The sequence below is a fragment of the Monodelphis domestica genome, chromosome 3 (assembly GCF_027887165.1).
Source record: "Monodelphis domestica isolate mMonDom1 chromosome 3, mMonDom1.pri, whole genome shotgun sequence".
Lineage (NCBI taxonomy): Eukaryota > Metazoa > Chordata > Mammalia > Didelphimorphia > Didelphidae > Monodelphis > Monodelphis domestica.
Window position 1 is genome coordinate 80,748,779 of NC_077229.1, and position 64,633 is coordinate 80,813,411.

At 48.7% G+C, this 64,633-nt stretch overlaps 3 protein-coding genes across 4 annotated transcripts; 1 reads left to right on the forward strand and 2 right to left on the reverse strand.

Annotated features, from left to right (window-relative positions):
• Window positions 1-5,634: 5,634 nt before the first annotated feature.
• On the forward strand, window positions 5,635-20,707 carry NR2F6 (nuclear receptor subfamily 2 group F member 6). The gene is made up of 4 exons (XM_007489768.3): window positions 5,635-6,124; window positions 14,951-15,045; window positions 18,829-19,365; window positions 19,691-20,707. The coding sequence occupies exons 1-4, from the start codon at window positions 5,850-5,852 to the stop codon at window positions 19,963-19,965; spliced, it is 1,182 nt and encodes a 393-aa protein (XP_007489830.1). The 5' UTR covers window positions 5,635-5,849; the 3' UTR covers window positions 19,966-20,707.
• A 1,722-nt stretch (window positions 20,708-22,429) lies between these two features.
• Window positions 22,430-38,334, reverse strand: LOC100014041 (occludin). The gene is made up of 8 exons (XM_056822279.1): window positions 38,084-38,334; window positions 35,036-35,730; window positions 30,211-30,369; window positions 25,977-26,119; window positions 25,682-25,867; window positions 25,161-25,332; window positions 23,060-23,101; window positions 22,430-22,849 (listed from the first exon to the last, which is right to left on the reverse strand). Exons 2-8 carry the CDS (start codon window positions 35,714-35,716, stop codon window positions 22,748-22,750), a joined length of 1,485 nt encoding a protein of 494 aa, XP_056678257.1. The 5' UTR covers window positions 35,717-35,730; window positions 38,084-38,334; the 3' UTR covers window positions 22,430-22,747.
• Window positions 38,335-46,548: 8,214 nt separating this feature from the next.
• OCEL1 (occludin/ELL domain containing 1) lies at window positions 46,549-58,106 on the reverse strand. Of its 2 annotated transcripts, XM_001369856.4 has the most exons (5): window positions 56,878-58,101; window positions 51,545-51,708; window positions 50,518-50,683; window positions 48,936-48,986; window positions 46,549-48,066 (listed from the first exon to the last, which is right to left on the reverse strand). In XM_001369856.4, the coding sequence occupies exons 1-5, from the start codon at window positions 57,370-57,372 to the stop codon at window positions 47,944-47,946; spliced, it is 999 nt and encodes a 332-aa protein (XP_001369893.2). In that variant the 5' UTR covers window positions 57,373-58,101; the 3' UTR covers window positions 46,549-47,943. The 2 variants fall into 2 exon arrangements, with proteins under 2 accessions (XP_001369893.2, XP_007489829.1); XM_007489767.2 differs by lacking the exon at window positions 48,936-48,986 and having other exon boundaries at window positions 56,878-58,106.
• Window positions 58,107-64,633: the final 6,527 nt, after the last annotated feature.

The window sequence follows — 64,633 nt, forward strand, 5'->3', positions numbered from 1 at the left end:
GCCCCTCCCCCACTCTCCCCCAGGTACCCACGGAGCCGGGGCTGACTGGGCACACACACAGATCAGAGACATTCCCCATTCTTCAGCTCTGCTCAAGCTGAAACTTAATCCTCCCATCCCTGGGCAGCCTTTGGGAGGAAAAGAGGGAGGGGATGTGTTGAATGGGTGTTTGTAAGTGTTGGGGGTGGGTATTGAGGGAGCATAAGAGAGCCACTGACCTTAGGTGCCTTGGGCTACGTGGGTGGGGCACCTTTAATAAGGCGGGCATCCTACTGGAACTGCCAGGACCACCTAATGATGTGCAGGCTGTCCCTTGGGGGGGGCCACATACTTTTCTTTAGGTCCTCTTCTTGGGGGCCACTTGGCTCTGGTACTGACTATTGCATTTCAATAATCACCCCTACGAGCCCAGTTTAAGAAGTGGCACAGGGCCAGGCCCTGGAACTACAAAGGCAAAACAACATCAATAACAAGAAGAAACATTCCTTGCCCTCAGGGGGCTTATCTTCCCCAGGAAAGCTATTTCTGTGCCATCATCCCACCTAGGAGCCCAGTGCCCTCCCCTCCCTGCTGGCATTCCTCTCAGCACTGCCATCTGTACATAGGAGCCCTTTCTTTCCTTTTTTTTTTAATTTTCTTTTTTAAAAAATTTCCCATGGTTACATGACTCTTGTTGTCTCCCTCTCCCCTCCCTGAGTTGACAAGTAATTTCACTGGTAATAAATTTATTTTCACTCAAACATAGGAGCCTTTTCTGAATGATAACTTGTTCTTATAGGCTTCTTCCAGGTCAACAGAAGCCTTTCCTCATCACAATCATGAGAGTTCAAGTTTTGCCATTCCCATTTTTCAGATGGGGAAACTGAGGCTCAAGAGAGGTGACTTACCCAAGAACCCAGGGCTAGCAAATTGCAGCACCCAAGTCTCCAAGTTCCAAGACAACCACTGTGTCTTGCCCCCTTTTCCCTCTAGAGAAGTGATCATTTTCTTTCAGTGCCTCAAATGCAGAAGACATATTATAAATGCTTATTGGACTGGTGGATTCTGTCTTCTCTTGACCATCTTCCTGCCCTCCAGCTTGGCCAAGCAGGGGTCTGGGTCCTTTCCTGAAAGCCCAAGCCACACGTCTGCCATCTGACTTCACAGATCTCTCTTAGCCCCTTCCTGCCTCTCCCCCAGGCTGGTGGGGAGCCATAGTTAAGTCAATGGAAAGAAGGGCCATGCCATGTTTTTGCCTTCCCCTTCACTTGGCAGACTGGTAATTTCTCTTCTGTAATTCTGGGAATACTCCCCTCACCCTCAGCTGGGTCCTTAGCTTAGGAGTCTTGGTCAAGGAGTCCTTTCCTTCATCCTCTTCCCTCTCCCCTGTTTTCAGTTCCCCACCATCACCACACAGGTCAAACCAATTGGGGAAAGATTCTTCAAATCCCTTTTCCTTGTTTACAGCTCTCCTAAATCTTTCCTACTGAGGCTCAGTGAGTAGTGGGCAGCTCAAAACCGCCCCCTAGCCAAGCCAAAGAGATTGTGTCAGGAGGCTGACTGGCCTTCTGGGAGCTTTGTGGCTCCTCATTTGCCCCGGCAGGATGGATGGTGGGATCGATTAGCTAGATGACCCTGGATAAGTCACCTTACTTTTGTAAACCCATTTCTTCCTAGGGGTAATGAAATTCACATTCACTCCCCACCTCCTTCTAGGGTTCCATTCAAGAAAATACTCTGCAAACCTTATAGGACTAGCTATAGATATGAGCTGCTACCATCACTATTATAAACTAGACCCAGTGGGAAGGAGTTTCTCAGGTCCTTCCCTGACATGGATTTGGAAAAGAGTGATTTCCCAATGGGATTTGAAAGGGCTGAAGTATGAATAGCCCATGAAAGGTTTAGGGCATGGGGGTGGAAAGGCAGGTCTACCAAGTTAACCATTTTGCTAAGAACCTCTTCCTGTTCAGTGATCAATCAATAAGAGGCATCCTGAGAGGGGAAAGGGCACAAGGATCTGGAGGACTAAAGTTGGGAGTCCCACCTGCTGCCTGTGTGACTGTGGGCAAGAGATAACTTCTTTGGGGCTCAGTTTCTCCCTTTACAAACTGGGTGGGGGAGTATTGGATTAGGTGGCCTCTAAAGTTCCTTCCTGTTCTAAACCTATGATCCTCTTTCCTCTCTCCATGATAAAGGGAAAGGTGTTTCCAGGCAGACTGGCAGTAAATGTGTGTGTGTGGGAAATATGAAAAATCAATTTATTAACATTGAAGAAGCCCTCCTTCCTTTCCTTCACCATCTTCAGCTCTGGTCCATTTGAAGTTTGGTTTTCTAGTTAATCTTTAATGTCAGCAATCTAGCCTAGGCCAGCAGGGCAGGCCTGCCAGACAGCCAGAGCTCAGGAAGCTGGCAGGCCTAATGGCCAAGGCTCACCCATTTGAATCCCAAAAGGAGCTTCAGCACTTATTAACCCAAGGAAATCTTTCATTCAGGCCTTCCTCTGCCTGGGGCAGCCCTTCCTCCACCTTCTCTTTACTCTCTGGCCCCTGCTTTGGGTCTCTATTTCTATGGACCCATTTCAGCTCCTATTTAATGATGATCTTGTAGGATCTTCCCTGGGAGATACCATGGCTTGGGGTTTCAGGGCCCTAAAACAGACCGGAAATATGCTCTAGACCGTAGAATTCTGGGGCTGGGAGGGATACAGAATGTCAGACCTGAGAAAGAGACTGGAATATAGACTATATGAGAGCTGGGTTTAGGGAGATACTGAAATACAGAATGTCAGTGCTGGGCAGGTAGGTCATTAGAGGGGAGAATGTGGAATGGAGGAGAGCTCTTAGATCTGACAATATGAGTGCTGGAAGGGGCCTTAAGAAGGGAGAACTAGAACGGACCCAAGAGATCATCAAATTCAGTAATTCAGAACTTTTTTTGTGTCGTGGATCCTTTTTGGCAGTCTGATGAAACCTTTGGACCCCTTTCTGAAAACGATGTTTTAAAATGCGTAAAATACTGAAATACAATCTCAAAAATATTTTGAAATTCACAAACCTCAGGTTAAAATCCTTGATCTGACCCCCTCATTTTACTGATGATAAAACTTGAGACCCAGGGATAGGAAATGAGTTGCCCAACTACATAAAGGCAGTTACTGGTAGAAGCGCTGAGTAGAATTCAGGTCTCTAGATAATGACTTCAAGCAAGTCAAACTCTTCAGTTCCCTTTGGGTAGATCCTCATAAGGATAGTAATAGAGACCGAGGGGGTGGTGTATTACCTGATAAGGGGAAGGTGAAGGAAGACAGGATAAACCTGATGTGGACCTTCCCATTGACCTTAGGGAAGGGTGATAGGTGATGCCCATTGGAACTCCCAGTCCCTTTCCCTTACTATACCTCTCCCCTTCTTTCCTCCCCTCCCACTCCAATTTAGGGCGTGAATTTCGATCCTGGAAGAATTAAGGACGATTCTCAAATAATTTAGAGAAATGGGAAATTTCTCAGGATCAGAATTCCGAGGTGGACCCAGAGTATCTGTAATTCTCCTTTCCCACTGACCTAGGCCAGCCTGCCCTCCTTGCTTTTGCAAAGAAAATAAGGAGGTAGGGAGAAGTGGGGTAAAGACAGAACTCAACTTTGGCCCCTTTCCTTGTCCAGGCAGGCACCGAGGAGGCCAGAGCAGGGCGGAGAGGAAGGGAACCGGTTTGCTCTTTGGTCTGGCCTCTTGCCCTGAAGAACCCAGGACTCTGCGGGGCCGGGGGGAAGGGGCCACTCGGGTCACTGCACATGGTGTGGAGGCGGGGGTGGGGTGGGGGGCGTGCTTGGCAGGCTGTCGGTAGGGCTGAGTCCCCTGGCTGTGCTGGGGCCCTGGAGGGGGGAGCGGGCGTTTTGCAGCTCTGTGTAGCGCCTGCGTGCTCCGGCCAGGTCCTCTCCCCCTCTCCACTCCCCCGGGCGAGGAAGGGGGTGGTGGTGGTTTCTATGGAAGGTGGGGGAGAAATGCCGGGGCTGTGGGCGCAGCCTGGAGACATGTGTTTCCCCCGGACGCCTCGGAGCTTGCAGAAGCTAGGGGGTGGTCGATGCCCGGGGCCCTCATTTGTGCCACGTCGCTTCCAATAAATGCGGCAGCATCCCTCCTCCCCCATTCCTGGGGTTAAGACAAGGGCCAGGTGGCGGCTACAGCACTGGGCAGTGCAGAGAAGGGAGGACGCGAAGATCTAGAGACCGAGGGCGGAGGTGGGGGGCCAAGAGCAGGGGCTACGGTGCAGTGGCGAAGGGGTTAAGGCTTTGCAGCCGCTCGCGCCCTGGGGGGAGGGTCAGGCCTGAGCAGGCACATTCCTCCTCCCTCCCTCCACCTCCTCCTCCTCCTCTCTTCTTCCTCCTTCTCTTCCCTCCCTCCACTCGTGCCCGGGCCGGGCGCGCGCTCTCTGACACCCATGTCCTTATAAGGGCGGCCGTCGCCCGGGCAACCGTCCTTCTCTCTCTCTCTCTCTCTCTCTCTCTCTCTCTCTCTCTCTCTCTGCCCCCCCCTCCGCCCCCCTCCTCCTCTTCCGAATGGAACGTTGTGTGTCAAACCGGCCGCAGCGCGAGAGCTCCGAGGAGCAGCAGCAGCGGCAGCGGCAGCACTAGCAGCCCGGGAGGCGGCGGCGGCGGCGGCTGCTGCGGCTGCAGGGGCAGAGCCGCGGCGGCTGCAGCCTGGGGGCAGCCCTTCGGGTCTCGGCAGCGACCGCTGTTGGGGTAACGCTAGCTGCCGCAGAGTGGGCCGGCCCTGCCGAGAGCCGGGGCCGAGGCCGGACCCAGGCCGCCAAGCGCCACTCTCGGCTGCCCCTCCCTTAGCGGAGGAGTCGGAGGCCGGCGGAGGCGGAGGCAGAGGCAGAAGGAGGCGGAGGAGGAGGAGGAGGAGGGAGGGGCGCCCGCCCGCTCGCTCGCCTGCCGGGGCTCGGGAACTTGCCGCGCCTCAAGTTGCAGCCAAACTTTCCTTGTCGCCGAGCTCGGGCAGCCGGAGGAGGCGGAGGCAGCGCGGAGGCCCAGCCCCGCTAAGTTTGCCCTCGGCGCCGAGAGCAGCGGAGAGGAGAGTGCCCAGGGCCGAGGCTCCCCGAGAGCAGCAGCGGCTGGAGGAGGAGGGGGAGGAGGAGGAAGGAGAGAGGAGGAGGGAGGAGACGGACGACCCGCCCGGAGGCCAGGCCCCGAAGTTTCCCCGGCGCGAGGAGGAGGAGGAGCTGGGAGGAAGGCAGAGAGGCCTGCGTGGGCCAAAGGGGAGCTGCCCGAGCCTCCGGAGCAGCCCGAGTTGGGGCTGAGCCCCGAAGTTTCCCGGCGCTGAAAGGAAGAGGAGGAGGAGCTGGGAGGACGGTGCGGGCCGCGGCTCGGCCCTCGGGACCGCCCGCCCGCCAGGGAGGTGCCCCTGCAGCTGCTCCTGCTGCTTCTGCTGCTATTGCGATGGCCCGGGGCTGGCCTGCCCTGGCCTCCGTTGCGAGGCCGCTGGGCCGGGGGACGGGCGACACGTACTGCTAGCCCCGGCTCCGGCCCCGCCGCTTGGGAACGTGGTACCGCCGCCGCTGCTAGTTCCTCTCCTCGGGAGCCCTTGCCGGCTCGGAAACCTGCCCGACCAGTTCTGTCTTCGGCCCGGACCCGCGGAAAGTTGTTGCCAAACTTTGCTCATCTCCGGGCCAGCCGCGGGGCCCTCAGCGCCCCGGTCGGCCCCGCCCCGCTCTGCTCCGCTCCCGGGGGGCGGCGGCTGTTTTGGGGGCGCAGCCTGATGCTCTTCGGGGGCGCCCCCCAGCGCCGGGCCTTCGCCTCCTGCTAGCTCTCCCCCTGCCCCTTCCCGCACCCCCGAGCCCGGGACCCCCCTCTCCCCTCCCCGGAGGGGAGAATGGCTATGGTGACCGGCGGCTGGGGCGGCCCCAACGGGGACACGAACGGAGTGGAGAAGGGCGGCTATCCCCGCACATCGGAAGAGGACTCGGCCTCGCCCCAGGGCGGCGGCAGCGACCCGGAGCCCGGCGACGAAGACAAGCCCGGGCTCCAGGTGGACTGCGTGGTCTGCGGGGACAAGTCCAGCGGCAAGCATTACGGTGTCTTCACCTGCGAGGGCTGTAAGAGTTTCTTCAAGCGGAGCATTCGCCGGAACCTCAGCTACACCTGCAGGTACGGGAGGGTGGGGAGAGGAGAGGAGCGAGTTAAAGCCTGAGGCGCATCCGCAGCCCGGGGCCGAAGCAGCAAGCGGTTTGTGTAGAAAGCCCAGAGCCCCGAGTTCAAATTCCATCTCCAGCACCCCATGCTATATCCCTGGGTGATCTTGGCCAAGGCTCTTGCTTCCCTTCTCGGGGCCTGTCGTTTTCCCATCTGTAAAATGAAGGACTTAGGCTCTAGTTTTTTGTCATATGAACCCCAGGAAGCTCTGGCTTTCTTTGGGCTTGGCCAGGCCTTGGCTTGCTGAACCCATCAATCACCTTGGGAGGAACACAGACCAGGGAGTTGGGGGGGGGGGCTGGGTTAGGCCTCAGTAGCTGAATGTCCTTGGGCAAGTCGCCGAAGTTATTTCCTCCTCACTGAAACGGAGATGATCATTCCTTACCTGCCTCATAAACTTGACTTGCTGGGATGATCAGAGAGGACCCATGGACGGGACCACATTTTTGTAAACCATAAAATACTATCGAAATGCAGGCCATTACCACCAGCTCTCCTTAGTCTTTCCCTGTAACCTCCTCCTTCTCCCTGACCTTTCATCTTTGACCCTCCCTCCTTCCGAAGCTTGTCTCCTCTGCCCTCATTTCACCTCCTCCTTCTGCCCTCCAGGGCCTCTGAAACCTGGCATGGGGGTGGGGTGGGGGGAGAAGGGAGGAGGAATGGTGTATGGGAGGCAGTGACCTCTGTGGCCTGGTCTGGCCTGGGGAAGCAGGCCTTCCTTCCCAGGGAGAGTGATCTGGGAGAGCCATCTGGGGGAGGCGCTGGCTGCAAGGCAGTGATTGAAGACTGCCTGGGCAGGGAGGCCCCCAGCCCTCTTGTCTCCCCCTCCAGGCACAGAGTTAGGGACCTGGGTCTCCTGCTTCTGGCTCTTCCCTTCCTCCCCCACCCTTTTTCTTTTTTGAAAAGCAGAGTACTTAGAGTGACTCCACGTGGCATTTAGAACTTAGAATTCCTTGGGGGGGGGTTAGAACTTAGAACCTTCTGCCCATTGTCTTCCCTCCTAGAGGTCTCCAGGGCAGGCCCTCTGGGGCAAACCTATTTTTTCAAAGCCTGCAGCCTCTGGTCTGGGGGGCCTGAAAGTGGGAGAGCTAGGCCAGCTAGGGAGTGGAGTTTGGGTTCTGCCCCTCCCCCCTAACCCTCGAACCAAACTGGGGTTTAATTCAGCCCCCCCAATCTAGAATGACCGCAAGCCTTTAGTCAAAGGTATTCCTACTTCCAGGAAATAGCTCCAGAAGTGTTGGGAAACTCCCAGTGAAGAAACCCTTCTCTGCCAATGCAGAGTTGCAAGCAGCTGCTCTCTGGCTTTGGGGGGCTTGGAGAGGCTTGAGCACTTACTGCCTAGGTGGGTCCTGTAGCCAGGCCTTCTCGAATTCTAGGCCAGCTCTCCCCAGCCCCTGCCGGGGAGGTGGAATAAGACATGGGCTCTGCCCTTAAGGGATCGAGGCTCCACAGGGGCACCCTGAGGTGTCTGAGCAGGGCTGGGGGGTGCAGATTCCTGCTCTCCACAGGGCTCCTCTGCTGATCCTGCCAGGCTCCAGGACCTGCCCATGCCCACAGCTGATGGCTTGGCCTAGGGGCAGGAAATCACAGGAAACCCCTCTCTTTTGTGGGCTCCAGGGCCCGTGCTCCACACTTGGCCAGCCGCCTAGTAACAAGTCTTGAGGTGTTTGGTTGTTGTTGTTGTTGTTTGAGAGGAGTGGTTGGTTTTGTGTGTGTGGTTTCCATTTTGGCAAGTTCTCCTCCCCCACCGGAGAGGTGCTTTTCCTTGTTTTCTGGCTAAGGGTCAGGGAGGCTGGGGGGAGGGAGGGGGGGAGACGTGAGGTTGGAGCTAAGCAGACCCATCCTGTGGGTGCCCCGGAGCCCCCTGAGAAGGAAGGGGAGTGAGCAGATGAGTGGCTGGGCTCTCTGCCCTCCCAGCCTGGCATCCCCACCCCCCTTCCACCTCCTCTTTCTTCCCAGGGCCAGAGGGACTGTCTGCTCCCTCCTCCCCAGGCATTGGAGGGAGGATGCTAGGCATAGGGATGCTCCCACCCAGGTGCTGAGGCCCAGGGAGCTGACCCAGGCCTCCTCTGCCCCTCCAGGGGCACATTGTTGGGGGCAGGGAGAGGTCTGCTGTGCTGGGAGCTGGCAGATCTCCACCAGTGTCTGCCCTCCCCTCCCCAAAAGGGGAAACAAACCATTTCTAGCTGCACTTAATTGTCCTTACCACCTGTTTTCTGGCAGCCGCCTCCAACCAACCCACATTTGTTGGCAAGGAGGGGTAGGCAGGCTCAGCTTGATCATAGGCCTGCTAATTAGGAGGTGAGTTGGGCTCCCTGAACACCATTCTCGCTCTTTCCTAGGCCCCCGCTGCTGCCCTGGACAGCCTAGGCTTGGTGCAGGGACATAGATTTGTTTTTTGTTTTTCTAAAGTCCTTACCTTCTGTCATAGTATTGACTCCAAGGCAGAAGATCCCTAAGGACTGGGCAGTGGGGGTTAAGTGACTGGCCCAGGGCCACACAGCTAGGAAGTATCTGAGGACAGATTTGAACCCAGGACTTCCCATCTCCAACTCTGGTTCTCAATCCACTGAGCCACCCAGCTCCCTCCCTTCCCCCCATAGATTTGAAACATCAAGGAAATTCCCAAGGGTCCTAAGGGACATTCTGCCTGAGACTAAGGAACTAGACTAGATGGAGGGAATTTCAAGCCAGTTCACCTTTAGAAGGAGGGAGGCCAAGACTCAGTTCCTAGCAAGGTCTGGACGGTTCCTGAGGTTCTGAGGTAGAGCAGCCACACGATAATTGGACCAAGTGCAGACCTCAAAATAGTGACCTTGGCCTCATTAGCCAGGAGCACTGGCATTGGTCAGAAGCCCAGGTGTCAGAACAACATTAAGGATCCTTCTCTGCCCTACCTGGGGGCTGAGGGATGCCTAATCAGGGCCCTTGGCCCATTCTTCCTATGGACAAAAGGGCTGGGACTCTCCCTGCCCAGTGTTTGGGCCACGGAGTGGACCGAGCCAGCCTGTACAGCTGGAGCCTTTCCATGCTGCTGACCTCGTCCTTGGAGAGCACGGCTGCTGGGTGGCCTTGGGCAAGTCACCCCACACCCCTAGAGCCCCCGTGGGCATTGGGCAGGATCATCTCTGCTCCTCTGAAAGTGACTGAGGGGAGAAATGGACTATCAGAGCCAAAGCCCCACAGGGTGAACAAGATGGAGCAGTGGGCCATCCTAGTCTCCCCCGTCCCCATCCTGATTTATCAAGTAGACCTGGGTTTGGTTCCCGACTTTGTCATAGTATCACCTGGAGACGATCTTGATCTCAATTTCTCTAGCTCTAAAATGAGGCATTCAAATAGATGATTAAAAATAGCAACAAAACCCTGACCTTCCATCTCAGAATCAAGGGGTAGGCATTGGGGGTTATGTGACTTGCCCAGGGTCACAAAGCTAGGACGTGTCAGAGGCCAGACTTGAACCCAGGATTGTCCAGCTCTCAATCCACGGAGCCACCTCACTTCTCCCTAAATAGATGATTTCTAAGGAGCCCTGCCAGCCCTGGCATACCTTGCTCTGAGGGTCTTCTCTGCTCCGACATTCCATGTTCTAGGTCCTCCCAGTTTCTGACATTCAGTATTCTGATTTTCTTAACAAGAAAATCTTTTTCATTGTAACAAAATTATTCCTAGGATTGACATCAACAGTTGAATTATTGTTACTGTTATTTATTTGTATAGAACTTGTGTGTTAGTAGAGTTAGTATTTATCTCTTACACTTTTCATTTTTCTGACCCTCCCCCCTGGGACTCTAGGCAAGGGATCACCAAGTCAGTGAAGGATCTGACCAAGATTAATATTTCTCTCCTATCCATAACCCCCTGGGAGAGGGAGGAACGATCCTGAGGAAGGGGATAAAAATTGAATGACTGGACTAGGGTCTCACAGCCTTCTAGAACCCTTCCAGGCCTTCCTGTACTTGGTGGAGAGTCTCACTCCTTTTCATACCATTGGGACATGCGCATGGTGATGAATATGGGGTCTGCCTGCTTCAGAATTTTCCTGGGGGAGCTCTGGCTTCCTCCTCTTCTTTGGGATTGGGGGGACCTGGTTTGCCTCCTTTGCCAAGCCTCCTGCCTTCATCCCTGTTCCTTTGTCTTGGCCCACTTTCTTTCTGACTTTCCAACTTTGAGGACCAGCGGCGCCTGGCTTTGCTCACAAGCCTCTTCCACGCTTGTGGATATGCGTTCATCCCTGTTCTTTTTTTCTTGTAGGGCCCTTCGTATTCTCTAAGGCTCGTTCCCATTTCTGTTAACTGTAAAGGTTTATGAGTTCTCTCTTCACAATAATTCTGTGAGATACATGGCTCTGAAAATTGTCCCTATTTTACAGACGAGGCAACTGAGGCTTAGAGAAGCTAGGTCTGGCACCTTGCTCTGCCATGCTTGTCGCTGAGGCTTTTCTCTTTCACAAGGGGCTCTTTGATTCCATCCCCCCCAACTGGCATTGGCTGTAGGCCACTCCAAATAAGCCCGTTAGTGACAGATCCCTTGACTCCAGAGCTTAGGGAGTAGGCGAGTTCCTGGGACTAAGAGTAAACCTCCTCAAATCCTGCCTAAACCAGATTGGGGTGGCCCTCGACTTTGGTATGTCTGTCTGAGGAGTGTTGCTCAGCCTTTCCCAGGCGCCAGGAATTTTTATTTTATTTTTATTTTGGGGGGTTGGGGAGAGGGAGTACGGAGAGCATAGATGACCCATACAGTCAGAAGAGGACCCATTAGGGACCACATCCATAGCAGCTTAGCCTCCTTCTCTTTATCTTTTATGCTTTCCACTTTTTTTGCCCCTAGCTTGTTAGAGCCCAGGATCACCATAAAGCCAGGAAGGGGGGTGTACTTTGGGGAGGTCCTCACACCCTAGTCTTTGTGCCCCTTTACTCACAACTTGCCTTCATGTCTTAGTATTTTGGGATCTCGAAGGGGGCTGTTGGATTAGAACTGAGAGGCATAGGGGGCAGCTGGGTGGCTCAGTGGATTGAGAGTCAGACCTAGAGACGGGAGGTCCTAGGTTCAAATCTGGCCTCAGACACTTCCCAGCTGTGTGCCCCTGGGCAAGTCATTTAACCCCTATTGCCTACCCTTACAACTCTTCTGCTTTGGAGCCAATACACAGTATTGACTCCAAGATGAAAGGTAAGGGTTTAAAAAAAAAAGAACTGAGAGGCATTTTGGAAAGAAGCAAGTCCAACAGTTCTTACCTTTGGGTCCAAAAACTTTTTTTTAAAAAACTTGATAACGATTTCAATGTAATTGGTTTCCTTGGTAATATTTTCATTTGTTTCTTTAAACACATTATTCTGAGGAGTCCCATCAGTTTCACTAGAATGACTGCCACGGGGGATCCAGGGCACAAAATGTCCAGTCCTTGATCTAATCCAACCCTATCCTCCATTTTACAGGTGAAGAAACAGAGGCCTAGAGAAGTGAATTGACTTAGAATTGTGTGACTTGTAAGGGATCCTCAGAGTTAGTATGAGGCTAAAGTAGGATTTGAACCTAGCTCCTCTTGATTATTAAATCTAGAGCACTTCCCATTGTGCCCCAGTGCCAGTCAGACCCAAGAGGAAGGAGGGGCATTGGCCAGGGGACCCAGCAGTGGCCCAAGTCCCTTAAGGTTCTGTAGGAGCTGGCAATATTTTGTATTAGAACCTAGAATATCAGACCTAGAAAGATCTTAGAAACTGGGCCAATCTTCTCATTTTACAGAGAAGGAAAGTGGCTCATTGAGAAGCGGGCCAGGAGTTGTAGTAATACAAGTAGAACATGGCATCACCAAGCTTTAGGTTCCGCTTTCCTGGTGCCAGGCCCACTGTGCTTTCTCCTACTGGGTGAGATAAGTACCTGGGTTTGAGGTTGCTAGTGGGTCATGCAGGTGAAGATTGCTTATAGACGATTAGAAATTTTATTCTGGAGCTTAGAAAAACAGTAACTGGCATTTATATGACACGAGAAGGTTTGCAAAGCAGTTTACAAATATCATCTCATTTGATCCTCACCACCATCCTGAGAGGAAGGTGCTGTTATTACCCATTTTACAGATGAGGAAACTGAGACCCACTGAGGTGAAGTAATTTGCCCAGGGTCACAGATCTAATAAGTGTCTGAGGCCAGATTTGAACTTGGGTCTTCTGGAATCCAGGTCCAATATGATATCAGTTGTCACCTAGGCAGGAGAGAGGGGGTAGATATTGGAGTGTCATCTGCTTCGAGTGGGGAGCTGAAATCATGGGGAAGGAAGAGCCCCAAGGGATGGAGGGTAAAAAAGAGGAGCAATGAGGGCCCTGGACAGAACCTTTGAGACATTGCTGGATCTAGGGAGCAAGACGATGGGAATCAGGAGGGAAAGGGTGCACCGTGGGTTCATCAGATATGAGAAAAGGAGAAGAGGCTCTCTCTGAAGTTGAAGGAAAGACTTTCCAGTAGGGAGGGGGTTATAGGAAGCTACAAGGAATGTAGGGTGGTTGAGGAACCTGAGGCCTGAGAAGAGTCCAGTAGGTCTGGGGACCAGGTCTTTTGTGACTGGGGACAGAGCAAGAAGGCAAAGGCCATGTTTAAGAGGACTGGATAAAGAAGGAGGGGGTGATATAGATGGGCTTTAAGCTAGGGGTGTCCTCTAGTGCCCCTCCACTTTCCTCAGTGCCCTGTTGGGGATCTGTCAGCCCCAGAATTCTCCTTCCACCCTATTTATATCTCTATCCTGGGTCACTGCTCAGGGGAATGAGCTCCATTTCTTTTTTCCCTCTGTGGGAAGTAGGACAAGCTTTGGTTTGTCCTAAAACTCCCTCTTTTAGCCTTTAGAGTGGGACCCAGCCATAGTCTGCCTGACTCAAATCCTCTTTCATCCTTTGCCTTTTCAACTCTGGGCAAAGTAGAAAGAGGGGAAGACAAGAGGATCTGAGACCCTAATTCTTTCCCTCTTTTGCCAGAGGATTCCCTAGATTTCTACCTTCTGAGGTCAGTTTATCGCTCCATCCATGCTCTTCTTATTTTCGAGGTTCAGAGGTCAGTCAACCAACCAACACCCAGACTGTGCCACGTGGGTACCAAAGGAAGACAAAGTAATTTCTCCTAGACTGTAAGCTCTTTGAATGGTGGGCAGCTGGGGAGGGTTCACCTTCCTCCCTGTACCTAGTATGATTTACTCTATAGAGTGTGGGGCTGCTTCCAGAATGTCAGAACTGAGAGACACCTTAGAATGAGACCTTTCAGGATTTCAGAATGTTCCTTGGACTCAACTGAATGTTCTTTATTCTAAGTTCCATCTTACAACCCACATGTCAAGTTAGACCCATCCCTGTTTCACAGATGAGGGGACTGGGCACAGAGGTTAAGTGGTTGAGCTCATATTACTATTAAGTGTTAGATCAAGGACTTGAACTTGAGACTTTTTGAGTTCAAAGACCGGTGTTCTTCTCTCCACCCCCTTACCATGTTTCAATGAATGTTCTCTATTGACTGATCAAAGGAGGCCCAGATGGCTCACAGAGTCCTGGAGGTCAAGTCCTTAAAGGGCTTTGGAGTCCCTGGACCAGTTTAGAGAGGCTGCTTGAGACAGACTCCTGGGGAAGTTTTCACCCCCCAGTAATGACCCTGGTTTTCCTAACATGGTTCCTTGGGCACCAGTAGAGCCAGAGTACAGGGCACAGAGGATGGCAAGCTGCTCTAGGCAAAAGGGAGGGCTGGAAAACTATTTATCCAAACTGAGGCATTTAGGGCAGAGGTTCTTGTCACGTAAGACCCAGGACCTTTGAGCCAGTTTGGAAGGCTCTTAGCCTACCTTATCCTGAAAGCACTAGCTTTGTGTCCTTACTGGTCTCCCTGGTCTGTATTAATGTGGGAAGGCCACAGCTGAGGGATTCCAAAACCATGGATGATTTTTAAAAACTCGTCTATAAAGTGAAATGCCTCTGTGCCTTTCACCATAGAGACTGCTCTGGCACCAAATGCTATGGACTGGTTGAGAGCCTTCTGGGCCTTTCTTGACCTCTCGAGCCAGGCTGGCTTTTGGCTCCCAGGAGGCAGCACAGAACCTCGACCTCCCTGTTCAAGACCAGCCACAGGGGACAACAAACAGGGTTGGACTCTGAGCTCCTGGAAGGGGGGGTTTTGAAGGTCACAGAGTCCAGCTGTCTCCGACTCGCCTCCACCATACACATACTTACACACTTTGACAAATAAGGACATGGGGGTCCCAAAGGGGCAGATACTCTTGATTTTGAGTTGTGAGAGATGCCAACACTTACCTGGTTCATTCTCCTCATTTTGTAGATGAGGGAGGAGAGAGACTCAGCTTGCTTAAGATCATAGGAAGTGACAGAGCTGGGATTTGAACCAAGGTCTTTGGCCCCTAGTCTCACCTGCTCTTGCCCTAGGGAGGGTCCTGGCCACACTCCACAGTGAGTTAGTTGCAGAGTTCACCTGAGATTCCGGGGCTCTTAGGTAGTAAAAGGACTCCCCCTTTTCCCTTAGCAATTGGCAGTTAAAAAGAATTCATTGACAAGTCTTTGAAGGTTCACAGAGTGCTTTTGCTCAGAACAACTTGGGGAGGGAAGTGGTGCAAGTGTTTATTATCCCCATTTTAAAGGTGGAAAGAGAAGTAACTGAGGCTTTTAGAAGGGTTAAGGGGCTGGCCAGAGGTCCTGGAGCCAGTAAGTATCCAAGCTGGCTAGTCTCTAGGATCCTCATCTCACATTTCTGATCTTTGATTTGGTCACTGACCTTGGCACCTACTTCACCTTCCAGGTCCAACCGAGACTGCCAGATTGACCAACACCATCGGAACCAGTGTCAGTACTGTCGTTTAAAAAAGTGCTTCCGGGTTGGCATGAGAAAGGAAGGTAAGGCAGTGGGTGAACTCCCCCCACTCCCCTGGGGAACAGTTCACAGACCCCACCAACAAAGGGAGACAGCCTCAACTACCATCTGGGAAGCCTGGGGTCCATGGGAGGTTGGAGGGGCTTGATTTTGTGGATATGTCAAAGCCCCCAAATTTCCAGCAACCTGTCTGAAGTCATCCTGTGAGCCAATAGAGGGAGCTAGGACTTGGGATCCAGGCTCTGGCCCATTCTGAAGCTCTGAGGCCAAGTGAGAAAGCAGGGAAGGATGTAGTTTGGGAAAGGCGGGTTGAGAGCAAGTGCCAGTCTTTGAGGATTTAGTCTGGGGCTCTCCTGGGTGGAGGAAGGGGCTGAGGAATCTAATCCCTAGCCAGATCAGTTCTGTTCTCTGGCTCTCCTGGCCATTCCCCTGGGCCCTTAGGCTGGGGCTGCCAACCTCATTAGTAGATTTCTCTGGCCCTCTAGGCCAAGCGGCTGGCTGCCTGGGTGATGGGCGGGCCCTCCCTTGCAGGAGTTCTGCCCTTTCCTGAGCCATGGTCTCCCCTAGTCCTGGAGGAGAAAGGAAGAGACTTTCAGATTCCCCCCCTTTATCTTCCCATAAGGGCACTAGGGCAGGAAGATGGCCCAGAGACTGCCCAAGCCTTTGGGTACCCTCTCTATCTCCCTCCCCCCACCCCCGGTCACCCTGCCCAGGTCACTCTGACCTTCCCACCTCCAGTTTGGAAAGGGTGGTGGTGGTTGTTTTTTTTTTTTAACAAGAGCCCTTTATTTTACTCTCCCTCCCCCACCCCAGTGTTTGCCCAGGGCAGGAAGCATGCCCTGCAAAGCCAGAGAGCAAGGTGCCCTGCTAGCTACCTAGCTCCACTGCATTTGGGCTGCTGCCTCTGCCTCCCCCTCACCCTCCCCGCTCCCAGACTGGAGGAGTGCTGGGCTTCTAGTCATGACATCCTGACTCAGGCTGGGGAGAGAAGGCGAGAATAGCAGCTTGGAATTTCAGAGCCAGGAGATTCTTAGAATTCTAGAATAGAACCTTGGCACCGGAGGGCTTCAGAAATGCGCCATTCCTCTAGCTCTGGGCTTTGGGACCCAAATAACATGCTCCACTGGGAGCCAAGAAGGCCTGGCTTTAAAGTACTGCCTCAGACCCTGCCCTGGCGGGAGTTCCTGACCCATCTCTTGCCTTTTCATGGCTCAGTTTTCTCATTTGCAAAGTGAGGTGGCCCCTGGCCCCTTCTAGGTCTGAAGATGTCTAACTACTGCAGGTCTCTTCTTTGCTCCTGGCCCTGTAAGTGTTGTGAGGCCCAAATGCTCTCCGTCCTAGTTCTCCCAGGTCTGGGAAGTCTGGAGCAGCCCAGCCTTCCTTTGGGCAGGGGTACCTGTGACCTCCAGGGAGGAGGCCTCTGAGAGGGGCAGTTAGTGTTCTAAGGTCACCCATTTCCCTGCTTGCTTCTGGCCACCGCTCACCCAGAATACCCCATAAAAGTCCTGAATTTTTAATCCCACCCTCTGGAGACCTTGGAAGAATCCCCTTCTCTTTGAGCGAGCCCTGAGATTGGACTTGTCCTTTCCCGGAGTCTGAGTCCAGGCCAGCTGTCTCCCCAAGTCCGAGGCCCTCTGGGGGAGGGGTGGCCTTGACCCTGGGCCCTGGGGTCAAGAGAGGGTCACTGGAGGGTTCTGGTTTATCTATGGATTTTGGTTATTCAGGCCCTTCTGTTTTCCTGACCTTGGGCCAAGTCACTTCCTTCTCCGGGCTTCTGTTTTCCCATCTATAAAATGAGACCATCGCACTAATGGCTAATGCAAGCTCTCTAGATTGCTGAGGCTTCCTCGCCTCCCCATCCTTGAAATCCCTGGGAGCCTGGAGGGCTGTGACTCGACTCTCTGCCTCACCCCCCAGCGATCTGAGCCGGCTCCCTATTTTTATTTCCTGTGGGTCCCCAATTCCCCAGGTCTCCAGGGCAGGGCCAGGCGGGGTGTGTCTGCTCTGATCTCCAGGGCCTTCCTGCTGAAGCCTGGAAGCTGCTTTCCCCAGAGCTCTCTAGAAGGGGGTGGGCTGGGCTGGGCCAGAAATTATAACAGTCTTTCCTTGTCGTCCCCCCCACCTCCCAGCTGCCATTCCGGTCAGACGAGTGTGGCTGGGTGACTGCGAGGAAGGGGGAGGGGGGAGCCCGGCATGTGGACCTGACATTGATTCCAGGAGGTGGGGGGGTCTCAGGCTGGAGGGGGGTCCCCCTGGAGATCAGAGACCCCCCCCAGTTCTAGTCTCAGATCTGGATCTGCCTCTCACTCGCTGTGTGATCCTGGCCAAGTCCCTCCTTTATCCCTGGCTGGGCCACAGCTTCCTTAGCTCAGAGGACGGGGATTGGATGAGGTGATCTCTCTGATCCCTCCCAGATCCAGCCCGCTAGGATGATAAATCACCTTCAGGCCCCACAGGACCAAGGAGGGAACTGGGGACAATAGAGAACATTTCTCCCCTTGCAGCCCCCTTTCTGTCCAGTGATCCGGTCCCCAGCCTTCCCCTGGCCCTCCTTCCATCGCCCGTCTCTCCATCTAGCGCTCGGGGCTCTTTCTGGGGAGGGTTTGGGATGCTTTCTTTGCTCCTTGGGCCTCCTGCTGAGCCCTTCCCTTAGTCCCAGGCCAGGGACAGATAATTGCCCTGGTCCCCCCCCCAGGGCTCAGAGTACTGCCACTGCCCCACGGGGGAGGATCCAGGCTCCGCTCGAGCTCTGGGCTGCAGCTGTGTGGGTTGGCTTGTCCTGTTTCTTTTGTTAGTGCCATACTTGTGGGCCTGTTTATCTGGTTGGCTAGGGAAGGTGTGGGGGGCAGGTTCCCCCTCCCTAGGGTTATGTATGTAGCCGGGAGGGTTGGGGTGCTTGTGCCAATGTGCAGTTTGTGTGTGTGTGTGTGTGTGCGCGCGCGCGCGCACGAGAAGAAAAGGATAGTGGGCCAGGGAGGGGCCTCCTTGGTTTCTGACCCATTCCCTAGACCCTTGCTCAAAATGAAGATGCTCGAGGCAGGCTCCTTCCTTCTTCCCATGTCCCCTCTGGCAGGGCAAGAGGGGCTTCTACGAGACTTGGAATTTTCCTCTCCCCAATATTGATGCAATCCCAGGGGGCTTCCTAGAGGAGACAGACTTTACTGTTAAACCTAGATATAGGGGAGGAAGGGTCACTTAATGGAAATTTACATCTTATTCTAATGAAGTGGTTTTTCCTTCTTCCCAACTTGACCCTACCTGGCTTCTCTCTCTCTCCTGCTCCCTCCAACCCCATCTTCCCAATTTTTTTCCATTTCATCTTTTCCACTTTCTATCCTCTTCTTTTTGTCTCCTCTCTCACCTTCTGTCCTCTGTCTTGATGTTTTCTCTCCTGTTTTTTCTGTCTCCTTTTCTGAACCGCCTTCCTCTCTCCTTCCCACTTTTTCTTTTTCCTTTTCTCCCTTCCTCACCCCTCTTCCCTTTCTTTTTTCACCTTTCTCCCTCTTTCCTTTATTCCTTCCACTTTTTCTTTTTCCTTTTCTCCCTTCCTCACCCCTCTTCCCTTTCTTTTTTCATCTCTTTCTCCCTCTTTCCTCTCTCCCTCCCACTTTTTTCCTTTTCTCCTTTCCTCACCCCTCTTCCCTTTCTTTTTTTCATCTCTTTCTCCCTCTTTCTCTCTCCTCTCCTGCCTTCTGTCCTATCTCTTCTCTGCTCCACCATGCCCTGCCATTCTCATCATTTCCTACTCTTGTCCCCCCCCCCCATGTCACCTCCCATTCTGTCTCTGTCTCTCTGTCTCCCCATAGCGGTACAGCGAGGCCGGATCCCGCACCCACACTCGGGGGGCAGCCCCACTGCCCTGGCCGGAGGTGGGGGCGGGGAGTACTTTAATGGGCAGCCGGTGTCCGAGCTGATCTCGCAGCTCCTCCGGGCGGAGCCGTACCCAGCAGCCCGCTATGGCTCCCAGTATGCCCAGCAGCAGGGCAGCGTCATGGGCATTGACAACATCTGCGAGCTGGCCGCCCGCCTCCTCTTCAGCACTGTGGAGTGGGCCCGGAACATCCCCTTCTTCCCGGAGCTTCCCGTGGCCGACCAGGTGGCCCTGCTCAGGCTCAGCTGGAGCGAGCTCTTTGTCCTCAACGCCGCCCAGTCTGCCCTGCCCCTCCACATGGCCCCCCTGTTGGCCGCGGCCGGCTTCCACGCGGCGCCCATGGCCGCCGACCGCGTGGTCTCCTTCATGGACCAGATCCGGGTCTTTCAGGAGCAGGTGGACAAGCTCAACCGGCTTCAAGTAGACTCTGCGGAGTACAGTTGTCTCAAGGCCATCGCCCTCTTCACGCCAGGTGGGTTGGCTTTGGGCTCCTGGACGGCGCCTGCCCTGGTCCTCTTCCCCGCTGGCATCTGCCACGCTCTAGCTCCTGGGGACTCCCAGGCCCCCCATACCCCGCCCTGGGTCCATCAGATTCCCCTGGCCCTCCTGATCCCAAGCGCTCCCCTTTTCTCTACCTCCTGCCTTTTCCTGGGAGGGGGGAGTCAGCCCCTCTGTTCCTCCTGCTGTTTCTGGGGGCCAGAGTCCACCCTGGGGTGGAGGGATGGCGGCAGGGTTTGGGGAGCCCCAGGCCTGACCGCTGACAGGCCGGGGCCTGGGCCCCCCCTCGTCCCCCACAGATGCCTGCGGCCTCTCGGACCCGGCTCACGTGGAAAGTCTGCAGGAGAAGGCACAAGTGGCCCTGACGGAGTACGTGCGTGCCCAGTACCCCTCGCAGCCTCAGCGCTTTGGCCGCCTGCTCCTGCGGCTGCCTGCCCTGAGGGCTGTGCCGGCCGCCCTCATCTCGCAGCTCTTCTTCATGCGCCTCGTGGGCAAAACACCTATCGAGACCCTCATCCGGGACATGCTGCTCTCTGGCAGCACCTTCAACTGGCCGTATGCCGCCGGGCAGTAGGGGCCTGAGCCCGTCCCTCTGCTGCCCCGCCTGACCCCGGCCCAGGCCATACCTCAGGCTCCTCGTCCACGGGATGGGGACGGTGGCCTCTGCCATTCGCATGTTGGGACCAGTGCAGAAGGCCGGGTGCCCTCTTCAACCCCGGGGACTGGATGGACACTTAAGACTGGTTATTTTTTAGAAGGCAAACGAGATCACTTTGTCTTTTTGTTTTTTTAAATGACCACATAAAACCAAAAAGACCCTCCCTCCTCCCCTTGGCCTGGGACCTGGTGCCACAGATGCCCCTCCTTCACCTTTCAGTGCCCTCCGTCCATCTGTGCCCAGGAACCAGCCAGCCTTTGAAGCCTCCTAGAGGGGAGGGAAGCCTGCAAGGTGTGGGGATGCCCCGGCCCACCTCCTAACCCTTCCTGGCCTCCCCAGATGCATGTCCTGGGCCCTATCCCAGAGCAACCCGGGGTGGAGAGAATGCAGCTGGCACAGGGAGGTCGGGTTCTCCTGGGATGCCTATGAGATGGCAGACCCTGGGGGCTGAGGCGAGGCGGGCGGCCGAGGGCAGGGGTGCCTTGCCCCCTGCTTCCTTCTGCTTGCTAGGTGGAGGCAGCGAGGAGAGAGAGGGGGGCAGGGGGGCCCCGGCCTGGGGCAGGGGTATGTATAATTTAGATTGATTCTCTAAAAATATAATCCACTCTGGACACTACAAATGAATGACCGAAAGCCAATAAAGATGTTTCTTACCACAGGGGTGACTCCTTCATGGGGGGGGGAAGGGGGTAGAGAAAAGCAAAGGATTGTGGGAGGGCCTGCTCTTCATCAAATGATGGCTTGAGCTTTGGCTTCTTGCTTTGGGACACAGTTCGAGTAATCCCACCGGACTGTGGAGAGGAGGCTCTTCTCTGGAAGGGGAGCAAAAAGGCTGGACCTTATCTGGTCACTGGCCAGTGGGTCTGCCAGGCCCTCCACAGGTACCTCCTATGACCTTGGTTAAGGCTGTGCCTGCTTTTATCTGCCAGATGCTAGTGGTTATCCCAGCCCTTTGCATCCTGAGACCTGACCACAGGCTACCCTAGATGGGGATAAAGAATGGAGGCCCAGGGACTGACTCCCAGCCAGCTAACCTTCCTACCCCCTTTCCCCACTTCTCTTTTGTACCTTCTTCACTGTCACCTCTCCATCTCCTCATCTCTCTCCTGCTATCTCCTCTACATGGAAGCAATGGCGGCGTGCTAAGATTAACCCTGTGGCTTTGGCCAAGTCGCTAACTAACCTCTGAGCCCCACGTACATCTGCAAAATGGGGAATCCCTTCTGAATCTAAATCCTGTGATGTCTCTCTCATCTTCCCTCTCTTTTTCTCTCCTATCTCTCTCATCTCTACTCTTTCTCATCTCTTTCCCTGCAACTCATTTTCTCCATCTTTCTTTTCTTCTCATCTTTACCTCTGTCTCCCTCTTCCTCTCTCCCTCTCTTCCCCCCTCTCCTTCCTTTCTCTCTCCCCCTCTCCTCTCCATCTCCCCATCTCTCCATCTCCCCTTCTCCTCTCCTCTTCTCTCCCTCTTCCTCTCTTCTCTCCCTCTCTCTCTTTCTCCCTCTCTCTCTTTCTCCCTCTCCCTCTCTCTCCCTCTCCCTCCCTCCCTCCCTCTCTCTCCCTCTCCCTCCCTCTCTCTCTCTCTCTCTCTCTCTCTCTCTCTCTCTCTCTCTCTCTCTCTCTCTCTCTCTCTCTCTCTCTCTCTCTCTCTCTCTCTCTCTCTCTCTCTCTCTCTCTCTCTCTCTCCTCCTCTCTCCTCTCTCCTCTCTCCCTTTCTCCCCCCCTACACCTTTCCTCCATTACATTATAACTGTTCCCACACCCTGATCTCCAAACTTCACCAGTGCTAACTGATGCTTTCTTATGGGGAAGGCCCCTCCTTCCCTCCAAATATCCAGATGGTCCTTGGTTGGAAAGGCCTGAGAGGGGGTGTAGCTGTTAAAAGTGCTCTTGGGGGGGTGATCCTCAGATCTGGAGGGAGTGTGGGTGAGCAGAAGCATCCTTTCTCCTTCCCTCCCAACGCTACTCCCAGCAGGAACGAGGCAGAAGTAGGAATTCCCTTGTGTGAAGCTAGAAGAAGAAGGGGATGCCTCCTTTGCCCCTTTGGGGTGAGGGTCAGGTAATAGGAGCTGAATTGTGCCAGGGCCCTACTTCCTGGTTCAGAGTAAGAGGAAGCTGCCAGTGTCTCTCTCCTCACCCAAGAAAAGACTAAAGAACGAGTCCATTTCTTTCTGCTCTCTATCTGGGGATTTCTTCCAGGTTTTGACATTCAGGTGTGCCATCTGATCTCATTTTTGGCCTAACACCTGACTTCTGTGGCAGGTTTTTTGTAGGCCTGCCTTGAGTTCTCCATAAGCAGGGCACCTAGACTTTGGAAATTGAGGCTTCTCCCCCCCCCCCATCTCCACCCCCCAGTGGGGCAGGGAAGGGCCCTTCCCAAAGAGCAGAGCAGGCTTTATTGATATATAAAGTAGCTTCAGGCTGCTGAACCTCCCCCTCCCACCCTCAGCCCACCTCAGGGCTAGGGTCACCCCTTCTGGCTGCCATTGCCTCTTTCTTGGGTACTGAGGGGGGGACCCTGGCTCTTGACCCAGCAGAAGAGTTCATAGGAAAACTTGGGGAGGCTAGCTCCCCACTACAGGATAGGGGTGGACAGGTTCCATGGCACCCAGTCTTACTCTGGGTATGTAAAGAGAGAGTTCCTAGACTAAGAGCCTGGGAACCCAGCACCCAGAGAGGCCAACCCTCTTCCCCATTAACTCCGGGCCTGGTCATAGGCCCCAACCATGCGCTTGATATGACAAAGCTTGTCTCGAAGGCTCTGGGTCTCCGATTTCTTGCTTTGGTATTCAGGACTCTGGGGGGAGAGGAGAAGAAAATAGACAAATTGGTTAACCCACCAGCTGTGGTGTCCTTCTTGTCTCCTTTGTCCAAGCCCCAGAAATCCTTCTCCCCTGGGTAAGTGAAGCTCCAAGCAGTCCAGGCACCATGCCCTGGCACTTCCAGGGAGGGGACAAGATCCACTTCCCTGGGGAACCACTGTCAGGGGTGACACTGGGCATCTTACCCTCTTCAGGTCTTTTAGCCGGTTGTACTCTTCAGCAACGCCCTAGGAAAGAAGGAACTTCAGATTCCACCAGGAACCCCCTCTTGTCCCCATGCCTACCCCTCCCGTAACAGTTACCTCCCATCACTCCCCTTTGAGGTTGGCCATTTAAGTATTAGCCCCGTTATTCATCCCCATCATCTGCTGGGCCCACTCGGTCACCTCCTAGCTGTCTCCAGCCCATGCTGCCTACAAGGCCAATGTTCTCCCTCTGGAGCTCTGACCTCTACCCCTGGGCTGCCCCATATTCTGATTGATGGACAAGCTTTCCTTTTATTTTTTTTGTCCCCTGCCCATCTCCCATCTCTGAGCTGTGCCACTGAGGGTACATGGGTACCCCCTACTTCCTCTTTCCAAATCTTGCTTTCCTTTTGGGCTGTCCAATGAAGAATAAACTCTTTGGGAGCAGGAACTACTTTGCTCATTTGTATCTGGGTCACTTAGCCAAGGACTCAGAGCATTCTTAAGCTTTTAAAATTCTTTTTTCTTAATTTGTTCTGTGAGGAAACTGAGGGACAGCAACCTGAAGGGACCATAGCACAACTGGAACCCAGGACGCAGATGCCTGGCTGTGTCTACACCCTACATTCTTGCTTCCTACCCCCATGGACATTCCTTATTAGGCCTAGATGACAGGAATCTAAGAGGTCAGGTGGGATTTGTCCTTGACCATGAAGTTCTACACAAGTATTCTGGCCTGGTCAGGGGCAGAGGGTGGGGAGAGACTGTCCTGTTTTTTGGAAGTCCTTGGACTGAGGGGCTGATAGGAGGGCCCCAGGAAGCCCTGTGGGTGGGGAGAGAGAAGGGGCTTAGGTGGGAGAACAAAAGCCTCTTGTGCAGTGAGGCTAGGCCTGGGCAAACCAGTTCTCTGGGCAGCCAGGGGAGGGGCTGAGCTGGCAGCTTCCTGCTAAGGTCCTGCCTGGCCTTGGGGGAATAAGCAGAATAAGGGCGGACTCCAATAGTGCAGGGGGCTGCTGGTGTAGGTGAAAGGACCAGTGGGGTTCCAGCCCAAGTCCTATCACTGACTCCTGTGACTTTGGACAAATCACTTCCCCTCTGGGCTTCCATTTCCCCATCAACAAAATGAGGGGTTAGATAGATGGGAAAGGATAGAAGAGCCTACTATGGTAGCCCAGTGGTAGCACCAAATTTGGGTTCAAATATGACCTCAGATACTTCTTAGCTGTGTGACCCTGGGCAAGACACTTAACTCTGATTGTCTAACCCTTGCCACTCTTCTGTCTCAGAACTGATATTAAGACAGAAGGCAAGGTTTTTTGTTTTTTAAAGAACCTCCCCTGTGCCAGGCACTGTGCTAAGTAAGTGCTTTACAAATATTGTATTTGATCCTTAGATGATGTATCAGGGCCTTTCTGGTCTTAACATTCTGTTCTATGTTTTGTGAGAGACTTAGTGGAAAGAGCCCTGGATTCTGTTAGAATGAGGAGAGACCCAGGAGGAATCCAGTCTTACTTAAGTGTAACCAAGGACAAGTTACTTCTGAGTCTTTTTCTTCAATTGCAAAATGGGGATAACATTATTATGAAGAATGAACTAGGATGATTTGTGTAAAGTACCTTGAAATCTTAAACAACTATACAAGAGCCCTAACAAGTGCCTTCCAAGAGTTCTAATGTTCTGGGTTCTAAGGGTCCTCTCAGCTCTGACATTCTCTGTTCTAAGCCCTCTCCCAGCTCTGACATTCTCTGTTCTAAGAGTCCTCCCAGCTCTGACATTCTCTGTTGTAAGAACCCTCCCAGCTCTGACATTCTCTGTTCTAAGCTCCCTCCTAGCTCTGACACCCTCTGTTCTAAGGGTCCTTCCAGCTCTTACATTCTCTGTTCTAAGGATCCTTCCAGCTCTGACATTCCCCACTTGAAACTTCCTTTAGAGGCTATTGTTCCTTGTTCTAAAGTATTAGAAGAGTCCTTGGGACAGTGACGGCCCAGCCCCTGGGTTTGGATGGGCAGGACCTCCATTCCACTGCAGAAAGAGAAGAATGATGGCTGGTGGCCTGCCCTGCGGCCTCTGTCCCATCCTGCCTTGTCTGCTCCCTGTTCACCTGGTAGCGTAAGCTGCCCTCTGGGAGGCTGTCCAACTCCTGGCTGAGCTGTGTGAGCTGAGCTCCAATGTCATCCATCTCAGAGCACAGGGCTTTGTAACGCTGAAGGTCACTGTTGAACTCTGCCTTGTAGGTCTGGCGGGTGGCATCCGAGGTGATGGGTGGGTAGAGGCTGCAGGCATGGCAGGGGGTGTGAGTACTGGCTGGTGTTGGGGGGCTGGCATTTGGAGCCTGGTTTCTACTTCCTTCCCTTCTACTCTCACTGGATAGCCAGGGATATGTATATACTAGGGGTATATATCTTATAGGTCTAAGTACCCATAAGCCAACAAGGGAGAGCGAATAGCCACCAGGCTTTGAGGGATGCCTATACAAGTTTTCTCCATCAGGGTATGGAGGTCCATACAGAGCCCAGGGGAGAGGATATCTCTCCACCCTCCATGTCCCCTTTCTCAAGTAAAGGACCTGTGGATGCTTGGGAGCCTGTGGGTAGCCACATCCAAGGAAGCACCTTGCCTCACCTGGCCCAATCATCCCGGTCCCGCTCCTCACTGGATTCTGCCGCAGTGGTATAATCCGTCTCATACTGTATTTCTTCTAGCCCTGTTGGACGTCGTCTTTGGCGCTGGCCCCGTCTGGCAGGGGGCCGACTCACAGGCTCTTTGTCTTTTTCTTCTGGAAAATTGGTCCCTTCAGGTGGTGGGGAACTGGAAGAAGGGTCAGAGGACATTAAGTTCTTGTGCCCAAGTTGTGGAGAGTGGGAAGGGATAGAAGTTGAGCCTCTAAGGTGCCTACCCCCAGAGAGCCCATGCCCACCTGGGGATGCAAGGGGTTGGGTGGCCATAGCCATTCTCCTGAGCTGGCAGGAAAGCACTGGTCAGGGGGCTGATGGGCTTCTCTGAGTATGCCAAGGTAGCGGTCTCATCCTGGGTACCAGCATCACCAGATACATTCTTCACCTAGAAATAACAAAAGCAGCCACAACTTCTATTTTGATAACTCTCCATAATTTAACATGTCCTTTCCTCACATCAGTCCTCTAGCCTTTACTCTGCCCATTTTACATGGAGGCTCAGAAGAGTTAAGCCACAGAATCTTAGAATGTCAGAATCAGAAGAGATTTTTGAACCTAGAACCAAATATATAGGACATAGGGGCTAGAAGAGACCCAAGAAAAGAGAACGTTAAAGCTGAGAAGGAACTTAGAGATTATTTCCTCTCATTTTATTGATGGGGGAAAACGGGAAAAGGAAATTATTTGCTTGAATGAAGTCACTGGACCTTGAGGCTAGAATTCGGACCTCCCGACTCCAAACCCAGGTTTCTAGGAATACCGCTATGGCAGCCAGGCGAAGAGATGGCACTTTGGGCTCAGGTTTGCAGCTTCCTCAGTACAATAGCCTCTGGCAGATGAGTCATAATTGAGCCAGGCTAAGAGCAGGCAACACTGGGTGCCTGAGGACAGAAGACTGGACTAGTTCATGTCTCAGGTCCCTTCAAGCCCTAAGCTGGTGTGAGGCTGAGAACTGTGGCCTAGAGGATGGGCTCAAACAACCCTGGTGGCTTGGACCTGGCACTATGTACTCGGGGTGGCCTTTTTGGGTGGGGAGTAAGAGGTGGGGGGGAGTGACTTCATACTCAACTGGGCCAAAGCCAGCCTGAACCACTGAATCACTCCCAGCTCCTTCAGGTCCTCCTCGTCTAGACTTTTGCCTCCTTATCCCTGACTCACCCAAAGATTTGAGCCCATTGGTCCTTCCGATAGAAGGTTTAATGGTCCCCTTCTTGGAGAGCTGGGGAAGTCAAAGATGGGGGTGGAAGAGATGGGAGTGGGTAAATTTAAGGGCCCCAGGAAGGCAGTATGGTCCAGCAGAAAGAATGATGGGTTTGAAGCCTGCCTACGTGAGTCTCAAGAAGTCACCTCCCTCCTCAGTTTCTCCACTTGTGAAATGGGGCCAAGAACAACAGAGCTTCTGCCTCTGCAGGTGGTTGTGGGTCAGGTAATTTGTGAACTGTCCTCTGTGTGTGTGTTTGTGGTGAGGGAGGCTCTGTTCAGTGATATCTCCACAAGGTCTCTCTCATTCCGACCTTTCTCTTTCTTCCTTCCTTTCTACACTGCCCCCCAGATTGGGAAGGGATCTTTTCTAGTCCAACCTGCTCCCCCTCTTTTAACAAACCTGACCTGGGTTGACTTGACTCCAGCCACGCATGGAGGACGTGGCCATCTTTGCTCCCCTTCCCACATATACTTGTAAAATTCTCCCAGGAGGAAAGCCCTCTTTTGGGCATGGGTAAATTCTGGGATTACACAAAAGCACAGAGCCTTGTAGAAAACTTAGAATGGACAGGAGTCTTTGTGCCTTTGTGATTGAGGGATCCTGACTTCTGGAGTAGCTAGGTGGTGCACTGGGCTTTCTGAATTCAAATCCAGCTTCAGGCTCTTACTAGCTGTAGGATCCTGGGCAAGTCATTGTATCCTATTTTCCTCAGTTTCCTCATCTGTAAAATGAGCCGGAGAAGGAAATGTCAAACCATTCCAGTATCTCTGCCAAGAAAATCCCAAATAGGGTCATGAAGAGTTGGACATGATTGAAACAATGGAACAGACAGCACTTCTGAAGTCTCTAGTTTCCAGCTACTTTCAGTCTTCCTCATTTAGCAGAAGAAGTAGCACCCTACCTTTGCCTGAAGAGGTTAACGACTTATCCAAAGTCACACGGTGGCAGCGAGGCAATGCAGAGTTCATATCTGAATCCAGGTTCTCTTTTCACTGAACCTCATGGTCTCCCTGCCCCCTGACCATTTTTCTAGTCCTTTAAGGTTGTCCAAGTATCCTGTGAGGCAGGTACCAGAGCTTTTATTATGCCCATTTTATTGATGAAGAAACTGAGGTTTATGGAGGCAAAGAACTTGCAGAGGGAGGGAATGTTGGAACTGGGAAGTCTTTTGACTCTGGGGACTGCTTTTTGCAGTGAGAACTCTGCAGAAGTATGTTTGAAGTGAGGGGAAAGGGGTTTGAATCCTGGTTCATGTCATTTACTATCCATGTGACTTTAGGTAATTTCCTTAACCTCTTTGGGTCTCAGTTTCCTCAACTATAAATTGAGGGAAGGTGACACAGTGGATAGATGGAATTGGGAGGACCTGGGTTCAAATTTGGCTTCAGACACTTCCTAGCTGAATGACTCTGGGCAAGTCACTTGACCCCAACTGCCTAGCTCTTGCCCTTCTGTTTTAGAGCTGTTACTGTTTTAAAAAAAGGGTTTTTAAAAAAAATGTAAATTGAGGTCAGACTAGATGACTTCTGCTGTCCTTTCCAGTTCTAAAACATGATCCTATAGTCCCTGTGTCTCCAAGTCCTTCCAAGGCCAGCCTCCTCCAGGAAGCCTCCCAGACTGCTTGACTCTACCTCTGAATTCCTATGATTCTGAATTTGAGGTTCACAACTTCATCTTCCATCACACATTGGCCTCCTATAGCATGTGTGAGTCCCTCTGCCCCAGACTGGATGAGACTTCCCTTCTCCTCCCTACCCCAGGCCACAGGGAGATGCAGGACATTGGGCTGAATTGATGACATCCCTGTCTTCATATTTTCGAAAGCCTGCCTTATGGACCAGGGATCAGACTCATTCTGGCACCACGAGCCAGGAGCAGGGGCTGCAGGGAAACATGGCCAGGCTTGATATCAGACGAAACTTCTCCACAAGTAGAGCTGTCCCAAAATGGAACGGGCCACTGTGGGAGGGAGGGAGCTCCCCCTCTCTGGAGGGTTTCAAGAGGAGGCTGGATGGCCACTTGTTAAGGGCGTTGTCCAGAGCATTCCTAGACTACACGTCTCTGGACAGTCCTGGCCTCCTTGGCTCTGAGAGGCTATTTCCCCAAAGGTGGGCACTCCCCAGGCATGTACCCACTCCCACCCTCGTGGGCCAGGCGGTACGACAGTAACACGCCCCACCTTTGCTGGGCTCTTTCTCTAGCTCTGCCCCCTGTCCAGCTGCCCAGGCTTGAGGTTAATCATTTTCCATACTGAAACTCAGTCTATCTTAAGCAAACAGTGAAGGCAGGGGAGGGACCCACGTAGACAGACCTGAGACCCTGGCACCAAGCTCTCCGCTGAGGCTAAGTGGCACTGAGGTAAACTGACTTGCCAGGGGGACGAATGCCGAAGTGCCTTTTCTTTAGGGAGGTAGCATGGTAATAATGGACAGAGACCTATCGAGAGACCTGGATTTAAATTCTGACATCTACTGACTTTGAGATCCCCGGCCAAATTATTTAACTTTTCAGTTAGGTGCCTCTGAGATTAAAATTAAGGAGCCTTGTTGCTACCAACAAGGGAGTTTCCCAACTTGGGAGTTTTCTTTATCAATGAAGTCACAGGTCCTGTCCGTATTCTGATAAAAGCTAGCATTCGTGTAGCAAAGCACATGACAAAGATTATTTCTTTGCTATCATTTTTCCTTTTCCACATGTTGTTTTTTATTTTTTTCAGTTGTATCCTGCCCTTTGTGACCCCATCTGGGGTTTTCTTGGCAAAGATAATGGAGTAGTTTGCCATTTCCTTCTTGGACTCATTTTACATATGAGGAAACTGAGGCAGGCAGAGGTTTAAGTGACTTGCCCAGGGTCACACAGTCAGGAAGTATCTGAGACTAGACTTGAACTTGGGTCTTCCTGAATCCAGTTTGAACTCTTCCCATTATATCATCTCAACTTTTCTTATTACCACCACCTGCCTTCTCTTTCTGAGATAGATAAGTACGAGTATTCTCACCCCCATTTTGTGAATGAGGAAACTGAGGCACAGAAAATAAACATAGTTTGCTCAAGATCATACAGCTAGTAAGTGGAGGGAGGTAAGAACATTGGTCTCAGGAGAAGGGGATGGGAGTTCAATTCATGGCTCTAATATTTAGGATTTGCATGACCCTGAACAAGTCATTTGACTTCTCTGATGAGACTCTCTGCCCCGCCCTCCCAGCTGCTTATCCACTCCTCCACACTGTGAGGGTCCCCCCCTCCACCCTAGGACCCCTAGAACCACTTACCCACTCCTCCACATTAGGACCCTCTGCTGTAGCCAGTGGCCTGTCCCAAAAGATGTTGGGCTTTCCATACTTCCAGATCTTGTGACGGGTCTTCTGGGCAAAATAGCAGATGACACAGAGGAGGATGACGATGAGGAAGCCACACACTATGGCCACGGCCTGAGGGAGGAGGAAGGGAGAACATGGACTCAGAATCAGGAACTCCCTCTCGACTTGGAGGTACAGGCCCTAGCTAGAGATGACAGCAGGGGCAGATACCCACTCTGAGCCCCTGAACTGGCAGGTTGCCTTCAACTCCCCCCATCTCCACCTTCTTGCCATTCATTTGGTGGCACCAAGGGAGTTCTCATCACCTCCCACCTGGCTCCTTTCCTGGACTTTATCATCTCCAGAAAGCATCATTCTACAAGATGAAATCAGCTGGGAAACTCACATCTCCTCAGATCATTTTCCACTCCAGTTGAATCACTTTATCATGCCCCACTTTGCCCCACACCCATCAGGAAACCTCTCCTCCCACTCCAGCTTTTTAAAAATCCCTTAGCTTCCATCTTAGAATCAATACTGTGCTCCAAGGCAGAAGAACAGTAAGGGTTCAGGGGGCTAAGTGACTTGCCCAGAGCCACACAGCTAGGAAGCATCTGGGGCCACATTTGAACCCAGGACCTCCTGTCTCCAGGCCTGGCTCTCGGTTCACTGAGTAACACCCCCCACTCTAGTTTTTTTGTAATCTCTCCTCCATTCAATTGTAAACTCCGTGAGGGCCAGGACTATCTTATGCCTTTCTTTGTATTCTCAGCTATTGGCACATTGCCTGCACATAGTAGGCATTTAATACTTGTTTATCAACTTTGATTATTTCTGACTTGGCTGAAAACCACCGGCTTCTCTCTCTAGTCTGAACTTCCTTTCTTACACTGTAGCTCCTAGAGAACATGCAGGATCCTCAGGGATGAGAGGGAAGGTCATGGGGACACAGAAGCAGAACAGGTGAGAAGGTCCAAGGAGATCTTAGGATTGGGAGGTACCTGAGTCTGGGAGGAAGGGTGGCCAAGAGAGGCTGCTTAGTATGGGGCTCTGGCCTTGGAGGCTAGGGAAGCAGGGAGAGACTAGCCTCAGACACTTGGGAGTGCTACTTTGGTACCCTAAAGTCAAAGTCTACCCTGATTGGTCTACCTTATCCCCAATTCCCAATGTATATCCCAATCTTAGGAAAGGCGAAAGGGAGAAGGGGTTTTTATCTTGGGTCCCAAAGCTCCAGAAGGTGAAGACTTCACTTTCAATGGAGTTATGATTGCTAAAATAAAAACAATAATCACAGCAGATACTTATACAGTGACTTGAGATTCACAAAGCATTCAGTGGGCATTAGTTCACTGGATATTCCCAATAGTCTTGCAAGGTAATTATTATATAGCTATTATTATTCCTGTTTTACAGATGAAGAAACTGAGGCTCAAAGAAGTTAAAGTGACTTGCCTCTGGTCACATAGCTAGTAGGTATCAGATGTGGGATTCAAACCCAGTTCTCTTGTGTCTTTAAGTATGGCATAGTGGATTAGAGGCTGACTTGGGGTCAGGAGAACTTGGGTTCAAATCCTGCCTCAGACACTTAATGTGTGGCCTCATTTTCCTTATCTGTAAATTTACTCAGTGACCTCCAAGCTTCCTTCTAGCCCTAAATCTATACTCCTATGAGCCAAGTATTTCTCCCTCTGCCAAATAGCTATGCCTACTGCCATCACACTTGTCATTACTATTCTTCCCATCTCTATCATTATTGTGACCATCATGGCAACTACCACCACCATCTTCCTTCTCCTCATCTCCATGCTCATCTTCCTCCTCCACCTTATCTTCCTCAACTCGTCTATCATCGTCATCCTCACAGTCACCATTATCCCAGTGCTGCCAGTTCTATCATCCTCGTGGTTACCGTCTCTACTGTAATCATCATCCCAGTGACCATCGCCACCGCCATGCTTGCTACATCACCAGCACTGTTGTCTAAAGGGCCGTCTCCAGGTCAGGGAATCAGAGGAAGCCTCTGCAATCATCTAGATGAAGCCCTTTGTTTCCCAGATGAGATGTATTCTTATTTTCTCAATCAAGAAGCGAGCTGTCATGCTGATAGACATTTCTGTACCCACAATGGAATGTATATGGATGAAAGGAACAATATTCCTCTCGTATGCTGTTACCCGATTCAGCCGGGCCCAAAGAATAAGAGAGTAATGGGGGTGATGACTGGGTGTAGATGCCTGTCCTATAATCAGGAGATTCCGATCTCATTTGGGGGTAATTAGGAGAGCTGTGGCTAATGTCTGGGTTTTAGCATGTTGAATTCAGATTGAGTGAGATAGACAATTCTCCTAAGAACTGTCATTATGATACCTGCTCTAGTAACAGAAGAATGTCACCATTATTCCTTATTAACAAAACATTCTAATATTATTAGCCATAATTACAACAACTAACATCATAATAGTGACATGATAATAACGCCCATTTTGAAGGCAATTTGAAATTAAATGACTTGCCCTGGGTCACCCAACTAACCAGGGTCAGAATGAGGATTTGAACAAAGTCGGAGCCTTTTTCAGCCTATATACCACCAGATTGTCTTACGGACAATCGTTTACATTTGAAGCAACTTTAAAAAGTGAGAAATGAGGAGTAGATAGGTAACACAGCAGATGGAGTGCCGGGCCTAAAGATGGAAGGTCCTGGATTCAAATCCTATCTCTGACACTTCCTAACTGTGTGAACTTGGACAAGTTACTTAACTCCAATTGCCTAGCCCTTCTTTGTCCTTATTTTTCAATCTTTTATTTTTAAAAATCCTTACCTTCTGTCTTAGAATTAATACTGTATATCATTCCAAGGCAGATGAGCTAGGCAATGAGAATTATGTGATGTGCTCAGTCAGATTTGATGTGCTCAGCCCTTCAGATAAGGGTGAGACCTCCCGCCCTTAGTATTGATTCTAAGACAGAAAGTAAAGGTTTAAAAAAAGTGGGAATGATGGATCTTGTGAACTTTAAATTACTCCACCCCACTTAGATCTTACTTTATGGGAAGATAAAGTTATAAACTCCTGATTGAACAATGAAGATATTTAGCTCTCACCTTATAGTGAAGCTAGAACTTTAAGCTAAGTCTATTTTTAGATCTTATACAAAAAGGTGTTAAGTAACTATAAAGGTTAAATTAATCACAAAAAGGTCAAGTACCTTAATACAAAAAGATGTTAAGTAACTAGAAAGGTTAAATTAATTATAAAAAGGTCAAGTAACTAACAAAAGATGAACTTAACAAAGAAGTGTTAAGTAACTCTAAAGATATAACCAAATCAAAGAAGATGAAAACTAAAGAATGGGCTTTTAGAGGAGTGGACACCAGGGTGAAAGGTCTATATATTGGCGCCACTTCCTCTCTCCGGTACTGTTGGGTGAAGAGTTGGCTGATAGCAGTATGCTGGGCCTTTTGGCATCTTAGTGTGGCTATAAGCTATTGTCCTGTTTGGTGGTGAGTTTCTGGCTGAGTTTTCCTCCTTTACTTTCCAACATTATCCTCTTAGAAGCCTCTAATCTTCTTCAGAGACCCAGAGGTGGGGATTTTAAAACTCCCCCTGGCACAGGCCAGGCAGGGGAAATCCTATATCCTCTTCCCTCCTTCTCCTTAAATTCCTTCCCTCTATATTAATTAAAATACCATAAATTTCCAGACTGACTTGGGTATTTTATTTGGGATTTCCCCCAGCGATCAATTAAATCTAGATTTTAAGTCGCAACCCTAAAATTATCTTTACAATATCCCCATCTATGGATAGGATGTCTGAGGTCTAGAGAGGATCCACAAATGGCTGAAAGTCACACAGTATGAGTTATATCAACTTGATGGGTTTTTTCCTTTGGCTTTCTTTGCCCCAGGTGAAAGGATGGAAGTGAAACAAAAAAGGTTTTGAGGGAAGAGGGGTGGAAATAAAATCATTGTCTTCAGATAACTGACAAGCTGGAATTATTGATAGATGGCCTTCACAACAGCAGCATAGAAAAGTTAAACAGAGGCAGCTAGGCTGCTCAGTGGATAGAGCACTGGCTGAGGTACTTTGCTCCTGTTGGCCTCAATTTCCTCTTTAAAATAGAGCTAATAGGAGTAGCTAGGTGGTTCAATGGTTAGAGAGCCAGGCCTAGAGATGGGAGGTACTAGGTTCAAATCTGGCCTCTTTCCAGCTGGGTGACCCTGGGCAAGTCACTTAACCCCATTGCCTAGCCCTTACCACTCTTCTGCCTTGGAATCAATACTGTGTATTGATTCCAAGGTGAAAGGTAAGGGTTTAAAAAAAATAGAGCTAATAGGATTAGCTAGGTGGTTCAATGGTTAGAGAGCCAGGCCTAGAGATAGGAGGTCCTGGGTTCAAATCCAACCTCAGACATTTCCTGGTTGTATGAGCCTGGGCAAATCACTTAACCCCAATTGCCGAGCCCTTGAAACTCTTCTGCCTTGGGAATGATACTTAGTAGTTTCTCTAAGATGGAAGGTGAGAGTTTGTAAAAAAGAAAAAGAAAAAGAAATGAGGATAATAATAGTACCTGTCCCTAGAGTTCTAAGGATTAAGTCAAATATTTGTAAAGCATGGAGCACAGCTCATTTGTCCTTTCCTTATGTGGTCACCTGGGCTCACCCCAGTTAATAAGTGTCTGAGGGTCTCATGTCTTCGTGCCTCCCAGTTCTGAGCTCTAGACACTCCTCCCTGCTGAGCTGCCCCCCAGAGTTCCCTTCTAGCTATGCTATGAGCCTCTGGGATCTTGCTGGCTCTTACCTCTTGGGGGTCCACCATGCAGTAGTGGTAGAGGTACTGGTTGACAATCCCCCCACCTGCTGCCACTGGCGACATCATCTGGTTGCAGAGCATCAGCATCTGGCTGTAGTAGAGACTCCCGGAGCCGGCGCCCAGAGCTGCCCGGGGGTTCACCCCCACGACATAGACAATGGAGGCGATGAACATGATGAAGGCCAGCAAGCCACTGAGTACTGTGACCAGCAGGTAGAAGCGGCGGGAGCGGGCACCTGAAGTCTTGGCCAAACCAGCTATGACCAGTCCCAGGGTCACCAGGAAGCAGAGGACGGCCATGGCGATCATGAAGCCATTGGCCGCCCGTGGGTTGGTGAGGCCACCGTAATAGCCGCCGTAGTAGCTGCCATAGTAGCCATTGTAGTAGCCACCCAGGCCACCCCCATAACCTAGGAGGCCGCTGCCGCTGCCCAAGCCATAGTAGTCCCAGGCCAAGGTGGAAGCCACACAGGCAAAGATAGCCAAACACAGAAAGACCACGACTCCCTGCAGGATTCGGGTGATGCCCGGAGGGGACCGCCACTCGTAGAAATGTTGGGGAGGCACATCTGCCAGGTAGAAGGAGCCAGGAGGGCCCAAGGGCGGTGGGTAGTCATAGTGGGAACTGGGGTAGCCATAGCCTGTGTAAGATCTTTTCTCGTACATCATGGGCAGGGGGCCACCTGGAACAGAGCATACAGACTCCATTCTCCCCTTACATTCCAGCTTCATTCCCAGCTCTGACATTCTGTTCCAAGATACTTCCACTTCTGATATTCCATGTTCTAAATTCAATTCCAGCTCTGCCTTTCTATGGTGAGGGCTCTTCCAATTCTGGCATTATATGTTCTGAAGTCTCCTCTAGGTCTGATATTCTGTTTTCTTAATTACCTCCATCTCTGATATTCCATGTTCTAAAATGTATCCCAGTTCTGATATTTCTGTTCTCAGAAACCTTTCAACTCATATTCCATCTCCCATATTCTCTTCCAGCTCTGACATTGTATGTTTTAAGTTCTAAGGTCCTTCCAGGTTCTGACATTCTATATTTTATATTTTGTCAACACTCTGTTTTATGTTCTAAGGTTTTCCCCAGTTCTGATGTTATCTATACTAAGGTTTCTCCAGTTCTGACATTCTACATTCTTTATTCTATTCCAGCTCCAACATTCTATGTTTTATGTTCTAAGGTCCCTCTCAGTTCTGACATTCTATATTCTATATTTTCTTTCAGCTCCAACAGCTCCAACAGTTTTAAGTTCTAAGGTCTCTCCAAGTTCTAACATTCCACATTCTGTTCCTGCTCCAACAGTCTATGCTTTAAGTTTTAAGGTCCCTCCCAGTTCTGACATTCTACATTCTGGTCCTGCTCCAACATTCTATGCTTTATGTTCTAAGGTCCCTCTCAGTTCTGACATTCTTTATTCCATATTTTCTTTCAGCTCTAACAGTGTGACATTCTATATTTTCTTTCAGCTCCAACAGTTTTAAATTCTGAGATCCTTCCCAGTTCTGACATTCTACATTCTGTTCCAGCTCCAACATTTCATGTTTTATGTTCTAAGGTCCCTCTCAGTTCTGACATTCTATATTCTATATTTTCTTTCAGCTCCAACAGCTCCAACAGTTTTAAGTTCTAAGGTCTCTCCAAGTTCTGACATTCCACATTCTATTCCTGCTCCAACATTCTATGTTTTATGTTTTAAGGTCCCTTCCAGTTCTGATATTCTACATTCTGGTCCTGCTCCAACATTCTATGCTTTATGTTCTAAGGTCCCTCTCAGTTCTGACATTCTTTATTCCATATTTTCTTTCAGCTCTAACAGTGTGACATTCTATATTTTCTTTCAGCTCCAACAGTTTTAAATTCTGAGATCCTTCCCAGTTCTGACATTCTACATTCTGTTCCAGCTCCAACATTTCATGTTTTATGTTCTAAGGTCCCTCTCAGTTCTGACATTCTATATTCTATATTTTCTTTCAGCTCCAACAGCTCCAACAGTTTTAAGTTCTAAGGTCTCTCCAAGTTCTGACATTCCACATTCTATTCCTGCTCCAACATTCTATGTTTTATGTTTTAAGGTCCCTTCCAGTTCTGATATTCTACATTCTGGTCCTGCTCCAACATTCTATGTTTTATGTTCTAAGGTACCCTCTCAGTTCTGACATTCTTTATTCCATATTTTCTTTCAGATCTAACAGTGTGACATTTTTCTTTCAACTCCAATAAAGTTCTAAGATCCCTCCCAGTTCTGACATTCTACATCCTGTTCCAGCTCCAACATTCCATGTTTTATGTTCTAACGTCCCTCTCAGTTCTGACATTCTATATTCCATATATTTTTTCAGCTCCAACAGTTTGTTTTTAAGTTCTAAGGTCTTTCCCAGTTCTGACATTCTTTATTCTGTTCCAGCTCCAACTTTCCATGTTTTATGTTCTAAGGTCCCTCTCAGTTCTGACAATTTCTGTACTAAGGTTCCTCCCAATTCTGACATTCTACCTTCTGTTCTAGCTCTGGCATCCTATGTTCTGTGCCCTAAAGTCCCTCCCAGTTCTGACACTCTTCGATCCCTCCCATTGTTGACACTCCATGTACGGTGATTTTATGGCCTGACACCTGTTAGGAGATCAGCTCCATCACTGTCTCCTCAACCTCCATCGCTCTAAACAAGGAGAAGGACATGGAGGGAATCTGGGCATGGTGGGCTCTCTCTAGCTATAGCTGCTTTCTGAGGGCATTGAACTCAGGTGTCCCAGGCACTGGAAGACGCTGTCTCTCATCCCCTTCTCGGATGGATGGATGCCCCTCAGAGACGCCCCCTGCCCTTTGCTTCCCTTTATCCCATAGGCCACCTCCCTTCCTCCTATGGGTGCCCCAATCACCCTCAAACCTGGGGGGTTTCATTCTGCCTCCCACAACTTCCTGCCTTGCCCCTGCTAGCAGAGACTCTTCCCCAGCTTCCACCAATTCCTTCCTAGTCCTTGCTAAGCTCTGGAGGTGGCTCTGAGGCTCCCATGGGGACAGAACCCTTTACCTGAGCTCGGTGCCTGCCTGCCCAGGCTCCACCTGGCTGCCTCCTCTCTCCAGGGATCCACTTCCAGGCTCCGGGAGCCAGCTCGGATGGCCGTCCTAAGGTGCTGCGCCCCTCTCTTCTCCGTCGCTGGCTGCCCAGGGGAACGCCAAGTGGTGGGGCTCTTGGAGTAGGGAGGGGAAGCTGAAACCCAAGGGGTGGGGTCCTCAGGCTCCCCTGGGCAGCGTTGGCCTGCCCTCCCGCTTTGTCCCTGGAAAAATGGCTGCAGGGATTAATCATTAGTAGATACACAAAGGCTAAAGGAAAGGAGAAAAACCACAAGCTTGGCCCATGCTGGACTTAACCCAACTTTAGCCAGGACTGTGCTGGGCGGGAACCCAGGCTGGTGCGCTGGCTGCCAGGGAGAGGCAGGTGCGCAGCTCTTGGTGGGGACCCACAGGTTCCTCTTTGGTTCCTGGCCAGCCTGAGCAGCTTAACCCCTTCTCTTCCGGAGGGTCTCTCATTTTGCAAGGCAGCTCCCCGACCAGAGGGTTGTCTGGGTCCCAAAAGGGTCAGTCCCCTCTACAGGCAGTTCCTTCCTCTTCTTGCCACTGCACAAAATGCAGCAGGAAGACCTGTGGTGAGAAGGCAAGCAGGACTTCCCATCTCCCAGCAGTCGCTCATCCTGGTATGGGACAAGGGTTGAGGGATGACTGGGCAAGGTAACCTCTGGAAGCCCCTTCTAGCTCCGAGGCATTCTGACTGGCATTTGATCCCAAGACTTCCTGACTCTCACCAAATAGCATTTCCTGGGCTAAAGCCTTCCTCCTACAGGAAGCCTTGATGGTTACCTCAACTCTTCATCAGTTTCCTCAAGGTTTTCAGTACATTGGCACAAAACCATTTCCTCTGGCTTGGATCTAGGGTCTTAGGGCAGGGGCTGGCTCCTCCTCAAGCCAGAGCAAGTGCAGGGTCTGTGTTTCCTTGAAAAAAGAGCAATGACTCCCATCGTACCAAGAATTCCCTCTTTTTTTATTATTATTATTATCTTATTTTTTAAGAATATTTTTATTTTCCTTTTTCTTAATCATATGTAAAAACAATGTTTAACATTTGTTTTTATAATTTTGAGTTCCAAATTCCCCTTCTCCTCGCTCCCTTCCCTGAGAAGGCAAGCACTTCAACAGAGATTATGCATGTGCAGTCACACAAAACATATTTCCCATTAACCATGCTGCAAAAAAAAAAATAAAGAGAGTAACAAAAGTATATGTTTCGATCCGCATTCAGTTCTTTCTCTGGAGATGGAGAACATTTTTCATCAAGAGTCCTTTGGAATTGTCTGAGATTGTATTGCTGATGATAGCCAAGTCATTCACAATCATCATGCAATATTGCTGTTACTAAGTACAATATCTTCTTGTTCTGCTCACTTCACTTTGCATCAGTTAATACAAGTCTCAGGTTTCTCTGAAATCCTCTTGCTCATCATTTTATATAGCACAATAATACAATCACATACTACAACTTGCTCAACCATTCCCCATGGATGGGCATCCTTTCAATTTCCACCTTTGCCATCTGAAAAAGAGCTGCTATAACCACTTTTGTACCCATAGGACCTTTCCCTTTTCCTTTGATCTTGTTGGGAAATAGATGCAGTAGTGGTATTGATGGATCAGAATATGCACAGTTTCCTAAGACTTTGGGCATAGTTCCAAATTGCTCTCCAGAATGGTTGGATCAGTTCAGAACTCTGCTGTCATTTTCCTTTTCTGACATATTAGTCAATCTGATAGATGTGAGATGGTACCTCAGAATTATTTTAATTTGCATTTCTCTAATCAATGGTGATTTAGAGCATTTTTTTTTCATATGAGTATGGATAGTTTCATTTCTTCTTCTGGAAACTGCCTATTCAAATTCTTATAAATTTAACTCAGTTCTCTTTATACTTATTTTTTTAAACTCTTTCCGTAGGACAGTCATATGGCTCAGTGGATTGAGAGCCAGGCCAGAGACCAGTGAGGTCCTGGCTTCAGGACATGAGGCTTCAGACACTTCTAAACTGTGTGACCCTGAGCAAGTCACTTCACTCCTATTGCCTAGCCCTTACCACTCTTCTGCCTTGGAACCAATAAACAGTATTGATTCCAAGACAGAAGGTAAGGGCTTAAAAAAAAAAAAGAAATGAGGACTTTTTATCAGGAAAAAAAAATCCCCATCCTTTGCTTTCTTTTTAATCTTGGCTGCATTGGTTTTGTTTGTGCAAAACCTTTTAATTTTGTATTTATGTATACTATAATTATATACATACCCATAACAGATGTGTACCCACATATGTGTGCGTGTTCACATGTAACATGTAAATGCGACTTCCTCTCAGCAAACTTAAAGCCCCTCAAGGGCATGCATGGACTGATGCGTTCGGACCTTCACCTCCCAGTTCTTAGCACAGTTAAAAATATAAATATATAATTAGTAATATATCCTGTAATGATCACTATCTCTTTTCTGATCATAAAATCTTCCCTTATTCAGATTTGATAGTTAAACTATTTCATGTACCCCTAATTTGCTTATGGTATCAACCTTTATATATTTTATATATATATTATATATATAAATCATGTGCCCCATTTTGATCTTATCATGGCATACTATATGAAGTGTTGTTCTATGCCTAATTTCTGCCAAACCGCTTTTCAGTTTTCTTAGCAGTTTTTATCAGATAGTAAGTTCTTTCCCCAAAAGTTTAGATCTTTACATTTATCAAACACTAGATCTCTATGGTCATTTGCTACTGTGTATTATGTACCTAATCTCTTCCACTGATCCACCATTCTTTTTCCTAGCCAGTAGCAGATTGTTTTGATGATTACCATTTTATAATACAGTTTGAGATCTGGTACTAGTAGGCCATCTTCCTTCGCACCCCACACCCCTATTAATTCCCCTGATATTCTTGACTTTTTGTTATTTCAGATGAATTTTGTTATTTTTTCTAGCTCTATAACAGAATTTTTTGGGAAGTTTGATTGGTATGCCTCTGAATAAGTAAATTAATATAGGTAGAATTATAATTTTTATTATATTGACTTAGCTTACCCCTGAGCAATGAATATTTTTCCAACTGTTCAAATCTAACTTTGTATGAAAAGTGTTTTGTAACCAAGTTCATATAGTTCCTGGGTTTGTCTTGGAAGATACATCTCCAATTATTTTAGTTATCTACAGTTATTTTAAATGGAATTTCTTGCTGCTGGACGTTGCTGTTAATATATGGAAATGCTGATTAGTTATGTGGGTTTATCTTATATCCTGCAACTTTGCTAACGTTGTTAATTATTTCAGCTAGTTTTAAACTGATTCTCAATTGTTCTCCAAGTATACAATCATATGTCTACAAAAAGTAATGGTTTTGTATCCTCCTTGCCTATTTTAATTCCTTAGATTTTTTTTTCTTCTCTTGTTATAGCTAGTATTTCTATTCACTGTACCACCTAGCCACCCCAATAGCTAGCATTTCTAATTCAATATTGAATAATTATGGTGATAATAAGCATCTTTGTTTTAGCCCAGATCTTAATGGGAAGGCTTCTAGTATATCCCCAATGTAGATAATGTTTGCTGAGTGTTTTATGTAAATACTACTTGCCATTTTAAGGAAAGCTCCTTTTATTCCCATGTTTTCTAGTAGGTCTCTTCTTTCTGTGGGAACTTCTTAAGGGCAGGGCGAATGTCTTTCCTTTCAGAAGTATTTGAAGCAAAAAATGTTTCACTCCCCACATCATTAAACGTTTTCTTTCTTTTTCCAGCTACTTGAATTTTATCCCTATAAAAACTGTTAAAATTTTATGTCATTGACATCATTCATTCCTTCTTTTATGATCACTTCTATCCCTTGTTTGATTTAGGACTCTCCATCTATTTATGAAAAATATTCATTATCCCCTCTTTTTTTGTGATGTGTCCTATTACTCTCAAGTCGTAAATCCATTTGGAACCCAGGTCACCCATATTGTGTAAAAGGCTGTTCTAAACCTATTTTCTGCCAAGTTGCTTTCCAGTTATTTCCAACTGTTTCAAGTTGAATAGAGAATCCTTCCTCCAGAAGTTTTTGTCCTTGAGTTTACTGAAGATCAGACAATCTCCCATTTAGGAAACCTGAAGAGATGAATTATCCAGACAATGCCCAGTCTTCCTGGTAAGACCAGCTTCCTCCCGGAGGCTGGGGATGGTGAAAGGATATTGAAAGAGTTCAGTCTGAGCTGAGGTCAGGGCTTTTCACCTACTTCCCATCTTCTTTGCTTTCACTCCAAAAGTACTTTCCTCTTTTTCTGACCTCATTCTATAGCCCTTTGTGGACATGATATTTTCTTTCCAATCCAACCTATTAGGAAGTAATAGAATTTAAACTAAAATGTGGAATCTTAAAGTCAAAGGTCAGCTCTTCTAGGAGAAATCTTTTTTTTTTTTCATCACTCCTTCAGTGGGAGGAATGATACTTGTTCATTCCCAGCACAGAGGGAGGAAATAAAGGAAGGAGCTATGTAAAGGGAAGAAATGGGAGGAAGGGCAAGATTCCAAATACCCATGGATAAGTATTGGTTACCTTCTCTGAGCTAGGAAATTTCCAAAACACTGAGCCTGCCTATAATATGGGAATATAGATTTAAAAAAAATACATTGTAGCAGGAGACATCAATTTAATGTCTTCTCTATTAAAATGAAGAATTAAATTTTAGTCCCCCTCACCCTTCCCTTTTTTCTCAATTTAATAGGGGACCAGAGAAGTCAGGCAAGTCTCCCAAGGTCACATAGCACTGATGGCATGCCCTTTCCCTCTCACCTACACCAAATCATCTCTGAACTGCTGCATCCCTCCTCAATCCTTATGACTTCCTTTCTTTGCCCTTCCCTCTTGTCCCTTTCCCAAGAATCACTTGTAATCTTACCTGCTTTAAGGAATTTTCTTTTTTCTTTTCTTTTTTAAATTATCAATCCAAGAACCTTTTCATAACTACCATGATCCGCACTGATGTCTTCACTTACCTGACATATAGTATTTATCAGCTGAACCACATAGCTAAAAACTGGGTTTCTTAGTCTTGGGAACATAGGATATAGAATGTCAGAGCTAGAAGATCCCTGAGTAGTTATTGTACGTAATTACTCAAGTAGCCCCATGATCTCATCCATCAGTTTGGGTGTGCCCTCCAATGATGCAGACCACCACTTGTCCTTATCTACTTATCTCATGGGACTCTTGTCCAAGTCTTATTGTAAGTTTGTCTCAAGTGGTCCAATCAAGTTGCCAGTTTCCTGCCTTCTATCCCTTGCCATCACTGTGTGCCCCAACTATCTTTCTTTTTCTTCTAGAGTACATTTCTTTGAATGACAATCTTTACTTTTGTTCTTCAAAGTTCTTCATTGGTTAGATAGTTCAGCCTGCTAAACTTGGTACCATGTTCCTCTCCGCAGATCTCTATGTAACCAACATCCCTTTTCAATTCTTTAGAGACCACGTTTTGCATCTCACAGCCATATAGAGCTAAGCTAGTAGAAAATTGATATAAAAAGATGGGCCTTCATTTACTGGGGAAGCTTGGGATCATTATAGAAACATCATAGTTTTCTGAATGAAATCAGGTCTATCCTCCTGTTCTTGCTTAATTCTGGACCCAGATTATTTATTTATAGAAATTCTATATGTATATATCCACATTCATATCCCATATCATACATATACATACACATATCTGCATATCTCTATATGTATATATCAATTTATTTAGATGTATGTTTCATGTGAGTATTATACATACATACCTATAAATCTAATAATGTACTAATAATATACTGATGTATGAGCTCTACAGGAGGTCCATCCATTTGTGTATCATAATCTTGGTGATAGACACTCTTCATCCACTTGGTTATTCCTGTGTGGATGGCCAAGCAAAATTTTTTCAGTGGTCATGAACCTCTTTCAGGAGGCTCTGCAATGCCTCTTAATTCTAATGCCTTCCCTCTCTTGATTATTTCCTATTTACATTGCATATAGCTCATTTGTATATAGTTGCTTGTTTGTTGTCTTCCCCATTAGACTGTGAGCTCCTTGAGGGCAGGGACTGCCCTTCACCTCTTTTTGTATCCTAAGTGCCTTGCACATCATTGTTGTTCAGTTGTTCAGTCATATCCTACTCTTTGTGGGGTTTTCTTGGTAAAAATACTGGTGTGGTTTGCCATTTCCTTGTCCAGCTTATTTACTGATGAGAAACTAAGGCAAACAGGGTTATGTGACTTGCCCAAGGTCATATAGCTAGCAAATATCTGAAGCCAGATTTGAATTCAGGAAGATGAGTCTTTCTGACTCCAGACTCACCACTCTATTCATTGTGCCAACTAGATGCCCAAGCTTAGCACAGTGCCTCACTTAATAAATATTTATAGGCTGACTTTAAACAGGAACCTCTGGAAGGCTTTCACCTTGGGAAATACTCTTAAATTGCATTTCCCATCTCAGAGACAAATACATTTCACAATCACTTCTCCCCATTTTTATGCCTTGCCCAATGTTTATGATCAGAGGCTCACTGAACAAGGTAATGCCTGTTATATTTTTCAAGGAATATTTAATTGATGGATGGAAAACAAATATTTTCCTGAAGGAGAATCTTTAAGGTGGTGTTTTATTCCACCAAATTAAATCCTACAAAAATGTCATCAACAAACATCAAGTACAATGGGCACCTTATGTTTTGTACCCTTGTGTGATGGTAAAGATATACTTCATTTGGAGGATTGGTTGCCAGAGCCCTTCTCATACTGGACGAGGATGCCTTTGATACCCATGGAGATCAATCTCACCAAATTTTTGTTTAAATGGGAAATGGATCAGTAGTTTCTGTTCTTTGTTAGCCCTTTTTTGGATTTACAAGGTTTCAAGACTTTGTCTATGCCTTCACTATCTTCTCTTCCTTTAGGGATCTTGTGAGTTGATCCCTCAAAGCACTCACAATTATGTATCCTCCAGAATGGATCTCCTCTTTCTAGACTTGGGCTAGCCCAGCTGCCTTTTCTGCCTTTGTTCTCTTTAATACCATTTCTTCCTCCTCTATGAGCACATCCAGGACCATGTTATTAAGCTCAAGTTTGATGGAGTTACTATCCTTGACAGTGAAAAGAGTTTGTTATAAAAGTCTTTGCAGATCTTTTCCATTTTCCTCCTGTTTGTTGTTGTCTATTCATTTTCTTCACTAAATGCTCTTGGAATGACTTTACTGAAATTTTTCTTTCCTCCATCTTTCTGGTTTTGTACTCTACTATTTCTTTCTGCTTTATGAGCTACTACTGCTTATAGTCTTCCATCATTGTTCTTCCAAAGATTTTATGAATGAGCTGTAAGATCTTCTGTCTTAGAATTAATACCAAGTATTGGTTTTAAGGCAGAAAAGGTAAGGACTAGCCAGTAGACCCTAAGTGACTTGCCCAGGATCACCCAGCTAGGAAGTGTCTGCAACTAAATTTGAACCTAGGACCTCCCATCTCCAGGCCTGGCTCTCTCCACTGAGTCACCAATCTGCCCCCTTGTGAGCTTATATTCTAAACACATTATGGGGTTGGCCAATATCTCTCTTTGGTTGGCAAATAAAGGTTTATTGACTAAGGCACTTTTGGGGTTCTTTTGGTCTTCTTCATATGACAATTGATTTGTATTAGTATAATTTTTGTATAAAATGTTTGAACAGTTGAGGCCAATTGAACACAGGTCCTCCTGACTCCATGCCTAGTGCCCTATCCAGTGTGCCAACTAGTTGCCCCTCTCATTTCTTATTCTTGACCTGTATTTTCCAATGTATTTCTCTCCACCCTCATCCATTCCTACCTTTGTTTTGAAGTCATTGAATAGCAAGTTATTTGTTGACTTAATTTAGACTGTCAAAATCAGTTCTTTGTAGGTTTACCTCTTAATCCTCTGCAACCAGCATTGGTACATAAGCTGCCATTATTTTTATGGTAGTCTTTTTGCACACACCTGTCATGAGCATTGCAATCTGAGATGGCCACGTGTTCCCATGAAATGGTGTCTCTTGTTGGTTTTGGATGTGTGATAAAACCAATGCTGCCACATCCCTTCCTTTGTCTCTTCAGTGAGCCATCCTTACATTTAGCTGCTTGTTTCTTAGGGTTAAGTTTCTAGCAGGGGTTCTTACCCGGGGGTCTGTGTGTGTGTGTTTTAGCACTCTGATTATTGTATTCCAATAGAGTTTATTTCCTTTCTAAGCCCACATATTTTATTTACACGTTCAAAAACATTGTTCTGAAGTTGTGGCGGATGCCTGTAGTCCTACTTCTGTGGAGGTTGAGTTTGGTGGACTGCTGGAGTTTAGGAGTTCTGAGCTGCACTGGGTCAAGGTGGTCAATTTCATACTATATTTGGAACTGATATGGATTTTGTGGCAATAATAAGAAAAAAATGATGATGATAATAACTGTAATAATAGACATTTATTTAAATAGAGCTTTAAGACTTATAAAGTACTTTATAAAGATTACCTCATTTGAGCCTCACAGTAGCCCAATGAAGTAGATAGTATGTGCATTATTATGATTCTCACCATTTTATGGATGAAGAATCTGAAGCTTATCACCTCCTCAATGTGCCCATGGTCAAAAAATGGGAAGAGTCAGAAGTGTAGTTTGGACCCCTCTTCCTGACTTCAAGTCCCCAATTCTATCCACTGTGCTTTAACACTTTCCTTGGAATTTGAAATGCAAAATGTTGGACCTGGGAGGATCCTTAGAACATGGAATATCAGAGTTAAGAGAGACCTTAAAACATATAAGGTTAGAACCAGGGGGTTAGGGAGGGGCTTGAATCATACAATGTCAGAGCTGGGAGGGAGCTTAGAACAGAGAATGTCAGAGCTGGGAGGGAGCTTAGAACAGAGAATGTCAGAGAATGTCAGAACTGGGAGAGTCCTTAGAACAGAGGATGGCAGAGCTGGGAGAGACCTTAGAACAGAGAATGTCAGAGCTGGGAGAGACCTTAGAACAGAGAATGTCAGAGCTGGGAGAGTCCTTAGAACAGAGAATCTCAGAGCTGGGAGAGTCCTTAGAACAGAGAGTGTCAGAGCTGGGAGGGAACTTAGAACAGAGAATGTCAGAACTGGGAGGGAGCTTAGAACAGAGAATGTCAGAACTGGGAGGGAGCTTAGAACAGAGGATGGCAGAGCTGGGGGAGACCTCAGAATAGAGGATGACAGAGCTGGGAGAGACCTTAGAACAGGGAATGTCAGAGCTGGGAGAGTCCTTAGAACAAAAAATATTGAAGATTATATGAAGGTCCTTAGAAGACAGACTTGTAATCTCAGAGACACATAGTCCAAACCTCCTTGCATTCCACTTTGAACAGAGGAAGAAATAAAAGAGAAAGGATTTGCCCAGAGTCACACTAAGGCAATGGCACCATGGGACCTAGAAGCCTGGGCTCCTGACTTCCAGCCCAACCTGGCCCCTTTGTAGGGAGGTTCCTCCTTGCCGCCTCTCCTCAGGAGCATTTTCTTCCCCACAGGCACTTGCTCCCCCAGCCGGTGGGTGCACCATGCATGGGCAGGCCCCTTGGTGACATTCACCCCCAAAGTTCTCTTCCCAAACACTGCTATCCTCCTGGGGGAGAAGTGGGGGCTGAGACTGTCTGGTTCTCAGGGTCAGCCACTATTCTCAGCCTTAGCTAAGGTAGCTGCCTTCCTCAGCAGCAAGAGGGGATTGGCAGGCAGTTCCTGGCATCTCAAAGCAGCATCCCGCCCCATCTGCTGGAACTGGCGGGGTCAGGAGAGGCTGCTCTGTCTCTGCTGGGGATGTGGGCAATATCTGGTTCAGAAATAAACGGAACCATCCTGAGAATCTTTTTCATCATATTTCTGGATCTGTGCTTTGAGATGCTTCAATTTTCTTTTCAAGTAGTCACAGCGGGCCTGCTTCTCCAGGAAAACTGGGTCCTGTTGGGAGAGGGGGGAGAGAAAAAAAACCCTTATGCCCAGTACTCAGCCTGGCCAGATGTTAGAGGGGAGAGTACTTCATTGGGTCCAGCCTCGATCCTTACTGGTGCAATAATAGCCCAATTTATTTCCATTTTTAAAAAAATGTGTATTTATTCCTGCTTTCTCCTTTCCTCTTCTTCCTTCTCTCAATTTACCAAACTCCTCTCTCATCTCCTAGGTTAAAGTGATTCCCTTGACCATTTTTCTTCCAGGAAGCCCACCTGGATTGACTCAAAGGAATAGGAGGAGTCTACAGTCATCCGTCTCCCAAGAATTTTTGTACTCTAGTACTTTCAAAGTTAAGACACAAAATCAAATGGATCTCATGCCCTCATTGTTCAGGGTTGGCCCCAGAATTGGAGGTGGGCTGGTTTCAGCTCTGTCTCCAACCTTCTTCTCCCCGTAGGTTGGGCCTCATCCTTCTTTATCTTAGCTTTGAGTGCCCAGAGACTTTGCAGAACTTGAGCTACTCCTAAGACCTTGTTCGTGTGTTTGTGGCACAGCAGGAGAGACAACGTAGACTCCTGCCTGAGGGAATATCACATTCTTTCTTAAGGGCCAACCCATTTTCCTTCCCCCCTCTCTCTGCTCCTGCCTTAGTTTTACCATCTGCAAAATGGGAGTACATGACTTTATTTGATTTCTCTGATCTCTCCCAGCTGTGACATTCTGTGGGCTCCATCGAGGACGTTAGGATGGTTTCTGGGCAAGGGGAGAAAGAAATGACTCTTGGCAGGGTATTTGGGAAGGGATAATTGGAGGAGGGCTAGACTCAGGGTTAGAGGGTCTTATAGAAATTACAAAGGTGCTAGGAGATCCTCACTCACCCTCTTCTTCCTCTCAAATTCCCTGCGGACCCGGGTAAGACGGGCTTCTTCCTAGTGCAAGGAGGAGAAGGGAGATGGAGAGAGCTCAGAGTCTGAGCTGAGAGGGACCAAATATTTTCTGCTGACCAGCAGCACCTCCAGGAAGCCTGCCTGGGTTGATAGGAAGACCAGAGGGGCTTCTGGGTCCCTGCTGCCTTTTTCTAGACTGCCTAGCATTTACCATTACCATGTGCCAGGCTCTGTGATAAACTCTAGGGGCACTTCCCTGCCCTCAAGGAGCTCACAGTCTAATGGGGGAGACAACATGCCCACGACAATGCCCAAACAAGATGCCTGCAGTATAAATGGGAGGCGATTTCAGAGGGAAGATACTAGCCATGGAGGGAACTGAGAAGAGCCTCCTACAGAAAGGAGTGGTTTAACCAAACCTGAAGGAGGCAGGGAAGCCAGGAACTAGAGGCGAGGAGGGAGAGCATGCCAGGCACAGGGCACAGTCAGGGCAAAGGCTCTGAGACTGGAAATAGAAAGGCATCGGAGGTAGTTTTCTCTTGATGTCTTGGGGGGGGAGGGGGCTGGGGAGCAGAGAGCAGAGGGAGCAATTGCTCTGACTGGGGAAGCACGGGTAGTTCTGGGTCACGTCTGCACCAGCTCCCTTCCCCCATCCTGGGCAGGCTGGGAGGATGGCCCCCTGCCTACCTTCCCTTTCCCGCCCTTCCTCCCTAACCACATGGAAGCCTCAGCAGCCCAGGCTACCGTCAGGGTTCCCTAGTGCCAGGGCCTCCCCCGCCACTGAGGGGCTGGCCTGAAGAGCCTCTGTGGAGCCTGGGCACCCCAAGAAATCAAGCTGAGTCCCCAGAACCCTCTCAGGCATGAGCCCCAAGTCGATAACTTCTCTAACTCTCCCTCCTCCTCTGTTCTGGGCGATGCCTCCTCTGGGAAGGAAGTAGGATTTGGGAATATTGGTTGTTTTGATCTAGACCCCCCCCCCCATCCACTCCCCTGTCCTTCGCCCTCAGTACTTTCCCCCTCCCACTACAACAGGAAGGTCCAGCCCTGTTCCCTCCCTACCAGCATCTCATGGATTCTGGGCCTGGCCAGACCCTGACTGTGACCTCTCCATGGCCACAGAGGCTACTCCTAGGAATACAAATAGACCCAATTTCCCTAGCACCATCCCCAAAGCCCTACCCTTCCTTTCTACCCATCTCTGCCCCCAAGCCCATTTCCTACAGGGAGCCCTCCATGATTAGTCCCAACTAGACCATGGCAGTGTCTTGTCTGAGTATCCCCTCTCCTTTCCTTTCTCTTCTCCCAGGCCAGGGGCTTCCCAGGGTAGGAATCATGTCTCCCTGCTCTGGATAGAGTTCTCCATGGGAAGGGTCATGTCCCTGATCTTTGTCTCCTGCCTGCAGGGTGAGGTCATGGGGACCTCATGGAGTTAATCAGAGAAGGCTCCTTGGAGGTGGCAGGTTTGGAGTCAAGAACAGTTAGAGAGAAGGGAGGATAGCCAGTCATTTGGGGTTCAGAGAGGGAGCCCTGGGTCTCTGGGAATGAAGAGGGGGCAAGAAAGGGTAACACTGACCTTGGGGTCTGGCGGAGGCAGTGTGGCCAGCAGGGTCTCCAGTTCCTGGAATTTGGCCCTGGCTGTGGCCACGTCCTGGTGGAGCTCCTGGTACTCCGCATGCTGGTCTTGGAACACAGCCTTGTAGCGGCGTCTCTCGGCCTCACTGTAGATGGCTGGGTATCTCCTGCCAGAGTGGGAACCCACCAGGGGATCAGCCTGGGGTCAAAGCAGGCTTGTGCTGAGCCCAGAACACTTAGGACTTTTGCTTAAAGAACTAGGTAGTACAGTGGATAGAGCCTAACCCTAGAATCAGGAAGACCTGGGTTCAAATCTGGCCTTGCTAGCTGTGTGACCCTGAGCAAGTCACTTAACCCCCATTGCCTAGCCCTTACCACTCTTCTGCTGTGGAGCCAATATGCAGTACTGATGCTAAGATGAGAACAGCAAGGGCTAGTGCTCTATCCACTGAACCACCTAGCTGTCCCTCCCCACCCCTAGAAAGTAAGGGTTTAAAATAAAAGAGTGACAGTGACTTGTCCAAGGTGATATAGCCAGCAGCAAAGCGAGGACTCCAGCCCAGGCCCCTGGGCTTCCTCTCCTTCCTTTATGCACAGACACTCAGAAATGCTCATGCAGAAAGACCCCCAGCCCCACAGCCTAGGAAAGATCCAAGGGAGACTGAATCAGCTGGCTTGGGGACCAGAGAGGGGTCGTCGTCCTCAGGGGAAGCCTCAGCCATCCACTGTACAAAGCTGGAAGTTGCTCCCAGCCAGAGAGGACCCCAAAAGACCTCCAGCCACCTTAGCTAACCCTCTCTGCTAAGGGACTTGCAGATCCTTCTAAGGCTCCCTCCAACAGCCCTTCTCTGGGGGCCCCCAACATCCCCTCCTCCCCTGTGCCAGAGATTCGCCCCCAAGACTTTAGATCTCTCCTGAGAGATCCTTGATGCCTCTTAGCCCTGTCTGTCCCCCCTCCGCAGGGACCCTGCCTGAAAAGCTCTCCCCAACTTCTTGCCCCCTCCCAGGGCTTCCCTCCATTCACTCACAGCACATAGTCAGGTACCAGTTGAGCCTGGGGGTGGTGCCTGGGGTGAGGCTCCAGGTCAGAGCTTGGCTGAGGCCCTGACCCAGGAGTCACCTCGGGGTTCCTGACTGGAAGTTCGTCTTCAAACACAATCTTCTTGGGCCTCTGCTGGGGCTGCCTTGGAGCCTGGGTGTTGGAGGGCAGAAGGAGAATAAGGGGGGGGGGGCGGCTCCATATCTGGGACCAGTCGTTGCTCAGCTCCGTTCCCCATGGACTTTGGGCCAGAGATGGGGTGGAGATTTTTGCACCCAGAAATAAACATTTACAAAGCACTTCATTGCATTGGGTGCTCGTCCTCTTTGTATGGCGCCTTTCCCTATTAGATTGGAAGCTCCTTGAAGGCAGAGACTGTCTTTGCTTCACACAGTAGGTGCTTAATAGACGTTTGCTAAACTGTACAGAGCTTTACAAATATCCCCATTTGATCTTCACTCAGCTTGTCCCACTCTTTGTGACCCCATTTGGGGTTTTCTTGGCAAAGCTGCTGGAGTAGTTTGCCATTTCCTTCTCCAGTGGATGAAGGGGAACAAGGGTAAGTGACTTGCCCAAGGTCACACAGATAGTGAGTATCTGAAGTTGAATTTGAACTCAAGTCTTCCTGCCTCTAGACCCAGGGCTCTTAACTACTTAGCCACCAACTGTCTCCTAGGAAGGTGTTATTGTTAGTCCAATTTTATAGATGAAGAAATGAGAATTACGAGATGAATGACTTGTCCAAGGTCACATAGCCAGTGAGTGTCTGAGGTTGAATTTGAACTCAGATCTTCTTGTCTCCAGACCCAGGGCTCTTATCCATTTAGCCACCTAGCTGTCTCCTAGGGAAATGCTATTTTATAATTAGTCCAATTTTATAGATGAGGAAATGAGAATTACAGGATAAGTACCTACTGTGAATCTTAAAAATTCTCAACTCTACCTTGGAACATTATCTTAAGGTTAAGGTTAAGGCTATTCTCATTTAAACAATGGAGGTACTTGATCAGAAATGTATTGGGAACTCTAACATTACTCCACCCATACTTAGGCATACTTTAGGGGAAGATAAAGTTGTAAACTCCTGATGGAACAATGCAAAAGTACTTAACTCATACTTATAGTGAGGCAAAAGCCCTTAAGCTAGGTCTATTTTTAGATCTAATACAAAAGTACCTATGAAGGTCAAATTAATCACTAAAAGGTCAGGCAACTTGCAAGGGACAACCTTAGTGAAGGAGATGTGGAATACTCAGAAGTTTTAGTCTACCCAGAGAAGGTGATAACAAGATGTGGATTAAGAATGGTCAGTTGGGTGGAAAACATCTACTGTGATTGGTAGATGTGAAAATTTAGGGGAGGTGACATAGGAGAAAATTCTCTTTAAAAGGAGGTCAGAGGCCTCTGGACAGAGTGCAAGCTTAGGAAGCTGAACTAGAGGGTCTTTCTGAACACTAGAGTTTTGCCTGGGACAAATCTTGTGGTGAGTGATTAAAGACTGACAGTTTTCTCTCTTAAAAGAAAGGCCTAGGCCATTGGCCTAGGTCCTAGCCTTCCTATTATTTCCTCTTACTCTGTCTCTCTCCCTTTCTTTAAATCCTTCATTTGTATTAATTAAAATCTCCATAAAACCCAGCTGACTTGGGTATTTCATATTTGGGAATTTTTCCCATGGCAACCACTTATTTTTTATTTAAATCAAGACACTAAAAATCATCTTTATGCTTTTGGCAATTCAAAGTCTTGAACCCATATTTTCACCGTCACAGTTTATAGGAACCACTCTTGTCTGTAACACTACACATCCTGTCTGTCCTGTTGGCATCCACATAGCACATCTCTCCTATATAACACATCCCCTACTGTGCTATTTCCCCATACTTAGAGGCTGTATCTTCCCACTGTCCCCTCCCCATGCTCATAGACTACATTCTCCTCTGAGGCCAAAAACCTCATTCATTCATTCATTCATTCATTCATTCATTCATTCATTCATTCATTAGTTGACCAAATGTTTCTTAAACAGCTACTATGTGTAAAGCCCTGGCTTTGTGCTGTGTGATACAGTTGGCACTTCTGTTCTACCGGGGAGATACAGTATGTACACAGCTGAATGTGCTACAGTGTACCAAGGCTGGATGCAAAGGAGAGAGGGGTGTTCTACGAAAGCCTGGGGGCAGAGAGGATGTTTTCAATGGGGAAGATCCAGGGAAGGCTGCCTGGGGAAGTTGGCCCCTGGGTCCAGGGTTGAGAGAAGAGAAGGAGGAAGGCAGGGAGGCAGAGAAGAGGAGGGAGGTTATCCCAGGCTGGTACAAGATGGCAGGGGGACCTCAGGAAATAGTCAGTGAGGTGTGTGGTCCCTCCTGTGGCTGTGACGTACAGTTTATGAAAGGGGTGATGGGAAATATGAGGTGGCACAGTGGATAGAGTACCAGACCCAGAGTCAGGGAGACATCTTCCTGAATTCAAATCTGGCTTCTAACACTTCCTAGCTGTGTGACCCTGTGCAAGTCACTTAACCCTGTGGGCCTCAGTTTCCCCGTCTACAAAATGAGCAGGAGAAGGACATGGCAAGCCAGTCCAGGGTCTTTGCCAAGAAAAGCCCAAATAGGGTCATGAAGAGTCAGTCACAACCGAAATGACTGAACAGAGTCATTGCATATGTTCTTTGGGGGCACCTGGGTGGCACAGGGGATAGAGTGCTGGGCTTGGGATCACAAAGACATCTTTCTGAGTTTAAATGGAGCTTCAGTCATTTAATAGCTCTGTGATCATGGGCAAGTCACTTAAATCTGTTGCCTTAATTTGCTCATCTGCAAAATGAGCTAGAGAAGGAAATGGCAAACTGCTCCAATGTCTTGGCCAAGAAAAGCCCAAATGGCATCAGGAAAAGTTGAACAGGACTACAGGATGACTGAACAACAATGTGAAATAATTCTGGACAGGTAGATTAGTGGCCATGTGTGAAAGGCCTTAAATATCACGATGAGTTTGTTGATATTTTTAATTCTAGTCATAACAGGGAGCCACTGAAAATTGGAGGGTGAGGGAATGAAATAGTCAGACTTGTGCTTGAAGAATATTATTTTGGCATCTTTGTGGAGGGAAGAAACGAAGCAGGGGGACCAAATGGAGAAGTGATGACCATAGTACCAGTGAGAGAGAGGTGATAAGGGATGGCGGTTGTGGGATTGTGAGTGGATTCTCAAGGCTTTGTGGAGACAGATTGGGAGGTCCTAGAAACTGATGGGGTACAGGGGACAAGAGAGGGGAAAGATGATAGAAGCACAGATTCAGAGTGGCAAGGGACCTCTAACTATCTCATTTTATAGATAAGGAAACTGAGGCCCAGGGAAGTTGTGACTTGTCCAAGGTCACATAGGTAGTAAGGATCAGAAGCAAGATTTGGGTCCAGGTCCTCTGATCATAAACCAGTGTACATATCATTTCCCTGTAGCATAATGACATGACGTTGTAAACTTGGCTATCTGGAAGTCTGGAAATGGAGTGGATTTGGGAGAAAGAATTTTTGTTGCTGAGTGTTCTTTAGTCATATCTGACTCTTCATGACCCTATTTGGGATAGTGGTTTGCCATTTCCTTCTCCAGCTCATTTTGCAGATGAGGAAACTGAGAAAAACAGGGTAAAATGACTTGCCCAGGATCCTACAGCTAGTAAGAGTCTGAGCTGGATTTGAACCCAGGAAGATGAGTCTTCCTAACTCGACTTAACTGTCCTTGATAAAAGGGAGATGGGATGGAACATAATGAACTCAGTTTTGAATACGTTGGGTTGGAGGTACTTGTGGGATATGTCATGGGCATGGTTGGATGTACTGTATAGATGGAGTAGCCATCTCAATAGAAATGATCATGGAACCCATCACAAAGGGAGACAGTATAGAGATGGGAGAGAAGAGGGTCCGGCAAAGGGAATTAAGAAGGAATGTCCCAAATGGTAGAAGGAGAACCAAGAGAGGGCAGTGTCCGGGAATCCAGAGAGGAGACAGCATCCAAGAGGGAAGGGATGGGGGCCACCATCAAATGCTATGGAGAAGATGGAGAGGATGAAGACTGAGAAAGAGCCTCTGGCTTTAGGGAGGCACAGAGAGGAGGGGATTCTTTCGAAGGGTTTGCTGGGAAAGAGAGGAGAGATAAAGTAGCATAGCTTGAGGGGGTGGTAGGGCCCCTACCTGTGAAGGGTTTTTGTGGTTTAATTTTAAATCCTTATCTTCCATTTCAGAATCAATTCTCTGAATTGGTTCTAAGGTAGAAAAGCTAAAAGAGCTAGGCAATGGGGGTTAGGTGACTTGTCCAGGGTCACACAGCTAGGAAGTCTGAGGCCTCATCTGAAGCCAGGACCTCCCATCTCCAGGCCTGGTTCTCAATCCACTGAGCCACCTAGTTGCCCCCCTATTAAGGTTTTAAAGGATGGGGAAAAACTGAGGCATTTTTGTAAGCAATAGAGGAAAAACCCATAAAGATGGAGAAATTGAAGGTGAGAGAAAAGGAACGATTGAAGAGGGGAAGCTTCCCCAAAGGAAAGAGATGGCAAGAGAGCAGACAGGCACCTACGTGTCCCATTCTCCTTTTGTCCACATACGCCATCCTCTATAGCTTCAAATAAGGCTTCCATGCCCAGAGATTCCATCCTCCCATATTCCCCAGAAGTACCTTCAGAGCCATTCCCTTGATAGAATTCCTCCCCATGCCTAAACCCTGTCCCTCTACGTGCACATCTACCATTCTTTTGCTGTCTACACACCCGCATCTTTCCCTGTGCCCACCCATCCTATCCCCGTGTGCCTAAAGGCTTTGTCCCCCTCTTGTGCCCGCACCCCATGCTTTGTGCTTGAAGACACATCCTCCATGCCCATAAACCTCGCCATTTCCTCAGTGCCCGCAGGCCCCAGCCCTTGACCAACCCCGAATCCCTCCATCCCCATAGATTTCATTTTCCCTTGAGTCTAGGAGATCCCTCCCCTCTGCTTCCACATCCCATGGCCTGTGCCCAAGAGCCACCCTGACCCCTTCCCACACTCTCACTTCCTTCCCATGTCTACAGCCCTATTTTCCCTCCTGTAGACTTGATTTCCTGTTTGTGACTGAAGAACTCGTCCTGCCCCATCACCCCATGCCCCCCATGCCCCTATAACCCACGGCTCCTTTGCCCATACGCTCCCTAATGCCCCTTATGCCCACCTCCTGCCCACAGACCCTGGCTCTTCCTCTCCCCAGAGATCCCTCTAGCCTCACTTAACTCATTCCCACTTACTGCTTTCCCTTGCCCTTGGGGCCCCATCTCTGAGGACCAGGGACTTACCCCAGGGTTCTCGGGCCTGGCCTGCAAGCAGTAGGAGATTGGTGGGCAGCTGGAGGCATTTGGGGCCCCTCTCCTGCCTTTCTGGAGAAACTCCTTCCTCGAGTGGGGGACAAAGTGGTGGCCAGGAATGGTAGTCTGAGTTGGCCTTTGGGGATTACTGGGGGCTCGGGGAGGGTAGCCAGGTCCTTGTGGTCCTTGGCATGAGTGCTGGATGCCCTGGAGGGGTCTGGCGGGTGGGGGTCCCCTCACATCCTTTGCCATGGAGCACCTGACTCTGGGGGCACCTCTCCTGGCCCCTGGGGGCTTGCCTTCATCCCTCTGAGGGGCGTGGGCACTGCAGGCTGGAGCTGCCCTCTGGGAGGCCAACAGGTGGGGGCAGGGCCGGGAGCAGGCACCACGTGGGAGGCGTCGCCCCTCCCAGCATTCCTGCGTCCTCCCCTCAGGAGGCCTGGCAGCAGCTCTGTGTATGCTTGCATACCTCCCTCTTGTTTGCATGGCCCACTGCTAGGCTCTGCGTTCAGCTGAGACAAGGCCCTGCTCACACAGAAGAGGAGCCCGCCTCTGGTGCCAGGCCCGAGCTCAGGAGCCTCTAGAGAACAGGGAGGGCTCCACGGGGAGGAAGAGCAGTCATGACCCATGCTCCCTCCCCCAGCACACTCTAGCCTCCTCCAACAGGGCCCGAGGGCCTGGACGGGAAGTCCAGCAGTCTGCCTTCTCCCGGGCTTCCTCCCTCTGGCTGCTTGGAAGTGGCCCCTTCTGAGGCTCAGGCCTGGGGGCACCCCCTGCCTCTCGGCTTCCTCCTCTTCCCCCCCCCCCCCACTGCCTAGTGCCAGGGGGAAGGAACTACCTCCAGGCTGGCTCCAGGGCAGCTGAGGGCTCTAGGGGAGTCCCTGGGTGCCCCTCCTCCTCCTCCAGCCCCCAGAATTCAAAGCAGGCTCCTGCCCTTTTGTGGGCTGATTGGGAGGGGCTCGGGCCCTTACCTCTCTGCCCTGGGGTGGAGGCCCTGAGCCTGGCTGAGCTGCACAGCCTGGGTGTCCCGACCTGCTCTGTGCTTCTCTCCTGGCCAAGAACGGGGACCCGGTTATACATTAACCAGCCTGGGCAGGTCCATTCCCCACCCCCAGCCTTTACAGCAACTGAGGACCCAGGCAGTCAGGGGAAAGGGCCGGCTGATAGGGCTGACAGGCAAGCTCTTCCCGAGTCTCAAGGGATCCCCGAGAGAGGTAGGAGTCAGGCTGGCGCCCCCGTGCTCACTCCCAGAGGGAAACCGGAAGAGAAGGACCACAGGACGGAGGCGGGCAGGAATACAGGCCCAGGGGCATGGGTGGGGCAGGCCACCCGGACCCAGGGATAGTAGATATGCCACACCGAGGCACAGGGGGGAACTGGGGCAACAGAGACAAAGGAATGTAGGGACCCAGAGATATGGGAAAAGGCTACACACACAGAGCAGCCGGAGCTGCTTTGGAAATACATGGTTTCCCATCTATCTCCTCTCTCTCTCCCTTCCCTCCTTTCTAACCATCCTTCCTTCCTTCCTTCCTTCCTTCCTTCCTTCCTTCCTTCCTTCCTTCCTTCCTTCCTTCCTTCCTTCCTTCCTTCCTTCCTTCCTTCCTTCCTTCCTTCCTTCCTTCCTTCCTTCCTTCCTTCCTCCTTTCTTTCTTTCTTTCTTTCTTTCTTTCTTTCTTTCTTTCTTTCTTTCTTTCTTTCTTTCTTTCTTTCTTTCTTTCTTTCTTTCTTTCTTTCTTTCTTTCTTTCTTTCTTTCTTTCTTTCTTTCTTTCTTTCTTTCTTTCTCTCTTTCTCTCTTTCTCTCTTTCTCCCTTTCTCTCTCTCTCTTTCTTTCTTTCTTTCCATCTCTTTCAGTCATATAGAAGACAATAATATTTGTTGATTGAGAGATAAGAGATATTCCCTTTTCCTTTCTCTCTGATGTCTTCTCAAATATGGAGGTGATGCTGGGAGCTAGAAGGCCTCCCTCCATAACAAAACAAACACTTTGGCAGGCTTTATTAACTTCCAAGGCTATGTGCCTAACATCTAACTTGCTGCAGGGTTAAGAACACAGAGTCTCATGGCCATATTGGGTTCCAAGAGAATAAATTTTCTCAGATCCAGAAAATTGGGAAACTGTCTGCTAATATTTGCAGGATTGCCCAAAGAAATCAAGTAAAGAAGAAAATATGTACATAAATATTCCTAGCAGTTCTGTTTGTGGTGGCAAAGAATTGCAAGCTAAGGGGGCACCCATCAGTTAGGAGGAAATGGATGAACAACCTATGGCATCTGAATGTAATAAAATGATTGTGCTGTGAGAAATGATGAAGAGGATGGTTTCGGAGAAACCTAGAGAGATTTGTATAAACAGATACAGAGAGAAGTGAGCAGAAACAGCAATTTATTTTTAAAATTAAATTGTATTTTTTCAATTGTCTTAATTATTCGGCATTCACGTGCAGCAGCAAGACGTCGACCTCGTTCATCTTCAAAGGTGGCGGCGGCATGGTTAATGTGGGTTCACCAGCCACATGAGGGTACATCAATAGATGATAATACACAAAAATTGTCATTCTCGGTCACTGAGACTCTGGCCTTCTGTCTTAGTATCAATTCTAAAACAAACAGGAAGGACTAGGCCCATTGTGGTGAACCTATGGCACACATGCCAGAGGAGGCATTCAGAGTCCTCTCTGTGGGCATACCCATTGTCACCCCGCACAGAATTCTTCAGAGTTCATTACTAGAAAGCCAGTGGGACATGGAGCCAGGTTGCTCCCCTCTCCCACTCCATATACTCCTGAGGACGTTTCTCACATCACCTGCCCCTCTAAAAGGTTCACCATCACTGGGCTAGGCAATCAGGGTTAAGGGACTTGCCTAGGGTCACACAGCCAGAAAATATCTGAGGTCAGATTTGAATGCAGGTCCTCCCAACCAGCCCTAGTTCTCTATCTACTATGCCACCTTGCTGTCCATTTAAATATCCTTAAGTGTTATTAGAAGAGTATTTTAAAGTTAAACAGCTTTGAAAGACTTAAGAATTCAGATCCATGAAATGACTTAACATGATTCCAAAGGACCCACAGTGAAGTGTGTGTTCTACCTCCTGTCAGAGATTATAGACACAGGGTTCAGACTGAGATACAGCTTTTTGAATTTGGGAGTCTTTTTGTTTGGCTCTGCAAATGTTGTATATAAAGGTTTTCTTTTTCTGTGAAAGAATTGTGGGAAGAGAGGGAGAAAAAAGAAATGCTCCTTAATTGGAAACCCCCCCCCAACAACCATCACCAAAGACTCCTGGTTGGGAACTTTGCTACCAATAAGGGCGCCTCTAGCCTTGAAATTAGAGACCTTTGGACACATCAAAGTCAGTTCTGCTGCCCTAAGGAGGAGGCCTTAGAATGAACCCAGCACACAGCAGAGCCTTGGGAAGCAAGGAAGGGGGATGGGATTGTCAGATGCAGATTCAATGAAATCTGCTCAGGTGAGTCTGTCCATGCCCATCTGTGCAGGAATCCTTCATATTCCAATCAGAGTATGAAAAAGGTCTTGGGGGGGAGAGGGGGAGGCCAGTGAGGTGACTCAGTGGATAGAAAGCCAGGCCTAGAGATGGGAGGTCCTGGGTTCAAATTTGACTTCAAACATTTCCTAGCTGTGGCCCTGGGCAAGTCACTTGACCCCCCATTGCCCAGCCCTTACCACTCTTCTGCCTTGGAACCAATACACAGTATTGATTCTAAGATGGAAGGTGAGGATTTTTAAAAAATGATCTTGAGACCCTTAAGTGTTTTTCTTTTTTAATTTAGTACTATAATTTATTCTAAAGAGCTCCCAGTGTAGAATGATGACAAAAGGCAGCCCATCTTTTTTTTTTTTAAGTCCTCACCTTCCATCTTGGAATCAATACTATGCTTTGGTTCCAAGGCAGAAGAGTGGTCAGGGTTAGGCAATGGGGGGTCAAGTGACTTGCCCAGGGTCACACAGCTGGGAAGTGATTGAAGTCAAATTTGAACCCAGGACTTCCCATTTCTAGGTCTGGCTCTCCATCCACTGAACTACCCAGCTGCCCCCTTTTTAACTTATACTCAGAGAGCAGACACTACAAAATTAAGGGACTTGCCCATAGTCACACAGTTAGTCATAAGCATATGATGTTTTCTTAGGGTGTGCATTGAGGAAACTATTTATCACTAAGGCAAACATTTATTAAATGATCAATCTTAAAGGATACTATTTTTATAAACAGACTAAAGATAAACAATTAAAAAATGAATGACTGAGACAACTAGGAAGTAGAGTAGACAGAGGACCAAGCCTGGTGTTGGGAGGAACTGGGTTCAAATCTGGCCTCACATTATTCCTTGTTGTGTGACCCTGGGCAAGTCACTTAACCCTAATCACCTAGGAAAAAGACAACAGGTACATTTTTCTTTAAAATGAGATAGAACATACCAATTAGGGTTTGTACCTGGTAACCTTGCCTCTGAGCCAATTCAGCTAGTACAGATCAGGAACAGAGTGAGGGTTCTGTGCCACTCCATGTGGCCACTATGTCTCAGGGACTTAAACGAAATGTTAGAAAAGTTTATCAGGCCTCATCGGAGGTAAATCATAGAAGAGAGAGTATTAGGGGAGGGCAATCCAGGCATAGAGAATGCTGTGAACAAAGGGGTTGGTTTGGGGAGCAAGGAATTTCCCACTTTGGCTGGAGTGGGAGGTGTTCAAAGAGCAAGAAGTAGGTGAAAAAGTGGAAGAGAGAATTTGGAGGGCTTGTGGAGGGTCTTGAATTCCAGCCTGAAGAATTTGGATATTATCCTTTGGCCACCGGCAGCCATGGAAGGTATTTGAGCTTTAGAGGGATGTGTCCAGGGCTGGGCTTTGGGAAGACAACTCAGACAGCATGCACAGGGCACACTGTAGGGGGAAAAAAATGAAATTCTTTGCTGGCGTGTGAGTGTCCAGGAGAATCCCTGAGTAGCTAATGACATCCTGGAAAAATACTGCTTGAGGAAGTTGGCGAACCTCTGCCCAATACAGCTGGTTTCCTAAAATCGAAGGTGGCCTCATTCTCTGTGAGGACTGCCCAAGGGCGTTAAGGATCTCCAAAGTGGGCAGAGGAAGGATGGATGGATACTGAGCTAATGAGGCTGGGACGGCCCATCAGCTCTCTCATAACAGACCAAGTCAAATCCTGGAGTTTGGGGAGAGGCAAAAACTTCTTTGCTCTTCCTCTGGTTCCAGGTCAGGGAGCAGGTGGGAACCAGAGGGGTTCCACAGGAGAGGAAGGGATGCCCCCTAGCGGGATATCTATAGAGTGACAGTAAAGTGATTAGGGGTTCGGGGTGCACTGCCCAGAAACAGCAAGGGACTCAGATTTATTCCCCATCTAGAACTGAGGCCCTTAGAACATAGAATATTAGAGCTGGAGAAGCAGGGCTTGGAACAGAGATTGTCAGAGCTGGGAGGGAGCTTAGAACAGAGAATGTCAGAGCTGGGAGAGACCTTAGAACAGAGGATGTCAGAACTGGGAGAGACCTTAGAACAGAGGATGTCAGAGGTGGGAGGGAGCTTAGAACAGAGAATGTCAGAGCTGGGAGGGAGCTTAGAACAGAGAATGTCAGAGCTGGGAGAGACCTTAGAACAGAGAATGTCAGAGCTGGGAGAGACCTTAGAACAGAGAATGTCACAGCTGGGAGAGTCCTTAGAACAGAGAATGTCAGAGGTGGGAGGGAGCTTAGAACAGAGAATGTCTGAGCTGGGAGGGAGCTTAGAACAGAGAATGTCTGAGCTGGGAGGGAGCTTAGAACAGAGAATGTCTGAGCTGGGAGAGACCTTAGAACAGAGAATGTCAGAGTTGGGAGAGTTCTTAGAACAGAGAATGTCAGAACTGGGAGGGTCCCAGAACATTAAACATAGGAAGTCAGAGTTTGACAGGCCCTAAGAACACAAAACATTATACAAATAAGGATACTGAGGCCCAGAAAAGTAAGGTGAATTGACCAAGGTCACAAAACTACGAAGCAATGAAGCTGGAACATTATAACCTGGGTTCCTCCCCGTAGGCTCCAGGATTTTCTTCCACATTGCCCATCTCCAAGATCACACTTTTAATTAGTGCAGGGCTACAAGAGGCAGAAGGTGCTCTGACCAATGCATTAAATTTTAATTTAATACAGACCAACCAGCATTTATTAAGCCCCTATGATATGATGTGGGATAGTCAGGTGGTTGCAGTGGATAGAGCAAACTGGAACCAGAAATACTCCCTGAGTTCAAGTCCAACCTCAGACATTTACTAGCTATGGGATCTTGGCCCTGGGCAAGTCAATTAACTCTGATTACCTCAATTTCCTCATCTGTCAAATGAACCAGAGAAGGAAATGGTGAATCACTCCAGTGTCTTTACCAAGAAAACCCCAAATGGGGTCACAAAGAGTCAGACATGACTGAAAAATGTCAAAACCACAGCAACACCAAATATGATATGCAAGGCCCCAGGATTCACTAAAAAGGGTTAACAATTTCTTGGACCTTATCACACACTTGAGAGATGTGACATATAATGGGATAAGTCTAGGCAAGGTAATTTGAGGAAGAAGTTATCAGTACTCATAACTAAGAGTCAGGAAAGATCTTTTGTATGAAGAGTCTTGAAGGAAACAAGGGATTCTAAGAAGCTCTTCTCCACTCTGGTCACCCTCCACTGGTTACTTTCTGGCTTATCTCGACCCTCCCCAGAAATATGGCACCTAGAGTGGGGAACCAAACTTCAGTGTGATGTCTGATCAGGGTAGAGTATGATGGGAATATCACTTCCCCAGTGATGGCCATGGCTTTCTTTTTTCAGACCAAGGCCCCAATGACTTCCTGGTTACCATACCACATGTTGGCTCCTTTGAGCTTGCAGACCACTAAGACCCTTGTATCTTTTTTCAGACCAATTGCTCAATGGCTATACTGTACCCATATTGTACTTATGAAGTTAGTTAGATTTTTTAAACCAAATATAAGACCATGGAAAAATATTCAAAAATAAATACACTTAATTTTTTAAAAAGAATGAATGTGTCTCCTGCTGACTCTCCAATAACACATTTCTCCAATCAGAGTAACATTTCAGGAAGAAGCAATTCTCCTAAAGAAGCTATTCACTTTCTTTTCTTTATGATGTCTTCCATTGAAGTAGTGAGTTATGGTGGACATAGTGTTGTATTTACATTCAGAGAACCTGGCTTTGAATCCTTGGTGTGAAGATTGGATTTAGCTATCTCCTGATTGTAAAAAGTAAAAATGAAGATACTTAGCTCTTCCTTTATAGTGAAGCTAGAAATGTAAGCTACAATCTATTTTTAGATTTTAACTACAAAAAGGTGTTAAGTAACTACAAAAGGTGAACTTATCAAAAGAGGTGTTAAGTAACCCCAAAAGATATACTCTAACCGGAAAAGGTGAGAACTAAAGAGTGGGCAGTCCTGGAGAAAATGTAACTAAAGAAGGTGAGAACTAAAAAATGGGCAGTCCTGGAGAAAAGCGTCTGCTGTGATTGGTAGACGTGAAATTTAGGGGAGGTGACACAAGAGAAAAAGGTCTTTAAAAAGAGGACCAAAAGGCAGAAGGAGATGATTTGGATTCAGACATTCCTTCATTTGGATTCAGACATTCAGACAGTCGAATTCAGACATTTGGACATTTGGATAGATTTGGAGATATTTGATTGAGAACTCTGACTTGGAGTTGGACTGGAGGAACTGGACCCCT

Bases quoted from the DNA above. Each gene is read 5' to 3' on its own strand.
- NR2F6 (XM_007489768.3), top strand. From the start codon at position 5,850: ATGGCTATGGTGACCGGCGGCTGGGGCGGCCCCAACGGGGACACGAAC. The intron at 15,046-18,828 runs GTAAGGCAGTGG...GTCTCCCCATAG, and splicing joins GGTTGGCATGAGAAAGGAAG to CGGTACAGCGAGGCCGGATC. The intron at 19,366-19,690 runs GTGGGTTGGCTT...CGTCCCCCACAG, and splicing joins CATCGCCCTCTTCACGCCAG to ATGCCTGCGGCCTCTCGGAC.
- LOC100014041 (XM_056822279.1), bottom strand. From the start codon at position 35,716: ATGATGTACGAGAAAAGATCTTACACAGGCTATGGCTACCCCAGTTCC. The intron at 26,120-30,210 runs GTAAGTGGTTCT...TGTTATTTCTAG, and splicing joins GTCCTAATGTGGAGGAGTGG to GTGAAGAATGTATCTGGTGA. The intron at 23,102-25,160 runs GTGAACAGGGAG...CTTCTTTCCTAG, and splicing joins AGGGCAGCTTACGCTACCAG to GGCGTTGCTGAAGAGTACAA.
- OCEL1 (XM_001369856.4), bottom strand. From the start codon at position 57,372: ATGCAAACAAGAGGGAGGTATGCAAGCATACACAGAGCTGCTGCCAGG. The intron at 50,684-51,544 runs GTGAGTGAATGG...CCACTCTGGCAG, and splicing joins CTGGTACCTGACTATGTGCT to GAGATACCCAGCCATCTACA. The intron at 48,067-48,935 runs GTGAGTGAGGAT...CTCTCCCAACAG, and splicing joins AATTTGAGAGGAAGAAGAGG to GACCCAGTTTTCCTGGAGAA.